At 37.2% G+C, this 55,255-nt stretch overlaps 2 protein-coding genes and 2 pseudogenes across 3 annotated transcripts; 1 reads left to right on the top strand and 3 right to left on the bottom strand.

The window, feature by feature from the left end:
- Window positions 1-2,645: 2,645 nt before the first annotated feature.
- Window positions 2,646-22,538, top strand: LOC103937062 (helicase and polymerase-containing protein TEBICHI). 2 transcript variants are annotated; one of them, XM_009346978.3, is made up of 28 exons: window positions 2,646-2,835; window positions 3,316-3,767; window positions 3,927-4,134; window positions 4,248-5,117; window positions 6,146-6,210; window positions 6,565-6,670; window positions 6,761-6,961; window positions 7,130-7,330; window positions 13,165-13,326; window positions 13,421-13,660; window positions 13,824-14,036; window positions 14,217-14,567; window positions 14,767-14,919; window positions 15,379-15,600; window positions 15,952-16,170; window positions 16,275-16,392; window positions 17,071-18,215; window positions 18,358-18,555; window positions 18,751-19,010; window positions 19,298-19,487; window positions 19,602-19,709; window positions 19,919-20,271; window positions 20,788-20,896; window positions 20,996-21,136; window positions 21,310-21,406; window positions 21,498-21,608; window positions 21,786-21,906; window positions 22,007-22,538. In XM_009346978.3, exons 1-26 carry the CDS (start codon window positions 2,803-2,805, stop codon window positions 21,596-21,598), a joined length of 6,516 nt encoding a protein of 2,171 aa, XP_009345253.1. In that variant the 5' UTR covers window positions 2,646-2,802; the 3' UTR covers window positions 21,599-21,608; window positions 21,786-21,906; window positions 22,007-22,538. The 2 variants fall into 2 exon arrangements, with proteins under 2 accessions (XP_009345253.1, XP_048436316.1); XM_048580359.1 differs by having other exon boundaries at window positions 21,746-21,906.
- Window positions 22,539-23,609: 1,071 nt separating this feature from the next.
- On the bottom strand, window positions 23,610-25,474 carry LOC103937066 (annotated as a pseudogene).
- Window positions 25,475-29,075: 3,601 nt separating this feature from the next.
- On the bottom strand, window positions 29,076-30,642 carry LOC103937067 (BURP domain-containing protein 3). Its single transcript, XM_048580184.1, has 3 exons — window positions 30,577-30,642; window positions 30,317-30,428; window positions 29,076-29,981 (listed from the first exon to the last, which is right to left on the bottom strand). Exons 1-3 carry the CDS (start codon window positions 30,640-30,642, stop codon window positions 29,197-29,199), a joined length of 963 nt encoding a protein of 320 aa, XP_048436141.1. The 3' UTR covers window positions 29,076-29,196.
- Window positions 30,643-46,731: 16,089 nt separating this feature from the next.
- LOC103937068 lies at window positions 46,732-50,741 on the bottom strand (annotated as a pseudogene).
- Between the last annotated feature and the right edge of the window lie 4,514 nt (window positions 50,742-55,255).

Below are 55,255 nucleotides of genomic sequence, written 5' to 3'. Positions count from 1 at the left end.
TTCCCCCGTAATGGACTGTTATAACGTTCCACTACCTAATCAGTTTGGTAGTTTTTGAAAAATTGAATATGCAACTTATGGACGTGGTAACCGCGTATCTCTATGGGGATCTAGATACAGAAATTTACATGAAAGTTCCATAAGGACTACCATTGACTGGTTCAAATAGTTCTAGACCACGAAACACTCTCTCAATTAGGTTAAAGAGGTTACTCTACGAATTGAAACAATCCGGGCGGATGTGGTATAACCATTTGAGTGAATATTTGACAAGTCAGGGTTATGTGGACAACGAATTATGCCATATGTGTTCATAAAGAAGTCACATTCCATATTTGCAATCGTTGTAGTTTATGTCGATGACATGAACCTCATTGGGACTCCCGTGAAGCTTGAGGAAATTAATGCACACTTGAAATCGGAATTTAAGATGAAAGATCTTGGGAAAACTCGATACTATCTCGGCCTAGAGATCGAGCATTGTTTGGATGGAATCTTAGTACATCAATCAAACTACACCCAAAAGGTGTTGCATCGTTTTAATGAGGATAAAGCGAAGCCTTCGAGTACACCTATGGTCGTTCGAACTTTAGATGCTAAACGAGATCCCTTCCATCCAAAGGAGGACAAAGAAGAGATTTTGGAACCCAAAGTTCCTTACCTAAGTGCAATTAGGGGCTTTATTGTACTTGGCTAAGTGCACTAGACCTAACATCTCATTCGCCATGAATCTTTTGGCAAGATACAGCAATGCGCCCACCACAGACACTGGAATGATGTTAAAGACATTTTTCTTTACCTCAAGGGTACGAAGGATTTTGGCTTATTCTATACCCGTGAATCTTCGAGTGTTGCCACCCCTATGGTTCTCAGATTAATTCTCGCCTTGTGGGTTACACATATGTTGGATATCTGTTTGACCCACATAAGGTACGTTCTTAAACGGGCTATGTCTTTACTGTTGGAGACATCACTATATCTTAGAGGTTTACCAAGCAAACGCTAGTTGTGACTTCGTCGAACCATGCTGAGATTCTCGCCCTGCATAAAGCATCGCGTGAGTGCTTTTGGCTGAGAGAAGTTATGGAACATATTCGAAGCATTAATGGTTTTACATCAGTCGTTGACCTTCCTACGACGATCTTTGAAGACAATGCAGCATGTATTGAGCAGTTGAAGAAGGGATACATGAAGAGAGACAACACCAAGCACATAGCGCCAAAGTTCTTTTACTCACACCAGCAACAACAGTATCAGAACATTAAAGTTAAGCAAATTCGTTCCCAGGACAACCTGGCCGATCTCTTCACCAAGTCATTGCCCAAGTCTATATTTCAGAAGCTCGTCTAAGAAATCAGTATGCGTAAATTATCTAAGTTGAATTGCTTGTAGTTATCTTATTTAGAAGTTATGTCTAACTCAGGGGAGTATCTAGAAGCATACTCATATGATCTTAATGTACTCTTTTTCCTACGATTAGGAGCAATTTTCCCACTGAGTTTTTGTTACCTAATGAGGTTTTAATCCTAGGATGATCATACTCCATTGAGTTCACTACTTTCATTATATTTGACGCTTGTTTTAAGACATTATGCATACTTCTCACTTTTCTCCTTAGTCTATGGGTTTTTTCCATGCCTTGGGTTTTACCATAACGAGGTTTTATGAGTTTTACTACAAATGTATTCTTCAAATAAATTTGAAACTCGTGATTATCCGTTGCGCCGATGACTTCATCAACTATTCTACCTTATCTGCTGAAGATCTGATGCGATAATTTGTTGAATATTAACACACTCAAGGGGGAGTGTTGCAGTCATATGAGAATAGAAATGTGATTGTGTAAATCCTAGAGGATATGAGAATGTATCTTATATTCCTATTAGGAGTATATTATCTATTCAATGTTGTAATCCTAAAGGGAAATGTTTTTATCTATCATATTACTATAAATAAAGGCACAATGGAGGTGAATCAGACACACCTCACAATTAAATCACTCTATCTTCTCCCTCAATATTGTCGGCCCCCTCTCTTTCTAAACCCTAGATCATTCAATCAAATAGGCCTACAACAAAAATAATTTTTTTTTAAATTTCGGTTCTTTTTATTTTATAATTTTATTTCATTCTTAAGAAAAAAACCCAATAAATTTTATTTATTACCATATATTTATTTTTGATAAATTCCTTTAATGATAGTTTTGAATATATATTTTTTTTTTGTCAAAAAATAAGTTTGTTAAATTAGATGTTAGAATAGGGTTTAGGGTTTAGAATAGGAAGTAGACAGAGTTCGAATCCACATTGTGGTACAAGAGTAACACTCGTCTCCACTGGTATAGTAGATGATCACTTGCTATTGTTTTGAAAGTTTAGAAATTATATGAGGAATTGTATTAGCTTCCAAAAAATTCCAATTTTACTGAAATGAGGAATTGTATTAAAAAAAATACGGCATAATCGTATAAATTTACTGACTTATCCTTTTACATTTATTGTTTTTTCTCTTGAGCGATTGTATTTTCGAATAGTTAGGTGGCATTTATAAAAATATAACAAAATAAAGGGGCACAACTGCAAAAAGAGCCAATATTTTCAATTCCCGGGGTGAGGCCTCTTGGTTTAAAAGAGCACCACTGCAGTATTCCTGCCGATTTGGAAGTTTGAACCATGTCTACTTGTCACCCACCTGAGAGCTAAACGGCCGTTTTCCGTCGTCGGAATTAAGATTTCGATCAGAGCCCAAAGCCACAGGTTTCTAGGGTTTCTCTGATTGCAGTGGAACCCTCCGCTTTCAGCCATGGCGTCACCTCCTCGGTCGCGCGTCAATCAGGTTTGGTTTCCAATTAAATTCTTATAATAAAACCCTAGGGACTCACAGGAGCCATTTCACATTCAAATTTGAGATCTTTCTGAATATTGACGCGTTTATTTGAAGAATTGGTGATTAGTTTGTTTGAATTTTGCAGTGATGCACATTTTGTTTTGTTATTTCATTTTTTTTTTCTTCGGGTTGTGTTATTGGAGTATAATTGGGTAGAAATTGATGGATTTAGAAACACATTGTTTTTGTTATTGTTGCCAATTGTTCACGAAGGGTGTATTCTTTGTGGGGTTCAGGGACAGATTCAGTTGTATTACATTCTTACAGTAACTGAACTAGAAATCAGGTGTGATTCTTTGTGAAAGTGTTGGCTTTTACTGGTTTCTCCGAAAAACCGCAGTTGAATCTATAAATCTTTAATCATGAAAATGAAGTAATTTGTATAAACAGTTCTACATAACTCAGCTTTTCATTTGTGTGGATGTACAGTATTTTTCTTCAAAGAAAAGGAAGCCTTCATCACCCGCATCGATGTCTGGGACAAATGAAAAAGATGTAAAAACTATGGTAGAGGGTTCGCCCGGTGCCAAAGGCACTTTGGACAATTATTTGTTGGGTTCACAGGACAATAGTATCTCCCCAAAGCCGTCGCTCAGAGTTTGTGATTCATTAGCCCAGCAAGATCAAGTTCGAAGGAATTTGACATCAATGATGGATAATTCCTTGAAAGATGAATTTAAACAGCTCCCTTTGTCTTCTCAACTGCACTCTCGAGCTAATAATGCCTCCAAAGAAAATCAGAAGGAAACATCCAAGGGATTAACCAAGGTGGGTGATGGTGCAGTTGGAGATACGGTGAAGGATTACTTAGCTCTCACAGAAGGTGGGGAAAGTGCAGAACTTAAAGAGTTTGCAGCAGACTTTTTGTCTTTGTATTGCAGGTATTGTACTGGACTGTAAACATTTGGGCACCCTGATATATACTTTTTTATTTCTGAGCTTGCTCCTGTTGTTTTCCCTAACCTCTCATATTTCAAATTCTGCATTCTACATTCTACATTCTTTTCTTTTCCTCCAAAATCCATTTTGTTTTGTGTTAGTGATGTTCGACCAAATGAAAGTACTCTGCCAGAGATGAAAGTAAATGACCATAAGAGACAAGCTAGCCCATCTCAGCTTGACCGGGAGGACACGATATTTAAAAAGAGGCATCTCATTACCAATCAGTCACACATGGAACATGAATCAAGTTGCTGCAGTGAGAAGAGTTCTGAAGCCATGCAGTCTGGTCGTCCTGATGAAAATAGGGTATATGATTTCAAGACTTCTGAAAATGTGTTAACCTTGGTTAAATTTATACCCAGAAATTTTCTTATATTATGATCACACTTGATATGATATTGTTTTAATGTTATGGCCAGGTTACCGTCGTTAATGAACTGCTTGAGCTCCAGTCAACCTTGAAAACATGCAGTAATACACCAAAACAATTTGTAGACATGTTTAAATGCTATACACCAGGCTCGTTGACTAGAAAATCTATTGTTCGTGAAACCCCCAAGTCACGTGGAAGCTCATCATTTTCACCTGGAGAAGCTTTTTGGAATTATGCAATTCAACTTGCTGATGGTCTGTGTGCACAAGCAGCAGAAGTAATTAGTGCTGCAGACATCCAATATCATAGTAAAAGTTCATGCAATTTGAGAAATGCACCCTGTGACGGCAAGTCAAAGGAAATGCTGAATGAAGGTGAGCGCATGGATAACGGTGCTAATTCAGGGCCAGAGGGGAAGTATAGAAAGGATTTAGATAAAGAAGTATCCCCATTGCCGGTTAAACATTTAGATTTTTCTTGCGAAGACAAAAATTTGGGTGAAGTTGTACCATTACCACATCATTGTGATGCATACAATTTAAAAAGCGCAGCTCTTATAGGTGGTGAGCAATCTGAATCCAGCCTTACAGACCATAGAGGTCTGAGAAATACTATCATGACCCGTTGCAGCAAATCTCAGGAAAATCAAGTCATATTTCGAGAACCAGAACCAGATACTGTTAATGCAGTGACCAACATGAAAGTGGATTTGACAGGCAAAGATAATGATAGCATGACATCTTATTCACCAGTTGATGAAGTCGTGAAGTTGAATGGTAACCATGAATCTAGTGAAGCAAGTACTCCTTCAAGCTCTATGCCTCTCAAAGATCGCCTCAATCTGAACAGTTGGCTTCCACCAGAAATATGCAGCATATACAGAAAGAAAGGAATTTCAAAACTTTATCCTTGGCAGGTATCTTTCAAATTCTGAGTTAAGCCAGTGCTCAATTCATTAGTTGTGGAGGATAACAGATGGAGGGCAGGTTAATTGGGTGGTCTGCTCTCTTGATATTTGGGTGGATCTTCCATCTACTTAGTTTGTTTTGACACGTGATTAGGTTATTGTGTTTTTTGGTTTTTCTTGTTTGTCAAATGGAACTAGGACTGGGTTGGGGTTTGATGCTTCTATTTGGTTTAACTATGATGGACAGTGCTACCACCTGAACTTTCTTCCAAATTTTTATTCGACCTACATGACATCATCACATTGAGTTACACAATGTGGCTGTGTTCTTGAATGCAATGATGTAGTGCTCATATCACGTGCCACACAAGTTGGGAAAAAGGTTGGGAGATGTTCAGTTCTTAAGCATTTTCCATTTAGGATACCTTTTCAAAGACGATGATAATCTACATTTCACTTAAATGAACTACTGTCTATGCAGTTAGGTTTGTTGTGTGATTTGGGGATGAAAACTTGGAAATAGAGTTGGGATAGGTTTGCCTTGAGGAAGCATTGTCAATCACAAACCCATAATCTTCCTACGAAAGGACAACAAGAAAAATGGTGCTCATGGTTGATGGTGTTGTCACAAGTAAATGGTTAAAATTGTGATTTCCCAATCTCTAATCTTTATTATGGTTTTCAATTTGTTTAAGAAAGGACTTTATTATGGTGTCTGAAGTTTTATTTTTTTATGTATATGCACGAACCATTCGCCCTGGTCTTCCACTTTCTCTTTATTACTTTTTATCAGGTTGAGCTTTTGTCTATTATTATTTTGAAATTATATATATTCATTATAACAAATGATCCAGTGTTGTGGTTTGGCCTTGAACCAACAATATACTTCTCTTTACTGTTAGACTAGGATTTCATTGTTTTAAGGGCTTTAGATATGAGTACCTTTCAACGTATTTATGTTTGGGACCTTGGGTTGTTGTGAATCTGTATTAAAACTAATTATCAAGCATAATGTAAGTGCATTCTCCATCTTTCAGGTTGACTGCCTTCAGGTGGATGGTGTATTGCAGAGAAGGAATCTCGTATATTGCGCATCAACAAGGTATTTATGCCACTTATTTTTATCTTAGTTTTTTCTGTCATGTTTTGTGCTTTTGAGTTTTCCTTAGTGATTTGATAGGGTTGTACAGTGTATGTAACATCTAGTAACCCTTTAACATTTCGGAGTTTTAAGCCACTGTTGTTTTTTTCATTTATTAATTCTCTACTTTATCATTCTATTTGTGCTTCCAGTTTATGTATCAGAAGATTTTATTATTTTCACTCATTTAACTTTTATGTTCTTATCACATTGAAAAGATGGAGTTGTTGTTTTGTAGAAAAAAGTTTATGCTGTTTTTTTTACTTTCACTGGAAGGCATCTATATGTTTCTTAGTCTTGCTTCCTCTGCCACAGTGCTGGCAAAAGTTTTGTTGCAGAAATTCTAATGTTGCGGCGGGTCTTATCAACTGGAGCAATGGCTTTACTTGTACTGCCCTATGTGTCAATTTGCGCAGAAAAGGTGATATTGTTGTTTCCCTCAAGATTTGGAAGTTTGGGTTATTGTTTCTTTTGAAATGTAATATCAATTACAAATTCCTATCTCGTGCAGGCAGAACATTTGGATGTACTTCTTGAACCACTTGGTAAGCGTGTTCGTAGTTATTACGGAAACCAAGGTGGTGGAACACTTCCCAAAGATACTTCTGTAGCTGTCTGCACAATAGAAAAGGCAAACTTTTTGATAAACAGGCTGCTGGAAGAGGGTCGTCTTTCAGAAATTGGGATTATTGTGATTGATGAACTGCACATGGTACTTTAAGCCATATTTTTTTGGTTATTAACTTATGTATCAACATCCTGTTGTCACTTCTATGCATATTTATTCTTCCTTCGTTTCTAGGTTTGGTTATCTTCTTTTGGTGTATGCCTATTGGGTGGACTTATTTAAATGCCTCTCTTGCTTATAAATCATTAACAGGTTGGAGATCCAAGTAGGGGTTATCTTCTGGAACTTCTGTTGACCAAACTTCGTTATGCAGCTGGTGAAGGCAATTCTGGATCAAGTAGTGGAGAAAGTTCAGGTATGAGTAGTGGTAAGGCTGACACTGCTCATGGTCTGCAAATTGTTGGGATGAGTGCAACTATGCCAAATGTGGCAGCCGTTGCTGATTGGCTTCAGGTAAGTGGAACTATAAAACAAACTATTATCCTCCACTATATCCTTTTTGAACAAATGTTTCATTGTAGGCGGTTGTCATTAACTCCTGCAGGTCTCATAATACGCGTAGCTGTGGATCTTTCAACATTGATTTAAGATTATAGATATAAATAATCTTGACTTGGATTAAAGGGTTTTTATCAAAGAGGGATTGAATTCCACTCTTGAAGTACTTTGCTATACATGATAAGTACACCTTCTCATAAGCTCTGTCTTCTGAGGGAAAGAAAATCAAATAGTTTAGTCTTGTTCTGAATCTTCCGGTGGAATGTTTTTTTTGACCAATCACCCAATTAGACAATCAACTAGCTTGATTACAAATTTTAACCTTTTCAGTGACTGAAGAGAACTACCATGTTTTTAAAATTTTGTATTTTACATTCTTATGGGCCAACTTGATATTGGACGAACTGTTTATTCCTGAAGCATTATACAGTCGACAGGTTAAATGTTGGCTTTTTAGAAAGCATTTCATTATTCATGTCTTTCATGTTTTCTTTTATTAGAATTTCTGGTTATGTTACCCCAAATTACGAACTAAACGCATCACACACACAAGATGTATGATGGATGTTACAACAGGAAGTGGGGTATGTGAGTTGAGAGTGGATTGGTTGGAAGTGAGTTGCATGTAGTTACCATCTTAATTTAATTTGTTGATCTATGATTAAGATGCTTAAAGGGTGCCTTTGATATTATATGAGTTGAATAAGAGTATTTTCTGTTGAAAATTTTACTAATTTATTTTGAATTTGTTCACATATTGTGTTGAGGGAGTACAAAGTACCCTCCTAGCTAGTGCACACATCTTTCCATAATTTTCCAGCTTCATGGTGTGGCTGGCCATATTCTATGCCTAACTTTCAACAAATATACATGCAGGCTATAGAAACTGGAAACTTCCTCTGTAAGCTTTCCAATTGTATTTCTGAATTAATTAGTTTGTACACTGTGAAGACATATATATAGCCTTTGGCTATTTACAAAGATACCCCTTAACTACCTACCTTATAACAGTTCTAACTAATCACAAACATTAGCACAGCTAAGTACATTTAGAGATAACAGACTATTGTACAGTAACTGAAATGGGTGACTTGTCATTTTCCCTAATACACCCCCTCAAGCTAGAAGGGGAATCAGAACAGATTCCAATGGGTAGCTTGGAGCATAGGAACTGAAATCGACTTTTGGATAATGACTTGGTGTGAAGATCAGCTACTTGGTCTGCACTGCAAACATACTGAACTTTGAGAAGATTAGCTAGAACCAATTCTCGAATATAGTGGTAATCAATCTCAACATGCTTTGTACGAGCATGAAAAACAGGATTAGAAGCTAGGGAGATGGCTGAGATGTTGTCACACCAAAGTGTAGGCAGTGTAGGGATAGGGAAGTGAAGATCTCTGAGGATTTTGCAAACCCAAGTAAGTTCAGCAGCTGTATGAGCTAAGGAGCGATATTCAGCCTCTGTAGATGACCGTGCAACAGTACTTTGTTTCTTAGCACTCCAGCTAATGAGATTGGAGCCTAAGAACACACAATAGCCACTGGTAGATCTTCGATCAAAAGTGCAGCCAGCCCAATCAGCATCAGAGTATGCGGAAAGATGGGTGGAACCCTTGGTGAACCATAAACCATGGGAAAGAGAGCCTTTAAGAAATCGAAGAACTCGTTTAGCTGCCTGAAGATGTTGTTCCCTGGGAGCATGCATGAATTGGCAGATCTGGTTGACAGCAAAAGCGAGATCCGGTCTAGTCCAAGTAAGGTATTGTAATCCCCCAACAATAGAACGATATTCAGTGGGGTTGGACAAGAGAGGCCCACTGTTATCTAATTTTGTGGAACTAAGGGGTGTGCAGCACGGTTTGGCACCCTCCATGTGTGTTTTCTTAAGAAGATCAATTAAGTACTTTGATTGATGAACAAAAATACCATGGGAGGATCTGTGTACTTCTAAGCCCAAGAAGTAGTGTAAAGGACCAAGATCCTTTACTGGAAACTGAGAACTGAGTTGGGTGATAAACTGTTGACAGATTTGAGAGTGAGGACCGGTGACTAGGATGTCATCAACATACACAAGAACAATAACCAAATGAGGACCAGGAAGAACAAACAATGAGGCATCAGATGAAGATTGTTGAAACCCAAGAGAATGAAGAGCTTGAAAAAGTTTATCAAACCAAGCTCGAGGAGCTTGTTTTAGTCCATATAGAGATTTCTGCAACTTACAAACTGAAGTAGGAGAATTGGGATCAACAAACCCAGGAGGTTGTTGCATGTAGACATCCTCCTTTAAGTCACCATGAAGAAAGGCATTGCTTATATCCAATTGATTGAGAAACCAGTTATGTTGGACAGCAAGACTGAGTAAGATCCGAATGGTAACGGGCTTGGCAACTGGACTAAAGGTCTCTTGGAAGTCAATACCTTCTTGTTGATGAAAACCCTTGGCTACTAGTCTGGCCTTAAATCTGTCAATGGTGCCATCAGCCTTTTTCTTAACTCGAAACACCCATTTACATCCAACTATATTTTGGGAAGGATGAGAGGGGACAAGGGACCAAGTACCAGTAGAGATCAATGCATTATACTCATCTTGCATTGCAGCTCGCCAATGAGCATGCTTAGAAGCTTGCAGGTATGTACTAGGAACATAATCAGTGTCAACAGGAAGAGGATGCTTAGTTGCTGCATAGGCATGAGGGAGAGATTTATAAATGCCAGCCTTGGATCGTGTGATCATTGGATGAGAATTAAGAGGAAGAAGAGAAGGATTGGACTGACTTAAGGGTAAGGTGGAGGATTCAGAAACAGAGTCAGAACTGGAAGCAGCAGGGACTGAAATGGGTTGAGAAGAAGAAGGATGGGGAGAAGCAGAGGCAGAAGGAGAAACAGGTGAAGAAGATGGGGCACGGCTAGGAGAGAGATGGGGAATATATTTCTCAAAATAAAGATCCAAAGAGGAAGAGCTTGCTGGTGAGGATGGGGTGAGACAGAAACAGGGAGGCTGCAGGGATTGAAATGGATAAGAACTTTCATCAAAGACAACATGTCTGGAGATGTAAATTCGAGTGGTGAGGGGATCAAGGCATCGATAGCCTTTGTGTTGAAGGCTATATCCAAGAAAAATACAACTTTTGCTCTTGGCATCTAATTTGCTGTGAACATATGGTTGGAGCCAAGGAAAGCATTGGCAACCAAACACTTTAAGTTTAGAGTAATCTGGGGGTTGCTTGAATAATAATTCCCATGGTGATGAGGAAATACCAGATATGGGAAGCCGATTAATAAGATAGATGGCAGTGGAGAAGGCTTCAACCCAAAATACATGAGGAACATTAGAAGCAACTAGCAAAGTACGAGCTGTCTCAACAAGATGCCTGTGCTTTCTCTCAGCACAACTATTCTGTTCAGGAGTATGTGGACAGCTAAATTGGTGAAAAATGCCATGCGTACTGAGAAAGGAAGCAAAAGCAGTACTGATGAATTCACCCCCTGAATCTGAGCGCAAAACTTTGATTTTATTTCCAAGTAAATTTTCTACATAAGATTTGAAGACAACAAATGTAGAAAAAACATCTGACTTGGACTTCAAAGGAAAAAACCAGCTATATTTGCTAAAGTCATCAACAATGAGCAAATAGTACTTGAAACCACTGTTTGAGATAACAGGTGCTGGACCCCACAGATCACAGTGTAGAAGTTGAAGACTGTGAGTTGTTGTGGAAGAAGAAATTCCAAAAGGAAGCTTATGATTCTTGGCAAGAGCACAATCTGAGCAGAAGAAATCAGTAGTAGACTTGCCATGTAAGGACAGTTTATTAGTAGAAAGTACCCTTCTGAAAATAGAGGAGGATGGATGACCCAAGCGTCGGTGCCAAACTTTGACAGGAGCCTTGACACTGAGCAGAGCTGAGGGAGAAGAAATTGAAGAAGAGCTGGAACCTTGAAGAGGGTAGAATCCATCTCTAACGGGTCCCCGCAAAAGCATCTTCCCCGAAATACGATCCTTAACAGTGGATCCATAAGGGTCAAGGGTCAATGAACAGTTATTATCTTTGAGAAACTGATAAGCAGACAAGAGATTATGTTTCATGTAGGGAACATGTAAAACATTCTGCAGCTTAAAGGAAGTATGAGGAGTATGCAAAGCAGATGAACCAATATGATGAATAGAAAGACCTTTACCATCACCAATATACACTTTATCTTCACCAGTATAGGGAGTGGGAGAAGAGATGTTGGCAACATCATTAGTAATGTGAGAAGTCGCACCCGAGTCAATCAACCAAGGCTGAGCTGGTTTGGCAGATTGGTTGACATACATAGCAGCGAGTTTAGCTGGAGGAATCCGACCACAGATGTCAGGATTCATTCGATCAAAACAATCAAGAGCCTCATGACTGTTAGAACCACAGATTTGACATGGAACTTTGAAATGGGAAGAGCCTTGAGGATGACGAGAGCCTTGAAAATTACGATTTCCACGAGTGTTGGAGTAATTGCCACGGTTCATTTGGAAATTGCGATTGCCTCTGTGAGAGAAGGAATGGCCTCTGTTATGTTTGCCACGATTTGCAGATTTGGATTGTTGCCAGGATGAAGATTGGTGCTGAGCAGCGAACACAGAAGGAGTAGGTAGCAGAGGAGGCTGAGAGTGCACCGAGAAGGCTTGAAAAGGTTCAGCAGCAGAGGATGAACTGATATTTTTGCGTCGAGCCATGGACAGTTCTTTAGTGAGAAGAAGACCATGGAGTTCATCAAGAGAAGTAGAGGACAATCGAAGCATGATTGAGTCAATGAATGACTCAAAATCATCAGGCAAGCCATGAAGTGTGGCTGCAATTAGGTCGCGATCAGAAACGGAGGCACCAGCAGCTTGCAAGGAGTCTGAGATTTCCTTAATTTCTTGAAGATACTCGGAGATGGAGCGAGAACCTTTCTGAACAGATTGGAGACGCGACCGTAATTGATGAATATGAGCCTCTGAAATTCCACCAAATCTCTGTTCAAGCTTCAACCAGAGTTCGCGAGACGAAGAAACACCCACCGTGAAGGGGATGATTTCCTCAGAAAGTGTGGAATTGAACCAGATCAAGAGATTTTGATCTTTTTCGTACCATTCCTCAAAGGCAGGATTAATGTTGCGATCAGGTAGGAAAGGTGATGGACAAACATCAGTACCATCAATGATTCCAAGAAGCTTGTAACGCCGTAGAATTGGGCCAAACAGCGCACGCCATGGCAGATAGTTCGATCGTTTCAGTTTGATCGGCACCATGCTGCCGATGTTATGGATCGTAAGGGAGGTGTAGGAACTCAGAGGACTTGGATTTCCAGAGAAATTAGGGTTTTGAACCGACGGAGAAGACGATTCAGGTGGTGGCGAAGATGAGTGCGCCGCCATAGCTTGCAAAGACGTTGATGCAAGAGAGATCGGAGAAGAGAAACTGAAGAATCAGAGGAGAAGAACAGAAAGATCGATCAAGAATCGATCGATCGATCGAGTCGAGGGAGCGGAAGGATCGATGCTGTGAAGCAGAAATGGCGTGATACCATATAGAAACTGGAAACTTCCTCTGTAAGCTTTCCAATTGTATTTCTGAATTAATTAGTTTGTACACTGTGAAGACATATATATAGCCTTTGGCTATTTACAAAGATACCCCTTAACTACCTACCTTATAACAGTTCTAACTAATCACAAACATTAGCACAGCTAAGTACATTTAGAGATAACAGACTATTGTACAGTAACTGAAATGGGTGACTTGTCATTTTCCCTAATACAGGCTGCACTATACCAGACAGAATTTCGACCAGTACCATTAGAAGAATATATTAAAGTTGGTAACACCCTTTATAACAAGAAAATGGATATTGTTAGAACATTTCCTAAAGTGGCTGACCTTGGTGGTAAAGATCCAGATCATGTTGTGGAGCTGTGCAATGAGGTGGGGACTTTTTACATCCCATCTTTTACTGAAGTTGTTTTGAGGCACTAATTTGAAAGTTGATCAATGATGAATTGAGGGAAATGTATCTCAGGTTGTTCAAGAGGGTCTTTCCGTGCTAATATTTTGCTCTAGTCGAAAGGGATGTGAATCAACAGCGAGGCATGTTTCAAGATTCCTCAAGAAATTTTCACCTAACATTCACAGTGATGACAGTGAATTTCACGATGTTGCTTTGGCTATTGATGCCTTACGAAAGTGCCCTGCTGGCTTGGATCCAGTATTAGAAGAAACTCTTCCTGCTGGTGTTGCCTATCACCATGCTGGCCTCACGGTATTCTTTTGCTTTGGGTTGCCTTCCTTTAAGTTTTTACTATTCTTTCCCTATAATTTTTTCTGTTTTCCATTTGTTATTTATTTTGATGGTTAGTTTCCACAAATAGGTAGTAGATGAGCTTTTCTCCTGAATGAATCTGTCTGCTGTTGTTTATTCTTAGGTTGAGGAGAGAGAGATTGTCGAAAATTGCTACCGTAGAGGCCTGGTACGTGTCTTAACTGCTACATCTACCTTAGCAGCTGGGGTTAATCTACCAGCTAGGCGGGTCATTTTTCGTCAGCCCAAGATTGGTCGTGATTTTATTGATGGGACTAGGTACAGACAGATGGCTGGTCGGGCTGGTCGAACTGGAATAGATACAAAAGGAGAAAGTGTATGTATTAGTGTCTATTCTTCTTCTTCAAGGATTCTCTTAAATAATCAGTTTGTTATATGTGTATGCCGTGATCTTTGTGTAATTTGCTTTTTATTTTTAGTTCATTCTTTTATTTTGCTTTTTCAGTTGGTATAACCATTTCATTTATTTTAATATGTATACTTTTTTCTTGACCAGGTACTTATTTGCAAGCCAGAAGAGATCAAAAGAATTATGGGAGTTCTTACTGAAAGCTGTCTGCCATTGCGTTCTTGTCTATCTGAAGATATGAATGGAATGACCCATGCTATCTTAGAAGTTGTAGCTGGGGGAATGGTTCAAACTGCTAATGACATTCATCGATATGTTAGGTGCACACTTCTAAACTCCACTAAACCATTTCAAGATGTGGTGAAATCAGCACAGGAATCTTTGCGGTGGTTGTGCCATAGGAAATTTCTAGAATGGAATGAGGATACTAAGTTATACAGTATCACACCTCTTGGACGTGCAGCATTTGGCAGTTCTCTCTGCCCTGAAGAATCACTTGTAAAGATTCTAACTTATTCTTGTTATTGTCCAATTAATTGCCCAAATATCTTTGTTATCTGTACATCATTGAGCCTAAACTCGTCAGTACAATAACTCACTTGTGCGATGGATTATATTTTTCTGTTAGCTGACCCCTACTACTTGAATTTAGGTAATGCATTTGACATTGATCATGCTTTCTCTATTGATGTTCTAGATTGTGCTGGATGATCTTTCAAGAGCAAGAGAAGGGTTTGTGCTTGCATCTGATTTGCATTTAGTTTACCTAGTAACACCAATAAATGTTGACGTTGAGCCTGATTGGGAACTGTATTATGAACGGTTCATGGAATTGTCGGCTCTTGACCAGGTAATTTGCCTCTTAGCAAATAAGCAATTAATTGCTAATGATTTTGTGCCTGTGCATGTAATATATATATTTTTTATATGTTATTGGAGAACAAATAAGTTCATAGGAGACATTATGGAAAACCTCATGTTTAAAGTATGAATTTGTCTTATGCTAGCAGTTTATGGGATTATCTAGAGCTGACCCCATCTGCTGAGAGGTCACCACCCTGATTGGATTTATAAACACTTTGAGTGGTTTGAACTCCTGTTCTATTTCAAACCTATCTATATCAGTCCATCGTCCATGTTCAAACATGAAACTGAAATATTTTCAATAATTGATATTTGCCTCTGAATTGAGCAGTGAGCATTACGTCAAAATTGTATGACTTTATGACTCCATGCCAACTGATTTCATGGATTTCAAAATTTATGGTTCTTATATTTTTCTTTTTCATTCTCTTTTCATGGAATGCAGTCTGTTGGCAATCGTGTTGGAGTGACAGAACCATTTTTGATGCGAATGGCACACGGTGCACCTGTGCGTTCATCAAACAGGTTCAGAGAAAATCTGAAACCGCTGCATGGAAAATATGAAAGCGGACCTGGAATGAACAACAATACTGTACTTCAGGATGATCAAATACTTCGAGTGTGTAAACGGTTCTATGTTGCTCTCATCCTGTCAAGACTAGTTCAGGTATCGTCTTTCTTCTTTCTCAGCCTGAAGATTGAGGATTTCCTTCATGTCATTCTCATTTATTGCTTGATAGGCACACATACTCAGAGGCATTGTCTGAGTTTCTGGCATGCATTCACGTTTATTTAAATGGGCTTCCTTTTGCTCTGGTTTTACACACAAACATGGGAGGTGACATGCATTTTGTTCCTTTATTCTTGTCATTCAAAATTTTGTTCCTTTTCTTTTTCGAGCATCTATCAGTTAAAATTTATTTATTTTTGGGATATGAATTGCAATTGCTTGTATATAATTTGTGAGTTTTGTTGACTTCTGTCTTGCTAAATGTGTACTCTTCTATCTGTGGTGAAGGAAGCTGCTATCACTGAGGTTTGTGAAGCTTTCAAAGTGGCCAGGGGTATGGTGCAGGCCTTGCAAGAGAATGCTGGAAGGTTTGCATCTATGGTAACCATGTTTTGTGAGAGGCTTGGATGGCATGATTTCGAGGGCTTGGTTTGCAAGTTCCAAAATCGTGTTTCATTTGGAGTGAGAGCAGAGATTGTAGAGCTTACTACAATTCCATATGTCAAGGTATGTGAACTACAATTACATTTGTAATCTCCTTTTCATACCTTAAATATGTTCAACAGTGGTTTTTATATAATTATATGTAAATGGTATATGTTGATCTGTAGGGTTCTCGAGCAAGGGCACTCTATAAAGCTGGCTTGCGTACTTCTTTAGCAATTGCTGAAGCGTCCATCCCTGAAATTGTCAAAGCTCTTTTTGAATCTTCATCATGGAATGAGCAAGGTGATGCATATAAGATTTTAATTTTAGTACATGGCTTCTCGGGTTCCTATGATAAGTTTCTTGTAAAGGATTTCTTAATATCAACTAAATGTGCTGATAAGATCACATTCTTCTATACTATGTTTGATTTGTGATGGTTACCAGGACTATTAAGAAATAATTGATCTTAGCTTAGTTCTTAGCATTTCTTTGCTTTGGAGACATTCATTTATCAGGTGAATGCATTCTCGTTGACCTTTAAAAAAGGAATTGAATTTGAGTAATATTACGAACCAGTAACTACAGAAAAGACTAATTTCTTAGAAGGCAATTTTACTTTGTGATAACTCATGTCAAGACCTTTTCTGAATGTGACACTCTTTCTGGTCTTTCAATGAACTGTACAATGGTACTCTTTCCAGTCAAGTATTGTACAACAATTAGTTTTCTACAGGCGTGTAAGTTTGCTCAGATGCATTTGTTTCATGTGCTTGTGTGCCAGCGGGGTTGTGATAATATTTGTTCATGTAAATGGTTCTACCTCTATTGTTTATGTACTTTATTTTATGAAGATAGAGTTTTCGTCCCTTTATCTTTTCTAACTTATTTTAATATTTCTTAAAGTTGATATGTTTTATTTTAATGTGTAATTTTTCTGCATTCTTTCCTAATATTGGTAAGTTGATAATATGACTGCAGAAGGTTCAGCTCAAAGGCGCATCCAAGTAGGCGTAGCAAGGAAGATCAAGAATGGTGCACACAAAATAGTTCTTGAAAAAGCTGAAGAGGCAAGAGTTGCTGCCTTCTCAGCTTTCAAAGCTCTTGGATTGGATGTCCCACAATTTTCTCGACCGGTATTTTCAACTGGCGGTGGAAGTCCCAGTATGCAAGGAGCAGGAAATTCCTCTGGTGATAACTCCACTAGTAGCTTTCCTAATGTAGAGCACAGCAAAGAGTATGGTGCTAAGCCATCTTTGGAAGGTAGGGTCCATTCTGAAAAGGTTGCAGAAGTAAATTCAACTGGTATCATGCAAATTAAGTCTGGTCCTGAAAATTCTAAAGTACATATTCGAGGGTCTGCTACGCCCGTAGAGGAGCTTACTGTTGTGGTTGATCAAAACAAAAATGCTGATTTGACTGACCGGGTTCAGTTACAAAGCTTGGCTGACAGAACCAGGGCATCTGATGAGTCTCTTGATCTTGAAAACCAGGAACGCTGTAGAAGGGATAATTTGTCCTCTGGCTATAAGGGCAATGCTTGTGAGAAAGGCCCAATTCACGCAGTTAATACTCTTGGTGGTTTTGATTCCTTCTTGGATCTCTGGGAATCCACCTCAGAGTTCTATTTTGATATTCACTACAACAAAAGATCGGAATTCAATTCTGTTGCGCCTTTTGAAATACATGGCATAGCCATATGTTGGGAAAACTCTCCTGTGTACTATGTCAATATTCCTAGGGATCTACTGTGCTCAGACAGCGGTAAAAATGAATGCTTGAATTTGAATGGATCCGGCAATGGAAGTAATGGCTTACCTCTTGATGATTTGTTGGAGATGGCTGAATGTAGATGGAACAGGATTGGTAAAATAATGGGGAAAAGAGGTGTTAGAAAAATTACTTGGAAGTTGAAAGTTCAGATTCAGGCACTTAAAAGTCCTGCAGTTCATACTCAGAGATTTGGTTGTCAGAATCTTGGAGGGAAAAGTGCTTGTTTTGAAATCATAGACAGCTCGTTTTTATTGTTGCCTCCAGTTCATATAAAAGATGGAATTGACATGTGCATCGTGGCCTGGGTTCTTTGGCCTGATGAGGAGAGAAGCTCTAATCCTAACCTGGAAAAGGTAAAGTAAAAAAAGAATATCATTTCAATCAAAGCATTTGTTAAAGGAAAAAGTATTTAACTATAATTGTTTCATTCACTGTTTAGTGTTTACATGTTCATCGTTATTCAATTTGCATTGAAGATTTTAGAATGATTTATAGGAAGTTAAGAAAAGGTTATCCAGTGAAGCTGTGGCAGCTGCTAATCGGAATGGAAGGTGGAAGAATCAAATGCGAAGAGCTGCACACAACGGTTGCTGCCGTCGGGCTGCACAAATACGGGCCTTATGTTCTGTTCTTTGGAAGTTACTTGTTGCTGAAGGCCTTACTGAAGCCCTCCTAAATATTGAAATCCCTTTGGTAAATTACTTTCATAGCATCTGACTTAATTTTTCTGAGGGAACTTCATTTTATTTGAGGTTTACATTATTGCTATGGTTTGTTTTGGATTTAAATGCACATATAAATGCATCACCACTGTTTAGTTAGGTGCTTGAGAACCAGTACCCAACCCTATCACTTTTGACACTAGCTTATTGCTTATTTGTATGCTAGGTTAATATTCTTGCTGACATGGAGCTATGGGGAGTGGGTCTTGACATGGAGGGATGCTTACAAGCACGCAAGGTGTTAGGAAAAAAGTTAGGACAGCTTGAGAAGGAAGCTTACAAGCTAGCTGGCATGAAATTTTCGTTATCTACGGCAGCAGAAATTGCTAACGTATTATATGGACACTTAAAGTTGCCCATACCAGAGGGGCGCAATAAGGGGAAGCAACATCCAAGTACGGACAAGCATTGCTTGGATTTATTAAGGTATTAAGTGAGACTTATTTTCTTCTATCGTACTTCGTAACCTCACCCATCTGATGTGTGAATTAGCTGTTGAAATATTAATACTCAAGGGAATAGGATTACTATTTAACTATTTTATTCCATAGAGGTTTCCATCCTGTTTAGATTGTTTTGTTTGAATAGTGAACACTTGGAGATGGTTTTTGGGTATTCTTGCATGCACACTTGAATCTTTTCATTTTGTCATTTGTGGCATCAGCCTCTCATTGTTTTAATGGATGAGCATCCTATAATCTATTTCATTTCAGGGATGAGCATCCTATAATTCCCGTCATTAAAGAGCATCGTACGTTGGCAAAACTCCTAAACTGTACATTGGGATCAATTTGTTCACTGGGTAGGCTATCCATGAGGACACAGAAGTACACATTACATGGTCATTGGCTCCAAACATCAACAGCAACTGGTCGGCTTTCAATGGAGGAACCAAATCTCCAGGTTTGGGTTTCCCATGAGTTGATTTATTCTCTCCTCCCTCTGCTTCAGTTGTTAACAAGGTTTAATCGTGATTTTAATATCACATTTTCTTCTTTTTTTATTTTATTTATGCAGTGTGTTGAACATATGGTTGACTTTAAAATGAATAAGGATGGAAATGGAAACAAAACTGATATTGATCAATTCAACATCAATGCTCGTGAATACTTCATTCCTACTCAGGTAATGATCAACTTTTTCATTTCCTTGTAGGCCGTTTGTGTGTTATTGTTATATTTATACCATAAAAGTCAAAATTCTTGAGTAAATGAGGATGCGGGGGAGGGTTGAAACAGTAATGTCATATATTCAGATAGAGGACAGGAGAAGGGGATGGGATTTATGATTTCATGGTTTCCATTAGTTGATTTATTGTTGCCATTCTTTTGCAGGACAACTGGTTACTGTTAACTGCAGATTATTCTCAGATTGAATTGCGTCTGATGGCACATTTCTCTAAAGACTCTGCACTCATTGAACTCCTTAGTAATCCCCATGGTGATGTCTTCACCATGATAGCAGCTAGATGGACTGGTATTTCACAAGAGTCTGTTAGTTCCCATGTACGAGATCAGACTAAAAGGTTGGTGTATGGCATTCTTTATGGAATGGGTCCTAATAGCCTTGCAGAACAACTGGACTGCAGTCAAGAAGAAGCTTCTGAAAAAATAAAGAACTTTAAAAGTTCTTTTCCTGGAGTTGCTTCTTGGCTCAATGAAGCAGTTGCATATTGCCGCACGAAAGGGTGAGGACATGTTACTATTTTCCTGGTTGCTAGAAGTCGTTGAACTCTCTTGGGAATAGGTTGCTATAATATCTGAAAACCATGTGGTATTTTGGTTAATATTTCTTACAATTGAATAGGCTTTTTTCTGTTTTTTTCTTCCTCCGATTACTCAACTCTTTCATCACATTGCCTTTTCCTTCTAAATAGGTGTGTTATCAAATGATCAGTTTGAGGTTTCTTATTTATTAAGTCTATTTTTATTTATTTTTTCTTGGCCTGAGAGGGAAGGTTTATGCTTTTTTTTCTTTCTTGTGTTTTGACTTGTTTTCAAAATTCACTGGTTCTTCTCCTAGTGCTGGTTATAAAGTTTTTGGAAGAAGCATCTCTTCGTAAAAAATAGGGGTCAATGTTGATATAAGTTTAGCATTCTTTTCGTCTTCTTTTTCTTTCCCAGAAAAAGAAAATGTAATACACTCGGGTATACATAAATTTTGAAGATATCCAACTGTTGACTATCTGCATTATTGTGCCCAGATACATCGAAACCCTTAAGGGAAGAAAGCGCTTTTTGTCAAAAATAAAACTAGGAAACAGTGGAGAAAAGTCGAAGGCTCAGAGACAAGCTGTGAATTCTATATGTCAGGTACGACTTTTTCCCTCCCTTCTGTGGGGACAAGGAGTGTGGGGGTTTAATGTTAATCAGTAAATTGTAGTATTTTTCTCTGATGTCCTCCTTTTACAGGGATCTGCTGCTGACATAATTAAGCTTGCAATGATAAATATATATTCTGTGATAGTTGAGGGTGTTGAAAGGCCTGATTCTTCTTCTCATCCTGCAACAAAGTTACACATACTGAAGGGCCGCTGCAGAATTTTATTACAGGTCGGTTTTGGAAATTCTGTTTGTGTTAACGTTCTTTGGTCAATTTGAAGTGTAGAGGAAGATATTAATAAGCTAAGATATTTAGCATCTTATTAGCTTTTTTATTTAAATATAATTTTGCTTCATTTACAATGCAACTCATGTAACAATGCTTGTTGGTGGTTTCTAACCAGGTACATGATGAATTAGTACTGGAAGTTGATCCTGTTGTGATAAAGGAAGCTGCTTTGCTGCTACAGACGAGCATGGAAAATGCTGTTTTGCTTCGTGGTATATTTCTAAAGTTTCTGGAACATTGCTCAATAGTTGATAATTTGAGGACATTTGTTTGCTGTACCTAATTTAGTTACTTGTTGTCCAGTTCCATTGCATGTCAAAGTGAAAGTCGGAAGATCGTGGGGTTCCTTGCAACCTTTTCAGGTCGACCAATATAAAGATAAAGCTGTTGTGCCTGCACAATAATTTGACCAAGGTATGTTCTTGCTGTTGATCTGAATAAGTAGAACATTCATGCATTGAATGGTGGTGAGTGATGGCTTTACAACGAATCTATCTACTTCTTGTTGTCAAAAGAAATGTTATACGGCATGTTTTCTAATCGTGTTGCAGCTTTTTTTAAATATGTTCCGATGATATACATAATACACAGGGAAATTCACTATATATTCTGGCTACGCAATGCTTTCCTTGGAAAGATGCTGGACTAGACTGCATGTCATTCAAAATTCTTGAGGAAAATTTGCAGAGCTGTCATTGGGGGTTATGAACTTGTGAGATCCTCTTTCTGTCACTATTCTAATTGTTAGTTTTCTTTTTATTTACTCTCTATTTTTCAATTAGGACTTCTCAGACATTAGTATGCATTCTCAGGGAATTCTTTTTATGGGAGTGGATGCAACTGTTGGAGATCACAGAAGAACCACCTGGAATAGAAACACAATGCTAACTGACCATGTAGAACTGACGGGTTCAAGGATCGTAAGCTCCTGATTTCTTAAACCAGACAATAGTGTCCTCGAAAAGAAAATGGCAGATGGCAAGGGTTCGTGGTGGAAATTTGAGAAATTGGAAGGCAAGGTGCTTTGGGTTCCATTTCGATGTGTCTGCACATGGCAGACTGCTACTGCCTTATCGTTCATGTTGTCATCACTTTACAAAGACACCATATAAGCACCTATTTTTTCTGGTGCATGACTGGATAAAACAGCGTACTTGTAATCGAGCTTATGACACGCAACAAGTTCGTCGCCTGCCAGCTGATAAACGATAGAATCATCATTCATTCAGATGTTTTTAGTCTTCGATTGTACAGATTTATCTCATTAACTCAAAATGTATTCATTGTACAGCATGATTATATAATACACACCTTATGCCTCTGATGAGTTATCGAGGCCATTCACTTCAGTCTTCTTCTCTGCCTCCGCCTCCTTCACACCGTCTTTTTTTTTTTTCTTTCCCGATCTTGCTTCTACCCTTGTAGGCTTGCCTCTCACCATGTCAACCATTTCTACCAATCCTCCTGCTACTGACTTTCTTCCCTTCTGTCTGAAGCCATAACTATCAAATCTTGACCTACAACTACAACCTACGGCTTCTCAGATCGTTCCAGTTTTGAAGAGCCACAGTTTGTTGGCTTGTGTTGACGAATCTCTCCCCTGCTCACCTCAATATTTCTCAAAGATGACAGGAAATGATGCTCATCTTCACTCCACACTCCTTTTTCCACCTCTGTCGACACTGCTTAAATATTTCTTGACATGCTAGTCACTTTTGTTTCATTCGATTTTTAAACATCGGTTCCTTTTAGCTAGCAAATCGTCATGGTAGACGGAAAATGATCTGTCGTAAATCTAAAACACTAACGGTGAATAAACACGTGATGTGAGTTTCTTACAAGCCTAGAGCCCAGTGTCTATTATTTTGGTTTTGAAGAATGTACCGGTACAATAATTTTTTTGATTAATTTGATGAATGTACCCACACACACACACACACACACACACACACACACACATATATATATATATATATATATATTATAATATATTGAAGAGTATAATTTATCTTTTAATATTTTAATTCCCACAAATCATGAGTTTTATTTACAATCTCATTAATATAAACAACTAAATATTTCAATTTTAATTTAAAAATTATAATAACTTACATAGAAATAAATTATTATATTAATTTCAGGGACTTCAATTAAAAATTGAAAACCAACAAGATTTCAGTCAAAGAACATTGATAAATAGGGACCGTATCCAAAATCTCTCATGAAAAAAATAACTAATTAGTGAAATCTAGACTATATTTAAAATAGAGTGTTTAGTGTTCAGTGATATTTCAATTAACACCTTCTGTTAGATACAGGAGTTCTACATTGGAGATGTATAAAACAAAGCAATAAATAATTTATACATGTGGGATGTTCACTAATAGTCACTGATTTTTCGGTCTTTCGTAATGAAAACCCATACTTACGGTTTAATATGTAGTTAATTGAGGATAATATTGGTGATAGGAGTCACGTTGGACCGAAAAAATTAATTACAGCATCAAAGTAGGCTATTCTTTTAACATATTTTGGCCCTATTTACTAACTCCAATTTCCTCCCTTAAGTCCTAGTTGAAGGCCAGCATGGAGTATGGATTCAACTATGCAAGAATTTTGCAGTTGTCATAGAGATCTTTTTTTTTTTTTTTTTTTTTTTTGAAGAATGTCATAGAGATCATTTTATTTGTTTTTTATTCTATTGTTTTCTTCTGCGTACGTCTTAATTTGCTGCTAATGAGTACTTGGTTACTGAAGTTAATAGTCAAATTGCTAGTTGTTTTAATGAAGATAACGTCCCAGTATTAACTATGGGATATTTTTTTTATAAATAGCGGGAATCAACTAGAATGCTCTTATTCAATTCTTTTTACAGGGAAAGCTCTCTGGCAAGTAATCATGCTAGGTAGCTAATGTTTCTGTTTTAAAACCCAGGCAATATCGCCATCCGGAAGAAAATGGCAAACGGGAATGGTTCCTGGTTTAACTTTCAAATATTGAAAGATCTTTGGGTTCCATTCAGATGTCTGTATGGCAGATAGCTACTGCTTTCACGGTGATCCCGTCTGAACCTCGTAGAGGCACCATATAAGCCCTAATACTTTGAAATGCATGGCAGTAGAAGACAGCATACGGGTAGTTTAACTTGTGACACACAATGACTATGTTCTTGTAGGCTGCAGAAAGGTTCTTCATTCCTGGGGATATTGTAAATTTTGCACAGCGGCAGCTGCTTTTTCCACCTCCGTGGAGACTGCTTCAATATTTCTTCCGAGCTTGAAGCGGCATAGTCAATCATCGACTCTAAAGATGTGGCACATTATTTTTCTTCTCCTGTAATGCCCTGACCTTCGCACTCCTGAATGGTTTCATTAATTCTAATCGCTTCCACAGACCCTGGTTTCAATGAATATTGGTGGAGAATTTGTGGCATTTTGCTAGATGAGAAGGGGATGGACTCTGCAGTTTTTCGGGATAGGAAAGTTGCTCTAGTCGAATTTTTAGCTAAGCGATATTTCTTTCCATTTCCAGGATGCAAGTCCTTCTCCAGGAAGAAAAATACTTGACTCGGGCCTCCACTTTTACCTTTGTAATTCACAAAAACACACCAGCAGTTTCGGGCAGCATCTTGACTGAAAAAAGACAAGTTTCCTTTGCCAACTCTAGTGTGATATGTAGAATTAACAACATAAATAGAGAATTAGCAACACTAGTGTGATTGTCACAAGGGAATTGTAATAAGGACTCCAAACAGTCATAATTCCATTCTCACCCTTTTTCTATGAGTAATATTAAGGAGATTACATATTTATATCACATTAGTGTATCATCTCATGTGGCAATTAAGTGATGTATACAACCAACATCCATGAAATAAATTTGTTAATTAACGTAACATACACATATGACATGACACATCAATGATACATCAATGTGGTACAAAAATGTAATCTGCCCAACAGGTTAATTATTTGGAGTGCCAATAGTAACTCTCTATTCCAATACAAAATAACCGTTCTATGTTCATGGAGACAATCCCAATTTCATGCAATCCCAATCCCATTCGCAAAGAATGAAATCGCTCCATTCTATACATTCTTTGGTTTTCTTAACCACATATCGTATCAGTAGAGTGTTGAGAAAAGCTTTTGAGTCAGAGATTGTCAATACAAACCAGGTTGGACAAGTTGGCTGAGAGCCTTTGGCATTGTTGTGTCTGGCAGGATGGAGTTCCAGTAGTGAAGTTGAGGTGGCAGTAAAGTAGTCGCATAGCTTGCCATTGCCACCAGTGTAAGCCGCAAAATAGTTAAAATTCTCATTATTACGAGATAAAGAAAATCAGATATGTATAGCTATAAGATTCGTAAAAATCATTGGGAAAATTCAAATTTTACACGGTTTAATCACAATGAAAAATGCAAAGATTCTGAAAGGAAGGAACCCCATTGAAAAGGAAGAAACAAGAAAACTCAGGCCCGTATGGTAAACAATAGCAAATTGGTTCAATTTTTATAAGGGAATCCCTTCCATTGTCTAGTGTGAGGTTCCGCATTTAATCCAGCTTTGAACCAATTGCAGAGCATGCATTTGTAGTAAAAAAACGTACCGGATGAAACCGAAAATGCAGAGCATGTACCGGCCTAAATTTTTTCTTACTTACTTTATTTGTGTAGAAAAAAAATTGGAGAATTTAATTCAATATTAATGTAGTGACTAGTGAGAGAAGGAGCCTCCTGATACATTGAGCTTCTTATTTTCACTCTAAACAAGTCATCCTATGTACTTTAAAAAGTCATCTTGCACATAATTATTAAGTTTAGTGCTTAATATTTTGCTTATCAATTGAGCTCCATTAACTTTTGAACTAATGAAGCAACTTTTCTATTGAGTGATGATGAATCATTCTATATTTTGTTTATGCCATTTATATACCTCTACGTATTTTGCGCGCGAGAACCCCTGCTTCAAAATATTCATATTTTTTTTTGTGTTTTGCATACCACTTCTCATAGGTAGCATCTTGTTTAAAGGGAGGATGACTTTTGCCACGGATGTACTGAATTTTCTCACATTCGGAGATGTGAATCTCCATCATCTGGGACCACATGTTCGCCCATGGTTAAACAGTGGCGAAGGAGATCCACTAGTGCACGGATACGATGACGAGGGCGGCCGCGACGCGTCAAGAGCCAGGATTCTGTTGGGGGTTGAGCAGCGAATTAACAATTTTTCAAATATTGATCTAGGGTTTTCAACTCAGTAAGATCCGGTAGTTTCTGAATCCTTATGTAAGGAATTACAAAAGAAATTCTTTCAACAAAGATGTGAATTAGGAAGGGTTGGTCGACGGAGTATGAACCGAAGTTTAATCTTGATATACCTTAGAACAATACATTGATACCAAGTTAGAATTCGTGAAATGCGTCGTTAACTTATTCTTCTCACAGTGATGAAATATATATACTGGTATCCAACCCTAAATTACAATCAATACATAAAATCTAGGAAAGGAATTCCAATACACTTAATATTAAATATTCTAATAAATGATAGGGCTTATCAGACTTTATAATTAAGACAAGGCTTCTCGAACTTTATTATTGGTATTCCTTTTACAATGAAGTATAGAACCACAGAGGGTCCGAATTTCAAACTGCTACATTGGAATGGAGCACTTTTCCAAATGATGAGGTCAGGTTACATAGCTTCTATATATTTAGGAAGCCCATTAAGATTAAGACTCCTTAACTTAATGGAAAACTACTAGCCTGCTCCGATGGTAAACAATATATTAGGTTGGTTCAACTTTTATAGGGGAAGTACCCGTAACTGAATCTGAACTTTCAAGTTTGTAAGGATTAGGCGTAAATCCTCCAGCCCCTTCCATTGCCTCGTGTTAAGTTTATGTGTCAGTAGAAAGCTACTGACGAAACTGAAAATGCAGAGTATGCAAGCGTATGTTTCATAGAAATATAAACCAGAAAACGCACAGCATGCAGTGGCCTAAGGACGTTCGTCTTATTTTCTTCTTCTTTTTTCCTTTGTGAGGGTAAAATGGAGAAATTAATTCAACCTTTTTTTCGGCACAAGTGATATTCAACTTTAAACTAATTTAACCTATAAAAAGAATGATCATAATTCAGGCGAATAAGAAAGAGGCATTTTCTTTATCTTAATCGATAAAAATAAAACAGGTTTTGTCAAAAAAAAAAAAAAAAAGTTTAGGGTTTGGGTTACAAATGTCAATTCGTTTGATTAGATTTGCTGGATGCAGTGAGTTTAGCATAATTTCAATGTTATGGTAGGATGCATTATGCATGTCGTCCTCAACAAAAACTTAATGGATGAAAAACCATTAAGGCTTGACTTTTTCGCAACAGAAATTTACTTGATGAAGCGAGGAAGAAACTCAGAGCTAGCTTATATGGTAAACAAGAGTTGTCGTGGCTTCAACCTATGTGGGACACATGGAGAAGTACTCAATTTACTACATTAATTGTCATGCCTAGGTAGCCAACCCCTTCCATTGCCACATATGAAGCCATTAACACCTCACATTTCAAGAAATAATCCTCAACTTTTATACGTCTTGATCACATTTTTACTTAAACTTTGCCACATTTAGATTAGTGTGTAGATGAATCAATAAGCCGAGCAGAGTACCTAGGCGATCAGGCTTGGATTCATGAATTAATCTTATTCATGTTCAAACTTTGATTAAGATCATGGAACTCCGCTCGGATCGGCTCCAATGTTTTTTTTTTTTTTTTTTTTGGTTTCTTTTGAGATAGGTCATTGTCACTCTTGTTTCCTAAACTTAAACTCATAGGGAAACTTTGGATGCGGTCCCTAACTATCAATATTTTTTTACTGAAGCCTTGTTGGTTTTCAATTTTTGATCCAAGTCCTTGAAATTAATGTAATAATTTATTTCTATGCATGTTACTATATCTTTTAAATTAAAAATTAAAATTTATAGTTGTTTATATTAATGAGATTTTAAATAAAAACTCATACTTTGTGGGATTAAAAATAGTAAAATATACGATTGAATATTGTTGAAGTTGTGCAATCTCGTCTTTGGTTAAGGGCCAACTTTTGGTTGGAGTTGGTTGATTATACTATTGTGTGTATGTGTGTGTGTGTATAAATATGGGTACATTCATCAAAATTAACAAAAAAAATTATTGTACTAAAAAATGGATACATTCTTCAAAACCACACACAAAAAAAAAAAAAAAAGTAATAGATATTAGGCTTAATAACATTAGTAAATTTCTTCCATTAAACTTGACATGGATATATTCTCAAATCAAAAGAAAAGAATGTCCCCATATAGATTTAAAAATGGAGTAGAGAAAAATTGAATAGATTTTATATAAAAAAAAGGGTACATTTTACATATAACAAATTGGTATATTTATGAATGGGTACATTTAAGATTAAAAATTTGAAGTGCATATAAGATTAAAAAATTGAAGAACATTTTATAAAAAGCTAATGGGTACAAACTTATTCTAATTTTTTTATTTATTTTAGAAATGTTTTGAATTGAAAATTAGTTAGGAGTTTAATAAAGGTGTGAGTATTAAAATCCTAAATCAACTATTAATTTTATTTTAAAAATTATGTAACTGACATCTAAATTCATTATTTCATTAATGTTAGGAACTTGAGTCAAAATCTGAAAACTAATAAGATTTTAATTAATGAACATTAGTAACTAGGGAACGGATACTAATTTTTCCAAACTCATACATTCAAATAAAACTCAAAATTCAATCTTGTTGACCCTCTTTTTCTAGAGCCATAGATGGCCATACATATTCTAATAAATGGTAGGTCTTCTCGGACGTTATAATGAAGGCAAGGCTTCTCAAACTTTATTATTAAGTAGATCTTTTACAGTGAACTAAGTATAGAACCACAAAGGATTCTAATTTCAAACTGGTACACTGGAAAGAAGCAATTTTCCAGGTGATGAGGTCAATTTACATGGTTTCTATTTAGGAACCCATGCAATATGGCCCTCGGGAAGAAAATGGCAGACGGAATCAGTTCCGGGTGCAACTTTGACCTCTAGCAAGGCATAAGTCTTCGGGTTCCAGGCAGACGTATCGAGATGGCAGATTGCTACTGCTTTTACTTTCGTCCCGTCAGATCCTTGCAGAGGCACGGAATAAGCTCTAGTTCTTTTAAACCCATGGCAGTAGAAGACGGCGTAGCCGTTGTCCATCTTATGACAGACAATGAGTCTGTCCTTGTCTGCTGAAGTGATCAGCTTCACTCCAGGGGTTATTGTGTAATTCTGGATGGCAGCTCCTGCTTCCAACTCTGTGGAGATTGGTTGAATATTTCTTCCGAGCTTGGCAGTAGCGTAATCAACCAATGACTCCAAAGAGGTGGCGCAATATCTTTGTTCTCCTGGAATAGCTGTACTTTCACATGTCTGAAGGGTCTGCTTCATTATATCAGCCTGCACTGACCCAGGCTTCAGTGAAAATCGGTTAAGAATTTCTGGCAGTTTGCTAGATGAGAAGGGGACCGATTCTGCAATTTCGCGGGGTAAGAACATTGCTGGAGTACTTGTATTTCTTGAGAAGCTATATTTCATTGTTATTCCAGGACGCACGGCCTCCTCCAAGAAGAAAACTACTTGCGTTGGATCTTTTAGGCGGTTTATATCGTCACGGGAAGCGCTCCTGTTGTAAAGGAAAAATAGAAGACGCGCAGCCATAAAAGATTGTGGGTTGTAACCAGCAAAGTTTGTGGCTGTTCCGCCCGATTCTGCAGATTTACCAACATAAATTAGATATAAGTTCATGCACCAGTTATGTGCTTCTTCCAGGAAGCACTTTAAGTGTTTTTTTGGAATTTACTTGCATTTTTACTAAGGATTGGTTCCAAAAATATTTTCACCAAAATCATTTTTCGTTATTTTAAAAGCACATCCAAACGAGCTTTTAGACATCTAAAAATACAAATTTTGCCCGTCAAACTTAATTATGGATATTGTTTAGTTGGAGTCAATGGGTTTTTATTAGAGAAATTTGCCATGATGAGTTTTAGTTAAAGAAAATTGAATTCCAAGGGATGTACTCATATTTTCCGTATTTACTAACCAGGCTGGATTAGTTCACTGAGAGTTTTCGGCATTGGTGTGTTTGGTAGGACGGAGTTCCAGTAAAGCTCAGGTGGTAAAGGTAAAGCAGCATGGACTCGCACGAGTGTGAGCTGCAAAATTTGAAATCACGGAGTTAGTAAGATAGATAGAAAATGAAATTAGTAAAAACATAAGATCAAATTACAGCGCTTACAGTAAAAAAAGCTAAGATTCGGGAGAGAATGAACCCCATTAAGACTCAACTTCTGCAACACAAACGAAAATTTTACTGGATGAAACAAGAAAACTCAGAAAGCTGTGGTAAACAGGAGCAGATGGGTTCATTCTTTATAGGGAAGTAAGAAGGTAAACTACAAATTTGTTGGGATTAGGTGTAAAACATGCAGCCCCTTCCATTGCTAGGTGTGAAGCTCCCCATTTTTTACTCGGCATACCTGCCAACAGAAAACTTTGTGAAGGAAACCCGGAAAGCAAGAGCATGCAGTGGCCTGAAATTTTTTTTTTTAATTTGTATTTTTGTGGTAAGATTTTTTTGTGGATTTTATTTGTACAAATGAATTTTTTCTGTCTATGTAAACTACATATTAATATAACTCTGGTTGTCAAACAAAACATTATGAAATTATTATTCTAACTCTCTAATTGCAACTGAATAAAAATAAAAATTATGGATAATTTAGTAATTACAAAAACACAAATTTTATTGTTTTTAATAAAACATCACCCACAAGTAACTTTAACGTCTTTAATATTAAAAACCAAACCTTTCTCCTCTCTGTCTATTCCCATTCCCACGTTCTCTCTCTTTTCCTCTCCTTCCATTTTAAAAACAAAAAAAAATTGTTAAAAGTGTGTGGGCATGTGCTAGTATATACTAGCAAAGGTCACACACTCCATGTGTGAGAAATATAATTTTATGCAGGTGTCAAAAAAAAAAAAAGTGTTGTCAGTTATGGAGAGAGAGAGAGAGAGAGAGAGTTTAGAGGATAGCGATATGAATATGATGACATGACTGTGAGATTTAGAATAGAAAAAGTAAAAAATTGTTTGTTCAAAATTACCTTAATGCCCCTATTTTTTCAGTTATATATTAAAGGTTATATTGTAATTTCATTAGTTTTTGGTTGACAAAATAAGTTCTATTAATAGGTAGTCTAGATAAAGAGAGCATACCAAAATGGTGAAGCTCTCAATATTCCCAAAATATCTCTCCCCAATTAGAATTCTAAAAGAAAACAATTCAATTAAAATTTTATTTCAATTTCATATATCCATTAGTTTGGCTATTAAGTAATGATGTGATAATTGTGGGTTCTGTTGCAGTCCTATTAGATTAGAAATATGATTGTGTAAATTCTAGTGTATCAGGGATATCTTTGAATATTTCCTTTAGTAGTTAATATCCTATTAAAGTTGTAATCTTATTAGGGTAAGGAATTAACCTTCCATACTACCATAAATAAAGGTACAATGGGGTGGAATAGAACACACCTCACAATTACACATTTCTCTCTTTCTCTTTACTATTGCCACACCCCCTCTCTCCCTGTCCTTTATATGATACAATAAATTAGGCCTACAACACGTTATTAGCATGCTCTTGAAGCTGCGCTAAAGTGAGTTTATTCTTCAATCAGGAGAGTATTATGTTTTAATTATTCACTTTATGATTAATTTATTATTTATTGAATTGATCTACATGCTATTGATTCAATTTAATTTTTTTTTGTTGAACGTGATACAACGCATAGGAGATTCAATTCCGGCTTTCAGAAAATGATCTTCTACAAATTCAAAGGCTCCTTTGTTTTTTCCAATCAGATTCCTTTAAAATAAATTAAGATATTGAAATGACCGTGAAACATGAAAACATTTCTCATGATGCATGAACCCCCTATATTTATATTTTCCTTTCAATTATATATATTGCATGTGTTCTTATATTTTGTCAATATATATATTTGTTCATGCAATACGCAATAATGCTATGTGTACTTTGTGAGTCAAAGAATGTAAATAAAATAGAAGCATGATTTTTTTTTATTTATTTTTGGGTTCTAAAAACCTAAATACTAAAAATCTGAAAAGAAGAAAAAAAAAAAAAAAAAAAAGAAGGGAAAACTCTGCTGAGCCGCGGCTTGCAGCGGCGACGGTCATGGAGTTGCGTTGGAGCCACGCGCTCACGCCAAGCTCAAGCCAAGCAGCGCTGTTTGAGCTGTTGCCCAGAAAATTCTAGAATTGCAAAAACACCACCATTTTGCACGTTGTCTCCCTCGTTGGACCTGCGCTCACCTGAAGCCGAGCCTCTCCGACCTCTTTCCACCAATTTTGGTGAAAATCGACGACTCGCAGTCATCTAGTTTCACAGCTTTTCGTCCTCGACGATCAATTTGACTGAGATTCCAGACTGAATCTTATTGGGATTTGGACAACCGACGCCATCTTCTTCGATTCCGACGTTGAGCTAGTCTCCGTTGTGAATTTAAGGGTCCTCGTTGAACCTCGAGTCGTCCTCGTCTGAGAACACCACCAATTGTGGCGGCGTCATTCAGTTTTTCCGGCGATTGCATGTGCCCGAAGCAAACCCATACATTTTTTTTGGGCTTTGTCCAAGCCTAGCCAACTTGGGCTTCAGTTGTTTTGGGCCTGTTGCCTCTCGGCCCATCTTTGCTGTAAGCCTGCAGCTTGCATGCCCTATTGGGCTGCTCTTTGCAACCTGCCTAAAGCAGCAGCCAGCAATTTCAGTGCTGGGTTGCCTTTGTTTCTCGGCCTAAAGCGATTTTCGGCTCTTTTTTTCTTCAGCCCGCACCCATATTTTTGGTGCCCAATTTCACGACCTTAACAAATTTTTTAGGCTTTTCTTTTGTACGGCCTGCAGCCATCTAGCCCACATATGACCTGAAATTTTGTATTATTTTTGCTTCTACGATCGACCCCAAATGGTCTCGATCTATTGAATTAATTAAAGTGAGCAGCAATCTATTAATCTGACAAGACATAAAAAATTACTGGCCTAAAGCCCACTTTTGTACATTAACGATTCAATATTTTATTTATTTTCTTTGAACCGTTGACTCCCTTTCATAGTCCTGAAGAACTCACACTTGAGTTCCTGAAGCAACCCAAATCCACTACACTTAGTTGTATATTGCATTATGTGTTCTTACAGGTACCTATTTTTATGAACCGGAAGTTCATAACTAAAATCGAACATGTAGTTTTGAATTTAGTGCCTTTGAAACCCGAAGCTTTCATAAAATAATACACCCATGAAAACTCGATGTTTTTCATGCAAACCATGTCTTAGATCCCGAATGTTCTAACTTTGATGCTTATGGATATCTTATTTCCATAAGAGCAATCACAATCTTATTCCCTTCATTTAATGGATTGTCGAACCATAACAAGTTCAATTTCACTGGTTTGGATGTTTCTTGACTGAAACCACTTTATGTGGGTACAAGACGTGAATTTGCACTTGACTATCAAGAAGCTGAGAAACCATTGAAGCCAACAATGGCATGGAAGAGCTGAATAAGCCTCCTCTATGATCTTCATTTGAAGACTTATGCCGGAAGCATTACATACAGAAGTACCTCCCGAATTAGGATTCCATGGCTCTTTAGCTCACTCATACGAACCGTCTAATCATGAACGATTTTGCTTGAAGCACACCATGATTATGTCTATGAATGAGTACGATTCTGAAGTTTATAAATTCGATCAAATTTTGACTGGAGAATACTTTTCTCATCCTTCCAAGTTTCTAACTCACTCCTGAAACAGCAGCGTAGAAAGCGGAAGTTTACCAAATTCTCGAATCTGATTACTACCATAAACATGAGAAAAAGGTATAGACCTAGCTTCCGCTGAAGTCTACTGAACGGTATAAACCTAATTTGATTGGAGTCTACCGAATGACTCAACCTAGTTCAATCAAAGCTTACCAAATGGTGGTGCCTTGCTTCAGCAGGGATGGCATGCTCTACTAGAGATGCACCAAACGGTATTGCTTTGTTTCAGCAAAGGCCTACCGAACAAACCCTTCTAGCTTTGGTTGGAGCCTACCGAATCCAATTTTGGGTTTGTCTTTCTCACAATCCAATTTCAAGTTTGTTTTTACAACATATGGTAGTTACAAGGCTTGCCAAGATGTGGCATCGTGCCTGAAGCGTGATCCTTGGCACCTAAAACCTAAACCTTCAAGAATTAGGGATAATATTTCCAAACCTTAACCCTGCATAATCTACTTCCGTCTTGATGAAATAGATCATTGGTTATGCATCTGTTCGTGCCCCTACCAATGTCGTTGAGGAGTACCATTCTCGTAGTCAATATATGAGACTAATTTTGCTCCACCAAACATCGTTGGAAGAGTAGAGTTTTGACATGTATGGCTTTGTTGGCTGAATCCCCTTAGTAAACCATTTACTTTGCGAACATTTCTTTATGTTCTTGGATTCACATTTGGTGTTTATTTTATTTATGGATAATCTTATTAATATTGTCCTCGAAGATGAGTTAATTGAATCATGTTTCTTAAAACATATGACCAAATGCAATTAAACATGTGATTAGGTACGAATGTGGGAAAGTTAGTTGTCTCGATAAATGTGATACTAGGCACACTGACTTTATACCTAAAGCACATCTCTAACAACGACTTCAAGTCTATCCAACCTGATTAAGAGCATTGGCACGCTTCTCGTTGTATGAATGGTACTAACTTACCATTTAAGAGACCTTATATTCTCCCTGTTCGGAAGAACGTTGTTGAGTCTTAAGGATATTCGAGAGAACAATGATCATGAATGAAACCACTGAAGAAAATAGAGTGGAATATCTTTGCACCACCTCCAAAAATGAGCCTGAAGCTTTGCTTTGGGGCCAATGCTGCCTCCTAACTGGGAGCACACCACATGTGGCCGGCCTAAAGCCTAGTGATTGAGCAGTTTGCTTACATTGGCACGACCATTTGGGACACTCAGTTCGAACAATGATGCCACGACGTATCTTCTTACCCGAAGTAAGGATCTTGTGCTTACAAGCATACTTTGCCAAACTTGCTCAGTGGGGGGAAATTGATATTCTAAATCATTTCTCGCAAAGATATGAAATGACTCTCTTTTCACAGTGGATTCAAGGGAATATATGTGGACTAATCCAACCAAAATGCAGACCATATAAATAGTTATGGTTTTGGTTAATGAATTGACAAACTGTTCACATGTTCGTCTACATACATTGCTGCTAAACCTTTTGGATGATTTAAAGGTTCACCACCCTACTTATCCCATAAAGTTTGGAAGACTGGATAATGCCAGAACGTTTATATCGATGATTTTCGATAAAGTATTGCATGCCTTTTGGATCGAATTCCCATGTTCACCCCAAATAGCCTCGCGTAGTGATCATAAAGAGCAATTTAAATGATCGCCCGGACCTTGGTAAACATACCAAGTTTTTGGTTTCTGCCTAAGACTATGCAATCTTGTACACAACTATGTTGGTCTGCCTTGAGGCCCATTGCCACCCAACTTATTCGATGTTACAGTTGGTTACTGGGTACGAACTTGACACTTCGTATTTACGTGTTTTAGGTGTGTATTCCATGTGCCAAGTTGTGCTGCAGCAACATACCAATATGGGTCCTTAAAGAAAGATGTGAATCTTTGTCGATTATGATTCTTCTTCACACTAGCTCTCTTAGAGCCTCTTGCATGCGATCTCATTACCGCTCATTTGCAGATTGTCACTTCAATAAGATAGTCTTCCCACCGTTAGAAGGAGATAATAATGTCAACGTTCCTATAGAACGATGCGAATTTGCGTGGACGTTGCATGTCTCATCTCGATCCCTGTACCGCATAAGTGTGATAAGCAAGTGCAATGAATTCTAGATTTCATAATGTTGTTCTAGACACATTCCTCTGATCTAGCTAAAGTGACGAGATCATATATCAGTTGCAAATATGCCTGTAAGGATAGACGTACTTAACAGACGTCGAGTGAACATCCCTGGAAGATGTGCCGCCCTTGTTGGATGGTTTGTGCGGCACTTTTTGGACAGTCCGGTACACCGGCAGATAGCCAATCAATCTGTCTTGGCTTGGAGCACAATAGATCACTCAGTTCATTGGATTCACTTCCCTAGAAGAGGAAGGTCACGACACAAAATGATTCCATACTCGATCGCTGTCTCAAATCATTTCCATCTCATGAGATTAATCCGAATTACTCCAGAGACTTGAAGTTCTTGGTCCAGTATACTAGTTTGGATGAGTTAATGGTGGAATTGAAATGAGATTATCATCGATGATGTTTTAACTTATATGGTAGCTACCGACTTAGATGAAAGCGACGATATTGAACCGTGTTTCGTTAATTAGTGACAACGTAGAATTGATTGGACAACCGAAATTACAATCCAGGTTAAATTCTTTACCAAAGTATGTTTTGGATCTATCGTCCCACACTACCCAAGGTAACCCTGTTATGTTACAAGTGGGAAATGAAGTGTAATGAGATGAATGAAATAGTGATGCACGCCTTACAACGTAAGGTTTCTCTCAAACGCCCTGTGATTAATTGCATCATTATGAAATGTGGTTAGTGTTTTCTTCATAGGGATATAGATACAGAGATTTATATGTAAGGTCCTCGAAGAAAGTACATGGACTGGTTCAAATAGTTCTAAACCACGGAACACCCACTCAACTTGTTTGAGGCGTTCATTTATGGATTGAAGCAATCCAGCAGATGTGGTATACTCGTTCAAGTGATTATTTGATCAATTAGGGATATGAATTATGTCTTTGCGTGTTAAACTATGAAGTCTTATGTCGAATTGCTAGAGTTATAGTTTATGTCTTTGACATGAATCTCACTAAGACTTTGGAAGAGTTGAGAAAACTGTCTCGCACTTGAAGATGAAATTTGAGATGAAAAATCTTGGGAAAACTCGTTCATGCCTTGACCTAAAGTTGAAGCATTGTTCTGACGCTACTTGGTTTACTAGTCGAACTACACCCTGAAGGTGTTACCTTTGAGTATACCTATGATATTCCATGTGCTATATGCAAATGAGACCCTTGAAGAGGTTATGGAATCCAAAAATTCCATATCTAATTTTAACATTGTGCTTCGTTATACTTAGCTCATTGCAATATATATGACATCTCATTCGCTGTTGATCTATTGGTAAAGATATAGCACTGCGCCTACATGCAACCACTGAATTGGTATTAAAGACGTTTTTTCGCTACCCTGAAAGGTACTACGAATTTGGGCTAATCCTAACGCATCCCGAGCGGATCCAACCCCCCTGATCCTTGGAATGATGCTTGCCTTGTTTGTTATGTTGACACGGGTTACTTATCAAACCTACACAAGGAACAACCTTAAATGGTTATGTCTTTACCGTTAGGGGATATCGCAATATTTTGGAGGTCCACGATATGACCTTAGTTGCGAAACCTTCAAATCGTTTCAAGACTCACCTTACTTCACTAAGCCCTACATAAGACATGGTTGAGATATCTTGTTGAGTATATTCGAAGTACTTGTTGTTTTCATCCATCGTTGAGTCTCGACGACGATCCATGAATACTATGCTGCATGTATCATCCTGACTAAGACATGATACATCAACGAAGTCAACACCAAGACATATTGCGTTTACATCTACATCAACAAAACATCAGGAGATTGAAGTTATGCCAGTCGATACCAGACAACCTTGCTGACCTCTACACGACTTCACTGCCGAAGTCAACCTTCCAGAAACTTGTCCGAGGAATTGGTATGCCTAACTATTCTTGTGCAATGCTTGTAGTTCTCATTTGGAAGTTCTGTCAAACTCAGGAGGAGTATCTAAAAGTATACTCACTTGATCTTAATGTACTATTTTTCCCTACGATTAGGAGCATTTTTCCCATTAGGTTATTGCTACCTAAGTAGGTTTTGATGAGGCACCCATCCTCTGCTGGTCATACCCTTGTGAGCTCTTTTACTTGCAACTTCTCACTTTTCTCCTTAGTCTATCAGTTTTTCTCCCAGCTTGGGTTTTACCGTAGCGAGGTTTTGTGAGTTTTACCTTTTATGCATTCTTCCGTTGATCTGAGATTTGTATTCGCTCATTGTGCTGACGACTTAACTAATTGTATTTGCTTCATCGCTGAAGACCTGATGCGCCATTTACTTGAGTATTTACACACTCAAAGGAGAGTGTTGCAGTCCTATTAGATTAGGAATATGACTGTGTAAATCCTAGTGTATCTAGGGATATCTTTGAATATTCCCTTTAGTAGTTAATATCCTATTAGAGTTGTAATCTTATTAAGGTAAGGAATTAACCTTCCCTACTATTATAAATAAAGGCACAATGGGATGAAATAAAACACACCTCACAATTACACATCTCTCTTTCTCTCTATTATTGCCGCACCCTCTCTCTGTCCTTTATATTATCCAGTAAATTAGGTTTACAACTGGTTCTATATTTTAATGATGTGATTATGCCATATCTTTAAAAACAATTAATTATAAATAAAAATTAATTATTTAATAATTCTAAAATGAAATTAAATAAAAACAAAAACCTAGTAAAAACCCCAAAATCCCATCTTCCCCGTCAAAACACGATCTCTCGCTACCCTCTGATGCTGTATGGTTTTCCAACCATCTGACCCTTTCATTCGACCACCCTTATCAGCCCACCAAGCTCATGTTCCACCTAACCCTAACGCCCTCAACAAAACTAACAATGTCTTAACTTCCTACAACGACGTCTTTCAGCGACTTGAGTTCTACGTTTCGCTGACGTCGTTGATTCGAATGAGATTGAGCCTTGTCAAATTGGGACTTCCAGCATCTACACCAAGCTGAGCTGGATCTGTGCCACCAAGCCGCATCCTGCCTATCGTTGCTGCCTGAAATCAGAATTGCCTCCTGCAATTTCTTATGCACCAACCTACTCCAATACTTGCCTGCTGCAATTCCTTATGCATCAGATTGCAGAAACTCGTTGTTCGCTGTTCTTGTTTGCATATTGCCATAGTTCGATGAAATTATTCGTGCAAGAACTCGATTGTCGCAACTTCTAAATATGACCAGGCGGCGAATTGCACATGTTGTTACATCTAATTTTCTCTTCAGATTCTTAAAAGTTTTCAACTTTCTAAAATTTGAGCCAATCTCTTGAATATTTTCTCTCGGATTTTCACGAACAAACGTGGATTGAAGTTGAACTATTTAATTCTTGAGAAATTGCAAAGATTTGAATGAGTTTGTCTACCTAAATGAGAGAGAGGTGCAGTTATGATAAAGAAGGGGGTGGTTGCATCTGGCTGCCCTAGGATGGGAAAGATGTGGGGTTTTTTTTTTAATTTTTTTAATTTTTCAATTAAATGAATTGAAATCATCTTTAATAATTAAGTATTTTTTATTAATTATTTGGCCATGTGGTACAAGTTTGATAGCCATGTCATCATAATGTGGAATTCATTATCACTTGACGATTAATTTAACAAATTTTTTAACAAATTTATGAAATTGAAATGAAATATAAGTAAATATCTGAGATTGAAATGTTTTAAAGATGTTGTATGAGATTGCAATTAGCCTTAAACTTGAGGGGGTAAAATGTAATTTACCCTAAAAAATACAAATAAAGAAAAAAGAATAAGATGTGAAAAGTAAATTGCCACACACATGAGCGTTTAAGTTAACCTACTTTGATGATATCATGAAAGAAGTTGAGGTTCCACTTCTTTATAAGCACATACAAAGTCTCTTAATTACTTAACACGTGTATCATGCATATAGTAGCACCACAATTAAATACTCAACCAATGGATAGATAGCACCAGAGTTAAAGCCTATGCATTATTATCTATTACTGAATGTAGTAGAGCAAGTTTACTATAGCATGCTTTTTTGCAAAAGTCCACAATAGACCTAGCATTCGTGTAGTTTTCGTAACATACCCGATTCTTAACAGGTCATGTTGTGTAACATTCGTTAAAATGAACATGTAACATGACTTGACCTGAATTTGTTCTGTTAATATTTACGGGTAGTATGACCCGACCCGTTACTCATTAAGAAAATATATTTTAAATCAATAAATAATCAAATAAAAAAACTACTAAATTAGTATCTACATATCACATTGTCACATAAATATTACTTCAAAACAAAAGAGAGCGGGATATAAGATATAAATTATACACATAAAAGTAAGGTAGAATATACAAATACTCGTAATGACAAATTCGACAACTTTTGTCAAGATCAACTCCGATATTCTCCACTATAATCCTATAAACCATAAATTTAAATTTAACGATTGATTACCTTTTACATTTAAGCTCCATCTCTTCTCACCGAATTTCGTTTTTCAGATTTTCTTGTTTGAAAACATGATCTTTTAGCAGATACAAAAAGATGAACAATTTAGATTGTTGATATCATGTTTGTGGATGCAAATTTCCATCGTCTTCTCATTTGATGAAAATGCAAAATAATAATACCTAAGATTAAGGCCAAAATCCTTATGCGCCCATGATGAATTGGGGGGGGGGGCTTTGGATGAAGAATCTTCGATGCCAAAGTTAGAATTATGAAAGAATGTGTTTTAGAGTTTGTGGGTAGCAAATGGCTTAACTTTTTAGTGGGAGAATATGACTATTTATAGGGGAGTGGCCGATCCTATTTGGAGAATAGTGACCGGCCATATATGGTGCAATTGGAGAATAATTGCAAGATTATGTGAAATAATATCTTGCAAGTAACATGACAATTAATCCTAAATTAAATTGGAAAATTGGGAGTTACCTTTTGAATAAGGATTTGATGAGGAGTGATGAGAGGGATTTGAATAAATTCCATTTTGATCACCTTTGACTCTTCTTTGATTGAGACCTTATTGTCCGTTGAATGCGCATGAGAATCCCGGTGTGCATCGAGGGTAATTTTGTTCTTTTAAACCAAAAGTCCACGTGTCACCTCCATAATTTTCTTGATTATTTTTGGCTCCACAAATGCTCCCATACCTGTTGGGTTGCTCGCAGGAAAGGGCATCAGGTATAGAGATCTTCCTTTGCTTTAGGAAACATAAGATTGTTTCCTATTTTGATGTAGTTTCCCTCATTAGTTGGAAATTAGATCTTTCTAGGAAAGGGAAATAAATCACTTCCAAAGTCTATTTAAGTCTACCTTAAGTAGATGATTAATCAACTTCAGAGAAATTTATTCTACCTTATAAGAGAGAGAAAGCTAGAGGATATTTGTTCCCACCCCCTAGCAATCTTCTACACTTGCCTGTGCAAAAGACTATCTTTCGTTCCTTTCTTCGTTTTCACATCGCACCAAGGTAAGAAAAAAAAATTAATTTTCCTTGCCTTCTTAATTTTTGGGAGCATTGGGGCTTGAAATTTGGCTCGACAAGGGTCAAGGATGTGTGAAAATATGGCTGGAGAAGCCGCGGCATGGCTGCTGCCATGGGTGGCTGTTGTTGGCTTGGTGTGGTGGTGACTCGGTGTGGACCAAGGTCTGGGTGCAGCAGCGTGGGCCATGGAGACGAGCTAGGGTTCAGCTTGGATTCAACTGGAATGGGCCAGGGCGTAACAACTCGAAATTTCTACTTCAGAAGCTAATAACTGAGATAGGCTCGAATTCATTTCTTAGAAAATTTCACTAAAAGATTAATTTCAGTAATTTTATTATGACTGCATCTAACCTTCTCGTTAGACTGCCTACGTACCCTACTAAGGGATCAAGTCATTCATAGTTCACATTATGCTTCTAGAACAACATACTAAAATTTAATTTCGATCCAATGGTTGGATCTCCGCCAATCACAACATTTGAGTGGCAGTCGACGTTTTAATTCACTAACTTGCAAATCCAATTTGGGAAGATCTGTATGTCAGATTCCCAATCCATAAGTTTCTAAGGTCCTCAAATATTATTTACTATAATATCTCAAAGTTTGGTGACAATCCAACGATTGAATGGTCATCAGTTATGAAAAATCGTACGACGGTACAATTATCCGAAAAATTTGAATATTCAAATCATCGTATCAAATTTCAACGAACGGACTTTGGATATGGGCTCAAGACATGAAGGATTTCCTATTGTCCAAAATCCATGGAAACAGATTCTCCCCCACGCGCCGCCACACGTGTCGCTGCGTGTGGTGGTTTTAGGCGACCTGAAACCCACTTTTTTGTCTAACTCCAAATTCTACCAAAATTTACAGGAGATAGAGCTCAACAAGAGGAACACGTTTTATACCTGCCACGAAGTCCAAAAGTGGACGGAATAGGGTCAATTCCGCTAATAAAGCCGGCGGGTGCCTAAAGCTTTCTTGTGTCGATTCGTCGCCCATAGTGGTACAACGAGATCAAAGATGGTCGAGATTTACTCTTGGGATGATGAGCTACAAAACCCAAGTGGTGGCATCGGCCATCGCTTCGCCGATTCACTAGAAAAATGAAAAGGGGGCAGCCGGAGCACCATTGGTTTTCATCGGTCTTTATGGCTTCACACTGCCACATACGGTGGTTAATCAAGGTGGTTCTTGGTTGGATTTTGTAGAGAGGAGTGAGAGCTTCAAGATAGTGGTGGTGGCGTCGAAAACCTCCATCGAAGTTGGCCGGAATTGACGTCTGAAAATGGGATGTTGCGAGGGTCAATTGGGTCGCGAACTGGGTTGGAGTTTCTGGGCCTTTTTGGGTCAGTTTCCTCCCCCAGAAGCTTCCTAATTTTCTGAATAAATTTAGAGACTTACTACTAATAGTAAGTCCACGTGTCTAAAGTTCTCACCACTTCCGAGGCTCGTAACTTCTCCGTTCTAACTCAGAATTAAGATCCGTTTGAACCTACATGCTCGTAGGGTCGTCCTCTATTCCAATATTTCAAGAATTATGATAAAATATATGAGCATAAAATACGTCCTCGTATAATTATGCTAACCAAATAGGGCATTTTCGTCCTTCCCCACCTAATGAAAAATTATACGACATAATTAATTCTTAATCCGAAAGCAGGATTTTACATTTTTCCCCATTTGAATTTCATAACCATAAATCGATCTTTTTTTTTCTTCACATAAACAATAAAATGAATATCCACATCATTTTAAAAATATTCAGGGTGTTACATTCGACCCCCAATATAATAAATCTCGTCCTCGAGATTTCAACCATCGAATAACGAAAAGGGATTAACGCTAATTCCAACATTCCATTTATAGGGAATAAAATCATAACCTCAATCTAAGATTTTATTCAAGTCCCAGAAATAAATACTTCCATGAAGTAATCATTCATACTTAGGTTTCCTACCATGTACATTGGTAGAATAAATATCGAAAATTCTAGCCATACACATTGGCAAAATAAATATCACCTCAAGCCATAATTCACATTGGCAAAATAAATATCACAAGCATGCACACAACATACTAAAGATTTTGGGTCATGAAATTCGCTAACCTTTTGTATCAAAAGTATGCGGTTGTATGGAATTTTGTAAGAAAATGTTCGAGAGAACTACTTGCCTCTTATGTACCCAATTCTGTGGGTTGCGTAACAAATATCACAACATATTGAAATTAGTGTAGATCTAAATGATCATTATGTGCTTGGCAGAGGTGAAGCTTATCGACTTTGTAGTATGTCGACAGTGGATGGAGCTTTGTATATGCACGTTATCTTGTTTAGCCTTTCACAAAAATGTGCGGTTGTATAAGTTTAGTGCAGCTTGCTGCTCGAAGGGCAAGCTGTAGGCAGTCTTCTGGAAACCATAGGCTAACTTAGTGCACTCAATAGCAGCTTCAAGGTTCCAGGGCAGCCATCCATAGGACGTACTACATAATGTGCCTCCTCCGTCTCTGAGGCCCGGTTCCCCATGGATTAGGCCAAGAGATCAAAAATCTTTCAGTTAGCTAAGCCTTGAAAAAGACTATAGTGGTTACTTCTAGAAATACTGACATAAGCCATTGTGCACCTAGTTACACTAGGGCAGCCCGACTCATCCACGTCTTGATACGGAGTGTATAGTTTATCTTCTTGCATTAGAGAGTAAACCCATGTGGGTGTCAGGGAATTGGTTTACCCTCTTATAATGGAGAACATGGTTGGTCCCCAGAAGGGTGCAATTCCTGCGATAAGTCCCTAAGAAAGACGTGATCTTCTTTTGAAGTGCATAAGTGATCAGTTGTTGTAAGCATGCAGCCAAGAGTATACGCTATCTTAGGGGCCCAGTCGGGAATGTACACTGCCATAATGGTTGGTTCATGACTGATCGAGCAGTTGCTTGCCAGGACGCTGCTAGAGAGGTTTGTCGTCTGCTATATTCTTACTTCAGGACATCTCTTCTGAGCACGCTGCATCTCGGTAAACTGCAAAAGCTGATTCACCAAGGTTGTCTATTGCGCGAGGGCACTTGTCAACTTTATGACTTGTCGAGACAAGTGTTGTTCGCTATTTAGGTAGGAAGAGCTTGGACGATATGCGTCTCCTTGAGTAGTGGAAGTGTAATGGACTTTGAGTGCAAGACTTCAGTTAGGATATATCTCGTCCTCCATCATTTGATCTGGATCTTTGAATGTAGAAAGTTCCGTTTGTTGTGGGTTTTGAATTTCCCACCATTGTATTTTTCTCCTACGCCTATTCAAAGAATTAAAAAATTCTAGGAATAAGAACGTAAGAAAAGTTTACATATGAATGAGAAATGAGAAACTTTGAGTGTGAGAGTCTTCTTCGAGCGTGTGAATCAACCTCTCAATGAAAACACCAATTTGTGGATGCAAATTTCCGCCGTCTTCTCCTTTGACGAAAATGCCTGCAAAATAATAACATCTAAGATTAAGGCCAAAAGCCTCACGCACCCATGATGAATGGAGGGGGGGCTTTGGCCAAAGAGTATCTAATGCCAAAGTTAGAATTCTAAAAAGAATGTGTTGTGGAGTTTATGGGTAGCAAATGACTTAGCTTTTTAGTGGGAGAATAGGACTATTTATAGGGTAGTGGCCGACCCTATTTAGAGAATAGTGGCCGGCTATATATGGTGTAATTGGAGAATAATTGCAAGATATTATTACATAATATCTTGCAATTAACATGGCAATTAATCCTAAATTAAATAGGAAAATTGGGAATTACCTTTTGAATAAGGATTTGATGAGGAGTGACAAGAGGGATTTGAATAAATACCATTTTGAACACCTTTGACTCTTCCTTGATTAAGCCGTTATTGTCTGTTGCATGCGGGTGGGAATTCCAGTGTGCATCAAGAGTAATTTTGTCCCTTTTAGCCAAAAGTCCACGTGCCACCTCCATAATTTTCTTGATTATTTTTGGCTCCACAATTTTCATATTCTTACCGTCAGTGAAAATATTGCTCAAAGTTTATAAAGTCTATAGAAACTATACACCTTCGACTCATATTTTAGTTAACCTTAAACATTGGAACATGATGTCAATGATTTGAACCGTTCATTTTCCTGCATCCTTTAAAAGATTATGTTTTCAAAAAAGAAAATCTAAAAAAGGAAATCCGGTGAGAAGAATAAAGCGTAAATGACAATCGACGGTTAAATATAAATCTAAGGTTTATGGATTATGGTGTCAAATTTCAGAGTAAACCCTTTTATGAAAGTTGTAAAGTTTATCATTACGAGTGATTGTATATTCTTTCACATTTTTTACATTTTTTACATTATTACTATGAATTTTTGTTTATTTTGAACTCCTATAAACACACTATTTACGAGGGTTTTAAAAATTCAAACGACAATGTACTTATCATTAAAGTGTAGATGATGATCATAAGCATTTGTGTATTTTTTTTTATATTTTTCAAACTAGTAAATTAATTTATATATAATTTTAATGTGTTTTGGTGTTTTTAATGTGCTTTAGAATGTTTTACTCTCACTTAAGATTAAGAGGATAAGTCACTTAGTACTACGGTCTAGTGATCATACTAGTTGATTTGGAGTCACAACAGAGTTATAGCACTAATGGTAGTAAGAAACTCTTATAATAAAAACAAATAAATGAAATTTTAACTTTAATTTTTTTAACTTATTAAAGAATAATAATACAGTAATACATATTTAATATATTATATAAATACTATGGTATTGTAGTTTGTAGTAAGTTTTTTTAGTAGTTTAAAATTATCAAAGTAACTTTTTTCTTAATGGGTCAAAATGGATTATCCGCATGTAAACTTGGTCATGACCCATTATTAACGGTTTTTAACGTATGACCTGATAACGACCTGATTAGTTAATGTGTTGATCTGAAACGCGTTATTTTCGTATTGTTTTGAGTGGGGTTAACATGTAGTGTGAAAAATTGCCAAGTCTAGCCCACAAGATAGCATGCTTTCATTTATGAGTATATATAGGCTGAAATACATAGTGACAATAAGAAGTAATCGACTGTCCATTTAATTTCAAACTGTTGCCATTCAAACTATGCTAATTCAGCTGATGATATCATCATATGTAGAACTGATGGGTTGATCAATCAAATCATGTAGATTTCTGGTTGGGAACCCAGACAACATGATCACTGGGAAGGAAATGCCAGACCGGAACCGTTCCTGGCATAACTTTGAGGACTTGGAAGGCCAAATGCTTAGGGTTCCACTCTGATGTGTCTGTATGGCAGACTGGTACTGCTTTAACATTCACCCCATCGGCACCTTTCAGGGGCACCACATATGCTGTTGTTGTTTTTGTTGCATGGCAGTAAAAAACAGCGTAGGCATAGTTCTGCTTGTGACATACGACGGATTTATCCGCCGCCAACTTCTTCACTCCAGAAGCTATTGTGTACTTCTGTAATGTAGCTCCTTTTCCGGCTTCTGTCGAAATTGCTCGAATATTTCCTCCTCCAAGCTTGGAAGTGCTGAAGTCAATCATGGACTCTAAAGAGGTAGGACAATATTTATCCTCTCTAATGCCTGGATTTTCACATTCTTGAATTGTTCCCTTGATTATATCCGCTTCCACGGACCCCGGTTTCACTGAAAATTGGTTGAAGATTTCTGGCAGCTTGTTGGACGAAAATGGGATGGATTCGGTGGTTTCGCGTGACACGAAAGTTGCTGTGTTTGAATTTGTAGTGAAGTGCAAGTTCATTGTAGTTCCAGGTTGCATATCTTTCTCCAAGAAAAAAATAGCGACGTTTGGGTCCTGATGGAGTTGGGTTTCGGTGGCTGCATACCTGTAGTCAAAAGGGTTTGGTCCTGGTTTTACTCCAACATACACGAGCTTCCCCTTGTGACCTGACACTCCTCCTTTGCCAGCACCAACATTGGTTCTCTTACCGGGCTTGCCGGCGTTCAACCCAACACCGCCTTTGCCTCCTACGTGTTTACGTTAGTGCCGGCGCCTGGCTTTCCTTTTCCAGCTTCCACGTGCACACCGCCCTTCCCGACGTTTACATTGGTGCCTCCAGGCTTTCCCTTTCCAGCGTCCACATGCACTCCAGTACCCTTCCCAACATCGACATGGGTGCCTCCGGGCTTTCCTTTGCCTACATCAACATTGACACCACCCTTTCCTACTACAACAGAGGTGCTCTTACCTTCTGTGAAATCTGCAAATTTTAGCAACATAAATGGTGAACAACTGAGAAGAGTTAGATTATTATGCTAAAATTTGGGAAAATTTTCAGATCATACATAGGAAATACCAAAATTCACCGTTAAAATTGTATCTCTAAAGTGTAGTCAAGTGTATCGACACACAGCCATTTTGTAAAGTCAAACAATTTTTTCTATCAACAACATAAGAATACCTAAAAATGTAGTCAAACTTATATCAACACATTCAATTGTAAAGTCAAATCATTGATGGTATCAACATCAACTACTTATCCTCCATTTTAAATATTTCAGTTACCCACGCTATATAAAAGTTTCTAAAAAGCAGACCGGTTGTTTTGAGATTGACTGTTCTTATTGTGGCTTTTATTGACACGTATGTAAGAAAATAAGTACATACATACAATCCAAATTTGAGCAATGATAACATTTAAGGTATTCCATCCCTTCATCTTTTATAATACAAAATTATTGCTTTTTCAGTGGATTAATATATCACTTTTAGAAGGTATAGACACATTTGTTGACATATATATAAGAGTTAATTACAAAAAACTACCTCAAGTATGGATCAAATGACACTTTTATACTTCATCTTTTAAAATTGACAATGTCATACCTCATCTTACGAATTTGTGTCAATATTATACCTTCCGTTAGCTTGGTCGTTTATTTCTCAGTTAAATGCTGACGTGGCTTGATCCGGGACCCATTTTTATTAAAAAATTAATAAAAAATTATTAAAAACAAAAAAAATAATTTAATATTATTTAAATATTAAAATAATAAAAAAATTATTTTAAAAAACCATTTTTTTTTTTCTTCTCTCTTCTTCTTCTTCCCTCTTCTTCTTCTTCTTCTGCAGGGGACGAACTGGGTTTTTTTTTTTTTTTTTTTTTTTTCTTCTCTCTTCTTCCCTCTTCTTCTTCTTCTGCAGGGGGACGAACTGGTTTTTTTTTTTTTTTTTTTCCTTCTCTCTTCTTCCCTCTTCTTCTTCTTCTTCTTCTTCTTCTTAAGGGGAACGAACTGGTTTTTTTTTTTTTTTTTTTTTTTTCTTCTTCTTCTCTCTTCTTCTTCTTCCCTCTTCTTCCCTCTTCTTGTTCTTCTTCTTCTTCTGCAGGGGGACGAACTGGGTTTTTTTTTTTTTTTTTTTTTTTTTTCTTCTCTCTTCTTCTTCCCTCTTCTTCTTCTTTTGCAGGGGGACGAACTGGTTTTTTTATTTTTTTATTTTCTTCTCTCTTCTTCTGTTTCCCTCTTCTTCTTCTTCTTCTTCTTCTCCTTCTGCGGGTTAGGTTGGGGGGGGGTTGGGTGGGATTGGACGGTTTGCTGGTGTTTTTTTTTTTTTTTTATTTATTTTTTTCTTTTTTCCCTTCTCTCTTCTTCTTCTTCTTCTGCAAGGAACAAACTGGGTTTCCCATTGGTTTTTTTTTTTTTTTTTTTTTTTTTTTTTTTGTGTTTCCTTCTTCTTCCTCCTCCTTTCTAGGTTGCAGGGGTTGAGTTTGTGGTGGGGGGAGGGGGATGAACTGGGTTTGGTTTGGTTTGGATTTTTTTTTTTTTTTTTTCTCTTCTTCTTCTTCTTCTTTCTCCTTCTTCTTTTCTGGGTTGCTGGGTTGCAGGAAGATGATAGGGAAGAGAAAGGGGGGAGATGCACGAAAGGAGAGGGAAGATAGATGATGACTAATGTTTTTTATTTTTTTTATGTACTTTTTAATTATTATTTTAATATTTAAATAATATTAAATGATTTTTTTTGTTTTTAATAATTTTTTTAATAATTTTTTAATAAAAATGGGTCCCGGATCAAGCCACGTCAGCATTTAACTGAGAAATAAACGGCCAAACTAACGGAAGGTATAACATTGACACAAATTCGTAAGATGAGGTATGACATTGTCAATTTTAAAAGATGAGGTATGAAAGTGTCATTTGACCCATACTTGAGGTAGTTTTTTGTAATTAACCCTATATATAATATCTAATACATGCATGTAGATCTTACATATATATATATATACACACGATGGTTAGGCTCACTTGTATTAGAAAATGTTTCGGTAATATTATTAGTTTGTATGTCTAAATAGAATTATTGTTTAGGAATACATAATATTTCAGCTTCTTTGAGACTTTAAATACTAACCTGTAGGCTGAAGAAGTTCACTGATAGCTCTTGGCATTTTTGAGTTTGGCAAGACAGAGTTCCAGTAAAGTTGAGGTGGTAAAGCAGCATGGCTTGCCACCAGTGTGAGCTGCAAACGGCATTTGAACTCTCATCAGTATTAAATCAGACAATGAATTAGCAAACATTATTTAACTAAAACATCAAATTAACATGGTTGCATAATTAAGAAAACACATAATATAGTAATGCTATTCTTACCACAATTTTATACCACATTTCTTTACCATCTTAGGTGGCAGATGAGTTGGACAAACTACATCATTTAATCTCAATCTTTTTATTAATTAAAACACTTAAATAATCTTAAGTGGCAGAAGAAGACTCCTCGTATACCACAATCATCATTTAATTAACAATCTTTTTATTAATTATTGATTAACATTTTAAAATTAAATGCAAATTAATTTAGATGATGTGGTTATCCATATCAGATGTCACTTAAGATGGTATACAATTGTGATACAAAAATATGGTAAGAATAGCATTATTGCATAATATATCGATATTAGAAACTTACTGTGGGAAAAGCAAGGATGTGAGGGAGAGAAAACCCCATTGTGACTGAAATATTGGAACAGAAAGCTAATGGATGAAGAAGAAAGAAGCTAAGAGCTAGCGAATGTTGTAATGAGAGCCCGTAGATTTAACATTTATAGAGGAAAATGTACCATTTACTGAAAGTTGATGGGTCCATAAGTAACACTCACACTCCACCAGTCTCGTCGACTACCCTATTTTGCTTCAACTGCCCTAGGTTCGCTCACTTTATATCGTTGATGTCGATTGGGACACGTGTAGGCCATGCAGGGGCTCAAGACAATGCAAGTGCATGAGAGTGAACAAGAAACAATATGAGTTTGGTATTATAAAGATCGGTGGGATATGTGACTGTAACTGTGAGTGAGTGCAAAATCTGAAAACAAAGAGGTGTATAGACTGGTGATGGGTTTGTATTTAATTCAGTAAGTGTTGTCTTTGTATCACAACATAAGTTCGAACTCTGTCTGTTCTTTAATATAACATCTAATTAATTTAACAAATCTATCATTTGATGAAAAATAAAAATAAAATTCAATGAGCGGCAATTAATAAAATTTTAAGGTGGTCGTAACTCTACTACATGGTACTATATGGCCAATTTGAAAATACTTCTTTAAAATATACATTTACGTATAAGCACTAAGCTTTCCAATTAGTAGCACATTAAGAATTTTAATAGAATTTAAGTTTTTTTTTTTTTTTGAAAAAGCATTTTGTGTACTTTTTTGAACTCAAAAATATTTTTCACCTTTTCTATCAATTAGAAGTGTTTTTTATGAACTGAAATTAAGCGCTCTAAATTGTTTTAAAAACACTTTCAAAGAGTTCTAATCTACTTTTATTGTATTACGTTTTAGTTGTTAATACTTGCCTTAAAATTAATGTAAATTTATCAACTAATATTAGAAAATATGTTGTATATATTGTTTACCATCGCACACAAAAAAATATATCTTTTCTTAGAGGAATGGGGGCAATCTCTTCCTCGTATCAAACTAAACGACTAACTGCCCCATTTATTAGGGTTTGGTAGGAGTTGCATGTCATCTTCTTCTCATAATTTTTTGGTGGCTTCCACGGTTCCACCAATTTTTTCTCTTTCTGTATGTTTTCATGTCCCTTTCCATATTCAGAAAAGTAATTTGGATTTAGTGTCCACGTTAGTTGAAAATAAGTAATGTAATTTTTTTTGGAAATAGACAAAAATGACAGAAGTAGGATTTTTTGAATATGCATACAGAATGCACACAACATGTACAACAATAGAACAAAAATAAAAAATTTCCTATACCTTAAAATAACCTAATTGCCCTTGTATATAAATGTATTAGTTCCTCCCATTTTTTGATTTCTCTCTACTCTCTCTCGTCTCTCTCCGTTCATTCTCTCTCTCGATCTATTATCTCCTCGGAGCCAAAATCTAAAGACCCGATAACAAGCAGGCAATAATCTCACCAAAGGTTGATGTTTTTTTTTTTTTTTTTTTTGAAGTATTTTATTTTCATGCTGGATATATTTTCAGCCCCACCTCCCTCTCTCTCCTTTATGAACAAGTGGATATTTCAGATTTCAAATTCTCACCGACTCACTTCACTCCACCAACCAATTTGTCCAATTTATTCAAATGATCCTATCAGGCAGAGGCACCCCTGCCCCTGCACACCTCCTCTAGTTTATGTTCATGTCGAGTGGAAAGAAGAAGAGAGAAGGAAGAAATTTGAGGGAAAAGAGAGAAATCAGAGTGGAAAGAAGAAAGAGAAGGATATGGACGAAATTGTTTTGTGAACTTGTTCGCTTTCTTCGTATTAAGTTCACTTATACATTGTATGTACACAACATGCACATGATATGCTTACATATCTGAGCTCAACCTAGAAACTCATAGCTCACACTATCTCTCATCCTCAATTCCAAATAAAAAAAAATGATGTACAGTGATGCAATGAGCTAAGAGTTTTTAGTATTTATACGTGGTTATTTTAGTCATTTCAATTTTGTGTATGATGTGCATGACTTTTGCATGGTTGATTTGTCTTATTTCTATCCCAAAATTAACAAAATGGGTCATCTTTGTCTATTCCTCCCACTCTTATTAGTCATTCCCTTGTGTTACAATTATAGTGTGATATTTTATACCTGCTTTGCTCCTGTCACTAGTAAAGGTTATTTCTCTAACTTTTACCTATTTATAACACGTTATCAGCACGACTCTCTAAATATAACTACTCCTCATTTCTCTTCGCCGAAAGAAAAAAAAAAGTTTCCTTTAAGGATTTGTACTGTTCATCTTCTTCCTCTGCCTCAACTGCTGGATATACCCTCGCGAAGAACTGTTTGCACCATGCCTGCTTTTAGTTCTCAACCTAACAGTTACATATATCTTTAATTTCTTGTTTGGTGTGGATCTTGATTACTAACCCAGTGTTTATTTATGTTAATTTTACTGCAATCCAAGATGGTGCGGTACAATCGCCCATCTTGAACTACAAATTTAATCTTACTGTAATCAATGATGGTGCGGTATCATCACCTATCTTGGATTGCAGATCTAATTTTACTGCAAGGTTTAGGTGGAGCGGTATTATCGCCCATCATACCTTGTATATTTAAATTTGCTTGTTGTTTAATTTCATTGCAATTTTAGGTGGTGCGATATAATCGTCCACCCTACTTTGCATATTTAAATTTTCCTGCTACTTAAGTGGTGCGGAATAATCGCCCATCCTATGAGAATGGTGTGGTACAATCACCCTCCTCATTCATCATGTAAATCTTGAGCCAGAAGTTTCGAGTGCTTATCATTTTGGCATGAAGAATTTGTAAGAACCAGAAGTTTTAACACTACATCCCCCATATTACATATTATTGCAAGTTCTTACACATCTCAATTTTCTTTTAGAAAAAAAAAATGGCGAACTTGGCAAAACTTGATTATGCTGCCCTGGACATTACTGGGAAGAATTACCTTACCTGGGTACTGGATACCAAGATCCATCTGGAAGCTGGGAATCTTGGAGATACCATTAGGGAAGAAACAGCTCATCCTCTTATGATCGGGCGAAGGCCATGATCTTTTTTCGTCGCCATCTTGATGAGAGACTAAAGAGCGAATACTTAATGGTTGAAGATCCGTTAGCTTTTTGGAAGACATTGAGAAACAGATACAATCACCAGATAACGGTGATTCTTCCGAGGGCTCACTATGAATGGACTCACCTAAGGATCCAGGATTTCAAGTCAGTGGCTGAGTACAATTCTGCGTTGTTCAGAATTACCTCTCAGATGAAGCTTTGTGGGGATACCATTATTGAGGAAGATATGCTGGAAAAGACTTTCAGCACATTTCATGCCTCTAACGTGTTCCTCTAGTAGCAGTATAGAGCGCGAAGCTTCACTGAATACAACTAGCTGATCTATGTGCTTCTGGTTGCTGAACAAAACAATGAGCTCATGTTGAAAAATCATCATTCCCGACCTACTGGATTTGCACCATTCCCAGAAGTAAATGATGCTTCCTTCGAAGTGAACGCCACATCCTCTAGTGGTAATAATCATAAACGAGGATGTGGCCATAGGCGAGGACGGTGGAACGGGAAAGGCAAGAATCATGGTGTTTAGTTTCACAACCAGGTTTCAAGGCATAATTCAGGCCCGAGCTTTAAAAATGGAAATTGCCACAAAGGCAAAGCTCGTATGAACAATCTTCTTAGAAACTCTAATGGAGTCTGCCATAGGTGTGGTGGCAATAGGCACTGGGTGCGTACTTATTGTATCCCAAAACATCTGGTAGATCTGTATCAAGCTTCCCTCAAAGAGAAGGGTGTCGAGACTAATTTTCTCGACCATGCTAAACTAATAGATATATCTGATCCAGTGTGTGACTTATCAGGATAGTTGAACACAACCCACCTAGAGGTCTCGGACTTCATGGTGGAAAGGAGAAATGAAGTATACCGGTCCGATTGAATCATTGATGTTTGATGTACTTTTATTATAGTGAACTTGTAGTTTGAAAACTAGCATTTCAGATTTAATAAAAGTGGCATTTAAATTTCTTGTTATAACTTGTTTTTAACTGTGATTCCTTTACTCAAAGAACATGGATAAAAACTATGGTCATTCTCAAAACATGAGAAATAGCAGAGATATTTGTCTTGCAGACAGCACAACCATGCACACAATACTTTGAGATCGAAAGTATTTCTCAAGATTGATGCTTACAAAAGTAAGGGTAACAACAATATTAGGGCAATCAGATATGATTGAAAGCTCAGGGAAGCCTAGATTATGTTACCAAATGGAACAATATTGTCCATACAGAATGCGTTATACACTACTTGATCTACTCGAAATTTGTTGAGTTTAAAGACATACGTTTAAATGGATACCACATTGAAACAAAAGGTGCAGAAAATGTGGAGTATCTATGCATTACCTCTAATGATACCCAGAAGCGTATATTGGAGATGTTGCATGGTTTGACGAGTGGATTGTATTATATATACATAAAGACAGTTGAATCATATATTGTCATGAACCAGAATTTCATTTATTCAAAAGTTTACATGCTTTGACATGACCGTC

Source organism: the organism of the source record quoted next, unplaced genomic scaffold (genome assembly GCF_019419815.1).
Source record: "Pyrus x bretschneideri cultivar Hongxiangsu unplaced genomic scaffold, Pyrus_bretschneideri_v1 Contig15, whole genome shotgun sequence".
NCBI lineage: Eukaryota > Viridiplantae > Streptophyta > Magnoliopsida > Rosales > Rosaceae > Pyrus > Pyrus x bretschneideri.
This window is presented reverse-complemented; position numbering and strand designations above follow the sequence as displayed.

Coding starts and splice junctions, on each gene's coding strand:
- LOC103937062 (XM_009346978.3), top strand. CDS start 2,803: ATGGCGTCACCTCCTCGGTCGCGCGTCAATCAG. Junction 19,488..19,601: donor TGGAGGAACCAAATCTCCAG/GTTTGGGTTTCC, acceptor TTATTTATGCAG/TGTGTTGAACATATGGTTGA. Junction 21,407..21,497: donor AAATGCTGTTTTGCTTCGTG/GTATATTTCTAA, acceptor CTTGTTGTCCAG/TTCCATTGCATGTCAAAGTG.
- LOC103937067 (XM_048580184.1), bottom strand. CDS start 30,642: ATGAACCCATCTGCTCCTGTTTACCACAGCTTTCTGAGTTTTCTTGTT. Junction 30,429..30,576: donor TTTCATCCAGTAAAATTTTC/GTTTGTGTTGCA, acceptor CAAATTTTGCAG/CTCACACTCGTGCGAGTCCA. Junction 29,982..30,316: donor CAGTGAACTAATCCAGCCTG/GTTAGTAAATAC, acceptor GTAAATCTGCAG/AATCGGGCGGAACAGCCACA.